Source organism: Cucumis sativus, chromosome 3 (genome assembly GCF_000004075.3).
Source record: "Cucumis sativus cultivar 9930 chromosome 3, Cucumber_9930_V3, whole genome shotgun sequence".
In the NCBI taxonomy this organism is placed as follows: Eukaryota; Viridiplantae; Streptophyta; class Magnoliopsida; order Cucurbitales; family Cucurbitaceae; genus Cucumis; species Cucumis sativus.
Genome location: NC_026657.2, coordinates 5,369,953 through 5,440,584, shown reverse-complemented (window position 1 = coordinate 5,440,584; position 70,632 = coordinate 5,369,953). Strand labels below are relative to the sequence as shown.

The following is a 70,632-nucleotide window of genomic DNA, read 5'->3' as shown; positions in this document are numbered from 1 at the left end:
AACTTTGACAGCCAGCATGGAAAAATTCTCGTAGAGATGGCTAATATAAAGTACGAATTGTAAGATTTAAGCTGCTTTCCCATTATTTCCTTAATTTTAGCTTCTAATATCTGAAGATGAATTCTCTACTCTGGAAATAAACTCTCCTCTTTTGTTACATATAGTTCCTTGATGCTTCTGTATCTTCTTTAGGTTGTATCTATTGCTGCAATACTTTCACTATGAATGCATCTTTCATATGTACAATTATTTTAATATACATGAAATTCTTCGATGTATTGATATTTGTATTAATCTTCTGCTGGAATGCATGAATTACTTGCCACATTGAATTGTAGAGAACTTTTGGTACATATTTTAAAGGTATTCTCTACAAGTGGCCAGGTATTCTCTTCCATGCTTGAAACTCTTGTTATAACAAAAAGCTCAGTAATGACTTGGGCGTTGGAGGCATTGTCGCAAGTAATTCCACGTTGATGCCCATGCTCTCCTTGTTTTTTAGGTTACGCATTCATCTCTGAATTGAAAATTCACACCGGCATTGTCAAGTGAAGTTCAAGAGAGTTTTCTTTGATAAAATTGTTGATGACATTTTGTGTGTTCAGTAGTAAGGGTTTCTTCCAAACTTTGTATTCAATTAATTTTTACCCTAATCATGAAGGATTTAGGAGATTAATTTTCTGAATGAGGAAAATATGGAATTTTCATGACTTCCATATCTTTGTTCGTACAAGAATTTGTTGCCTAACAACATTAATGCACTTCCAATTTGGCAACTTCTTTCTATAATGACTTTGTTTATGCTCAAATTTGTTATTTTGATATTACTTACATGCAGTTGGAGATCTGGAACCTTATGCTAGGTAAGGACACAATTTCATCTATGATTAGAAGTATAGTACGTGTACTTCTAAAATTGTTTCTAACATGGTTCCTAAAAAATGTGTATAATAAGTCCCTCAGATTTCTTAAAAGATATTTGTTATATATATATATTCTGCCTAATTGGTCCTATGTATTGTAAATATAATTATATATTACAAATGTAGATTATCGATAACCTACCCAAGTTATTGTAACATTTATTCCTATTAAATTCTACATTATAACCCATATTATGACATGCTCTATAAATAAATAGTGGTATATGATGTCTTTGTAAGATATACCATAATTGCGTTAAATTGTTTTCTTTGTTTTCTTTGTTTTTTCTATTCTCCATGTTTCGTACTTGTTTTGTTTCATTGGTCTTGTTTTGTTTGTTTTACGTTATCAATACGAGTTTTTACCACTTTGAGGTTTTGTAGAGTTTTGAGTTAATTCATTTAAAATGCCAAGAATACTAAAGATCTGTTAAACCTATGTACATATGTTCAAGGTATTTGAAAGGGTAAAGAAAAAAGGTAAGTGTTATCATTTATCATGTATGTATATATGTTGATTGGCAAATTTGATCATATATGAGGTATATGAGTTTACAAAAATTTACATTAAATTTCTATTGTGATTAGTACATTGTAATATCGATAAAGGTCTAGTTTTATGTATAATTTCATTTACAAATATTTTTGTTGTATGCAACTTTATTGATCTGTAGATCTTCTTGAATGACTTTGAGCACCAAGGTGGAAGTATTTTGAACAAAAAAGAGAGAAAAAAAAGGATATAGTGAAAGGTAAGTTGCTGAAAAGTGTGTTGGTAAATTTGATCATTGTTTACGACATTGAGTAGTTCAATGGAGAAGGGTTGAACTTGCTGGCCAAAGAGTTGTTTAAACCTGAACAAGGATATTGAGAATCCAATATATCATGACTAGAAGATGTCCTTATAATCTTTTCTCCCACTTTTGAAGGCTAGAAGAAAAAAATAATTTGTTTATTCAATAACGTACATATTTCTTTTCCTTTTTTAAGGTCTTAATCATCATTTTTTATTTGTTCTTCTTATCTCAATCTTAATTTTAGAATATCAATGTCACATTATTTTCAACATGAAACATGAGGGTTGTTGATTGAAGTAATTTAATTTCGTTTGTGATTGTTCTTTACTTTTTTCAATGTGTATTATGGGTTAAATTTGATTTTAAATGATTTTGTTTTATTTTTTTACGTTGGTTTTGTTTTGATTTTATTTTATATCAGTTTTGTATATCAGTGTTATGATGTATTTATATTAGTGTTGTGATATATTTACATTATATGTATTAGTTGGTTGATATATTTACTACGTAATTTTTTTTCCTTCAAATTTTATGTAATTTATTGATTAAATGAGCATATGAACGATTTAACTCAGTGTATCATCACAAATTATATCATCAATATATTATTAAAATATATTAGCATATTAGTGAAGTAAATCATTATCAAGTATATCTATCAAGTTTACAAGTGTATATTAACAGTGTATCAAGTGTATAAGTAGAAATTCAAGTCTATAAGTAGGACTTCAAGCATATCAAATGTATAAGTAGGAATTCAAGTCTATAAGTAGGACTTCAAGCATATCAAGTGTATTTAATCAATTGAGTGTATCAGTGAGAAATAATAAATGTATATGTTGTATATCAAGTGTATCAAACTTGTTGAGTGCACTAATGAAACATAATAAGTTTATTAGCACGACATCAAGTGTATTAAGCTTATTAGTGAAACATTTGAGTGTATCAAGGTCGAAAGGGTATTAAGTATATCAAGAAAAATCAATTGTAACAAGAAGTATTAAGTATACTGATATCAAATTGTTTCAGGTGTATCAAAAGTATCGAGTGTATCCGAGAGTATCGTGGTTCATCAAGTATATCAATGTCTAAAGGTTACCAAGAAGTATCAAATGTATATTAAGTTATCAAGGTGTATTAGATGTAATGATATTAAGTATATCGGGTATATCAAATGCTTATCAGTAATGAAGACATTTATGACATTTTACATTTTGTATATATGAGTTGGGTTTTGTTTTTGTCAATTTTACAAAGAATAAATGTGTGTTATGACTTAATTATTATAACTTGTTTTGATATTTTTGTCAGTGCTCCATTCGATTAAGGTAGTATATGATGCATTATTTTTAATTATAATTCTTATATTTGAAATGTTTGATTGATATATTTTCCTTATAAGTTTATACTTTCTATATCTTTGAATACTTGTAAAATTAAGTTAGATATTTGTTTTCTTAATTGAATTACATTTTCTTAACAAAAATTGTGGTAATATTTGTTTTATCTTTCAAATATGATAATAAATATTCAACATTTTTAAAAATTTTATTTGTTTGTCACGTTTGTATTGAACTTATTTGATTGATGAAAATTTAAATTATTCTCATGTAAATTTTGTAATTCTTAAATTTTTTATATATAATGATCATCTAAGTTTGACTAAATTCTTTTCTGACAAAGTTTATATAAATTAGTTAGTGCGCACCTATAATTTGCATATATCACAACATCCTTGATCTCGCGTTAACAATTTGAGAAAGATTTTGAAGCACATTGTATTAGATAATGAGCACATGAACATACGTTTCTTTCGGTAAGTGAGCAATTGACACCTCTAGGATGCTTCTGGTGTTAAAATTGAGAAGTTGGCAAACAAACAGGACAACATGGAGTGAGCCTCAAACACATGGAGACAGGCGTGCAGTGCCCACCCGGTGCCCGTCGACGCATTTTCCAGATGGTTCGTTTGAGGTGAAGTGTCGCAGCTGCATCGCTTCTACGTTTTCCAGACCATAGCCACTGTGCATTGTGCAATGCTCTGCTTCGACAAAGTGCCAATCACTGTCACACCCTCTTGATTTCTATATAAGGAACTTTCTAATCCAAGGATATAGAGTTTCCAGGATTGGAGCCAAATTTCACCATGGAGAATCTAGGGGCGGGAGATTGGAAGCTAGGGAACCCTTAGCTTCAGTCTTGGCATCTATGGTGGGTTTGACACGAGTGAAATGGACAAACCGTCTCAATCTTTTAGCTTCATTTCCTAACCTGACCATATTGTTTCACTTCTCCATTTACTTTGAGCCATCAAAGATTCCTAGACTTAAACTTTCACGTGAAATCTCTTTAATTTGTATCCATATTGTAAACTCCCGAAGGGCAGGAAAGGATGAGTTACATGGGTACTAAAGTTGTTTCTGTTATACCCAAAACGGAAAAACAATTTCCTTGGGTCGAAATCATGTATCTCAAGTTTGCTAGCGTGAAATGGATTCAAGTAAAATTTCTATCTTCCACGGTATTTCATTAAACACAACGCATCTTTCAGTGTCAGATCACAAAGCAAACATAAGTCATTTTATACTATATCACATCACACAGCAAGTATAAGACATCTAATATCATATGATAAAGCAAGTACAAGACATCCTATTCCAGATCATATAATAAGAGTAAGGTATCTCATACCAGATCACAAAGCAAATATGAGGTATCTCATGGCATAGGGTACAAAAATTATTTCGCAACAACCATTTAAATTCATTTGTAAGTCAAATCAATTTTAAAATTTTTGAGAAACACAATAGAAATTATTCAACTCAACCATTCAAAAATAGAAATATATAAAGATTCAAATTATTCAACTCAACCATTCAAAAATAGAAAGATTCATATTGCGTTCAAAAAGTGAAATATATAAAGATTTATAATGAAAATTTATTTATTTTTGAAGAATTCGAAAAGAGAAATATATAAAGATTCATGATAGAAATTCATTTATTTTTCAAATATTTTAAGAAAAACCACTCATAAAAATTAGGTTTCCTTCCTTTGAACGCCTAATTTTCCAGAAATCCTTGTCTTTTCGTCTAATGATATTCCTCAACGACCTTTTAGTCCTGATTATATACTAATCCTATGTCAAATTAGTCACTCTTGATTAGCTTGCCAGCTTCTACTTTGTACTTTTACATGTGTAACTTTAATATCTTTCCTAACCATACTTTAGCTCTAAACTCAACACATAATCTGTCAACTAACCAAGATTAAAACATTTCCCTAAAATGTTCTAACTTCTTTTGCCTGCCTCCCTTGCATTAGCTAAACCAAAACACACATCTTCCTCACGTTACTCAGCTTTTAACACATACTTTTCCTCTGCCAAGCTTTTTAACATGATTAACCCTTCAAACACCTTCTTCCAAAAACAACTTTTCTAACCAAAACGTGAATCTTACAAAATAAAAATGTTGACCTTATGACATTAGCTACTTCATGTGAAGGAAGCTCAAATTGCCTCCCATCTCAACACATAGCTCTTTCTCATCGCATAGCTAGAAAACCTTACTCAGCTTGCACTGCAACACTTTCCGTCGCTAATTTTCATTGCATACTGTCAATATATATAGTCCAAAACGCAATCAATACCTCACATATTATTTTGTTGAGACTGAGCATGGTGCTTAAGACCAAGACTGACCAACCTTGAAAGTGGAAGGATCATATTCTAAAGCAACTCTGAAAACCCTAATGGAAGACAACTTAGGTTAACCACTTCTACAATTGCATTAGTATAATTCTATATATCTCAAATTAAAAAATATATCATTGATATATTACTTTTACATTAATCTAAAAGTATATATGGAGTATAAAATGTGTACTATTTCAAGAAAAATATTTTTTCATGTGTGATCAAAGCTCTTTTTTTTCTCTCTCTTTTTAATTATGTATAGCACATGGATAAGTAGATCAAAATTTATTGCTTGATTTGTCAAACTTAAATATAAGTCAATACACCGTCGATCTATTTCAACACCTATACTTAGCTTGGTACTCTTTTTGGTTGACAACTAAACATTTTCATTCATGTTTCTACATTCATATAGATACAACATTGATATAAAATTAGGTGAATTAATGAGCATTTTTATTTTTATTGTTTCACAAAAAGATTTTAAGCATAAAAAATAAGCAATATCGTGGATATAATATGAATTAGAGCCCTTTTAACTTTTTTAAAAATATTTATTCATTCATTTATTATTAATATTTCATTTTTATAAATTTTTAATTATTAATTTGAAGTTTTTTTATAATTATATTATTTTGTAATATAAATAATAACTCTTCAATGTAAATATTTGTTCATATTTCTATCTACATTTTAGAAAAATTGAGATATCGACATTTAATTTAAATCTTGCATTTAGTATACTCAAGATTAAAAAATTATTGACATATTTGATATATCCATAAATTAAATAGAAAGGTTCGACAATCATATTAAATATCTCTTGTAAGTACTTGCTCATAAAACAATAAAAAATATCATTAATCCAATGCTTATAAAAAATACTAATAACAATATATTGATAACGTAGTAAAAAAAAAGCTAGACTCAGTTTATTGATCTAAATAGTTTTTATAATATTTTACAAAAAAAAATCTATCAATATTGTTATTTATCAAATGTATCAATAAAATTGAAATCTGAGAATAGCAATATTAATACAACATTAATTTTAAACAAGTTTACATGGAACACATATGTTTACCTAACACATAAATTTGATAAAAAAGAAAAAAGAAAATTACATAATTGCATCAAGTGAGGTTGAAATTTAATTTGGTGAATGTGTTATCTAACTCTACAACTAACATGTAGAGGTGGTCTTTGTTTTAGCCTAGAGCTTAGAGTATACTATATAAGCTTTTTAAGTTTAGAGGTGCATCTTGATCTGAAATCTAATAGTTTTTTCTTGATAATCCTTATTTATTTTTACGTAGACAATGTTAACATATACTGTAACAAATTAACCTTTATGACAATTTTCTATCGTTTACGTTTTTATTTAAGTATGATTGTGTGATTTCTTAAGCATTAAGGTAGGTAATGAAAGGTAGATGGATTTGATTGGAAAGTTAAGATAATAAAACACCGACATAATGCATGATCTTAAAATAAAAATAGTGAAGAAAAAGATTGAGAAAGGTCACAATCACATGGGCATGTTTCTTAGATTGTCTCATGTTGCGTAGTGGTACCCGTACACTTCTCTCTGTACCTTCACCATCATCATCATCATCTTCTTCTTCTTCTTCTTAAAACCGCGTTATTCCTAATTTCTATTTTATTTTACTGTAAAATCACCGACAAATTAAATTTCTCCTTTTGTAGCCTTCTATAAATACACCACCTTTTGTTAATCTTCTATGTATACACATTACATATACTTTGTCTTTTGATATATATACATTTGATCTTTATTTCTGTTTGTCTCTTCGGATCGGAGTGTAAATTATGATTTATGAGAATAATAATGGGTTTGTTTGGTTCATTTTCATGGTGATTGGTTTAGGTGAGTTCTTTGTCCATGGGGATAATTCTTGGTTTGATGCTCATGCAACTTTCTATGGAGCTGATCAAAACCCTACTAGTCTTGGTGAGCTCTTTTTTTTCTTGTTTAATTATTTTCCAAATACTTTAAAGTTTATGCTTTAAATACTTTTTGTTTTAATTCATTTTAGTCTTTAATAAATTTTTCATTTATCATTTATGGATCAAAGTATTATTTAAACACAATCATTTATCATTTAAATGTATTGGAAGATTTAGAATGTAGTTACAAATTCAAATTCTTTTTAAAGTATCAATTTATAGTTTTACATTCAACCAAAAGTAACATATATAATTAATGTGGCAGTCTCTTCCTTGATAATAAATTTGAGTTTGTTTTGCTTGATAATTATTTTTTTAATGGTTAATTTATTTGGTTCTTTTAAATATATAGATATAAGAGAAATTAAATAAAAAAACTAATCAATAAATATGGAGCTTAGGATAATCAGTAGAGTTCACTATTTTAAATTTTAGGTAAAGATTAAAATGTATAAGGTTTTGTAATTGTTTTTAGAAGAACGTTGAAAGTATAATTAAAGGAGGTTTAATTAAAACAAGTTTTTGAAATATTTCTAAATTTCTTTAGTAGCTTTTATAAATCATTTTTCTTTTTGAAAAAAGAAAGTTCATGCCATATTTATTATCATCCTAAAATTTTAATAATAATGTTAAACAATAATAATCGCACGGCTAATTTAATTCTAATATCTATTTTATGAGAAATAAATTATATATAAAGAATACTTTGTTAATGGAACATGGTTTTAAATAATTAATTAACGAATGAAACACAATAATTAGAAAAACTAACAATTAATTAATCATGCATACCTGGCAATCAACTCAACATTCAAACACTATATTCGTTTAATCCTTTTCGTGATCTATTAATATATAATAATTTATAACCAAAGAGTTTAATAAAACCATTATCATATGATCTTATTTATCACACGAGAACTAATTATGGAATAAAAATACGAAATGTAACCTTGCGAGAATATTTATTAATCAGGAGGAGCATGTGGTTACGACAACACGTTTCATGCCGGGTTCGGAATAAACACGGCAGCTGTGAGCGGCGTACTTTTCAGAAGGGGAGAGGCTTGCGGCGCTTGTTTTCTAGTAATTTGCAACTATAACGCAGACCCCAAGTGGTGTCTCCGCCGCCGCGCCGTCACCGTCACTGCCACAAACTTCTGCCCGTCCAATAACAACGGGGGCTGGTGCGACCCCCCTCGGTCCCATTTCGACATGTCGTCACCTGCTTTTCTTACTATTGCTCGTCAAGGCAACGAAGGGATTGTCCCTGTCCTTTACAAGAGGTACACTTACTTCAAATTATGCAATCCAATATAATATTCTCATCTAATCAGTGCAAAAACACTTTTAGTATATCTTACATTTTCTATGAGTGAATTTTCAAGTCGGTGGATTTCAATTATATCTAAACCAAAATATTAAAGATTGGAAGCTATTTATAAAATATAACCCAAAAAATTTAAATGGACTATAAAGAATTGAATGAATCTAATATCTCTTATTCTCTAATACACATAGGTACTAGTTGATCTCATGCTAAACTTTTGTGCATATTATATAATTATGAAATTCGGGTGATATTGGAACATCTTTTATAAGTATATGGACATTATTTTAGGGTATTTTCTATAATATAACCACATTGTTGTAACATCTTCATGTGATATTTTGTATTAAGTTTAACAATTAATAGACGTATTATTTAGAAAAAAGGAAAAGAATTTAACAGTAGAATGTTTAAGATCGGCAAACTTTTACCACATACATTAAATTGTTACTTGTTAATTTGTTTATGTGTTGTTTACACTTTCAAATATTCTATTTTAAAAGGGTAAGTTGTAAAAGAAAAGGAGGTGTCCGATTCACGTTGAGAGGACAATCAAACTTCAACATGGTGATGATATCAAATGTGGGAGGAAGTGGCGATGTGAAGGCTGCATGGGTAAAAGGTTCGAAGATGAGGATGTGGACGCCCATGCACCGAAATTGGGGAGCAAATTGGCAAGCTAACGTCGACCTTCGAAATCAAAGAATGTCATTTAAGCTCACTTTACTCGATGGAAGAACATTGGAGTTTGTCAACGTTGTTCCTTCCTCGTGGAGATTTGGACAAACATTTTCGTCCATGGTTCAATTCTCCTAGCTAGGGTTCTTTTCACAACTTCACCAGTTCAGCAAAGAGTAATCTTTGTTACTTGCTATATCCTTGCTATATCAGGATCATTCTTTTTTACATGTTTGTTGTTCAAATTTATCTACTATAAGTTGAAATTGAATTGAAGTTTTTCTTGAAATCAAGAGTACTTGTGGAAAATTTTATCATCCCATTTTTAGTCTATAGCAATCGCATAATATGTCATAAGTAAATTAAATTTAATATATATATATATATAACACTAATTTCGATTTTATTCATCTTTCTAATCAGTGATCAATGAAAAACAATCTTCTTTAAGTGTTTATAAATACACCTTGAAGAACTTCATTTATGTTGTGGATTTTGTTATGTGTATTTGCTTTATTTTATATTAGTTTTGAATGAATTAATTAATTAAAGATTTATGTTATTTGTATTATTCACGAAGGTTTGTGGCATATTTGAAATGACTTAAAAAAAAAAGTTTATTTTTTGTTTTGTTTCGATAACCCTTTTATATCGAAACATTTTAAGAAATAACAAAAATATTGAAACACTCACAAGTTTATTTAAGTTTTTTTTGCAATATTTTTCAAATAGTTTCATTTTTTTTTTTTTGTTATTCATAACAATTTTGTTTTATATTTTATTTTAATCTTTTTGAAAATTAAGGCTAAAGATACTACTTTCGCCCCAACTTTCTAATTTTGTTATCTACTACTACAATGGCTTAAAAAATCAAACCAAAATTTAAAGACTAAGACATTGTTCATAACCATTTCAACTTTTGTTTATGTTTTTATATTTTATTTCTTAAAAACAAAAGCTATATACGTTTGATAATTAATTTTGTTTTCTATTTTTTTAAAAAAATATATATTTGTTTAGTATTTTTGTTTTTCTTCATCGTTTTAAAAACAAGTTTCTTGTTTGAAAATCAAAAAAGAGAATGTTGTTTGTTAAAAATTAATTATCAAAAATGAAAAAAAAATTAATTAATTATCATAAATGAAAAAAATAAAATAAATGGGTTATCAAACAATACTCCAAAAAATGTAGCTTTCAAATTTTCAAAAAGTTGTTTTTGGAATTTGGAATTTGGTTAAGAATTCAACCATTGTATTTAAGAAATATGAAAATCAATCCACCACATGGAGAGTAAATATGGTTCGTTTAAGAAAAAACAAAACAAAATGGTTTCTAAACAAACCCTTAACAAAATTAACTTTTTGGAAAAAAAATAATTTTTAAAACTTCTTAAAATAAAAATACACATCTTCAACAAACTCAAAGTGTTTTTCTAAGGAAAGAAACAATTCTCATTAAACCACAAAAAACTGAGTACAATCTACCTCGACAGCCACATATAAAATTGACTATGGCAGATAGGAAACTCATTCTTCATTTCCCACATTTGCCCATGCCTAACTTAAGAGTGTTAAAAAAAATGTTAGATCATTGTTAAATTTAGTTGTGTCGTGTACCACTGTCTTGAAAGCAATCGACTCGACCTTGATACTAAACTACATATGTTGGTTGCTCTCCAAGGTTAACACAACTTCCTAACTCTTACGTGCACTCGTCGGAGTTAGAAGTGGAATCAAAATAAAAAATGATTGCTGAGAGGAAAGAATAGAGTTTTTGGCAAGAAGAATAACTGAACCCTAAAAAAAACTTTTCTTTACAAAATATATATATATATATAAAGAATAATTATTAGAATTGTAAAATAAATCAAATAATAATTATTATTAATTTTCAATTGAAACATCAATTATAAAAAGTATAACGATGATCATTTTCAACAATCCATGTGAATGACTATCATTGCATTCTAGTTAAAATAGTAAGGAAAGATTTTATCTGAGCAAAGAAAGAAGTAGTATAAACTTAAACATCAATATCTTTCAATTTGAATTGATGCATGGTAAGATGAGTCAAAAGTAAGTTACCTTTCGAACTTTCGATAACAACGGTTGAGACCCCGCAACACATTTTACTTCTTAAATTTTCATTATTGATTTCACAATAAAGTCTATCACAATAAATCACTAAAAATTATGATATTTAAGGTCATGCACATAGAACCTCAAATCAGGTGAAAGATTTAGAAAAAGATCTTAAACTTTTTTTATAGAAGGCGACCACACCTTCACAACACGTTTATTGCTTCATCAAGTCTATCACAATAAACCACTCAAAACTGAGCTATGAATAGGTCTTTTAGAGGGATTTTTAAAAATAATAAATTTTACAAAATATTTACAACACATGACAAATTATATACTGATAATCATTGATATGAATACTATAATTGATATAAAATCCAAAATTTTGTTATAGTTTATAAATATTTTAATTTATTTTGCTATTTTAAAAATGTTCTTTTTCTTTATTTGTTTTCTTTGTTTTCTTAGGCTTAAAATTGTCCCTCGAATTTAAATAAAAATGAATTGTTTTCTAAAAATATATATTTTTTCTAATACAAATAAGCCCTTACACCATATACGTTTCCAATAAGATGGAAAAAAAACGTTTGATTTAACTAATTTTTTCAAGTTTAACTTTGTCTTACCTAATTTTTCTTTTTTAATTACAATTTTCCTCCAATTAAACTCCCTTCAAATTCGCTCATTCCTTTTTAAACAATGAGGTGAGAGCTTAAAAAAGCTCCGGCCATGGCCGCTGCCTCGGCAATGTTCAAAATCTTGAGCAGGTCTTCTTCAGGTTGCACGAGAACGCTGAGACCAGAAACAGATGCATTCTGTTTTGTGGCGTTGAGATTATACAGTACGAGACGAAGCTGCGATCGAAGAAACCTCTATGCGAGGATTAGTCCTCTCGGTGATCCTGAGTGTACTGTAGTTCCGGTTCTCAATCAATGGATTGAGGAAGGCAGGAACATCAAGGACTTTGAGCTCCGAAGAATCGTTCGTGACCTTCGCACTTGCCGGCGGTATCGCCAAGCCCTTGAGGTGAGCGCAATTGAAAAGACACCCTAATTTCCCGTGAAAGGAATGCTTGTATTGTATATGATGTCTCATGTCTGTTGGATGAAGCAAAATTCTTCTGGTTTATTGAATGAATTAATGATGGCCGTAGAGTAATCTCCAATCCTTTTTCGTTCTCATAATGCTTTGATTGGTTGCTGGAAATTTAAACTTTGAAGTAATCACAAGTAGTTAAGCTAATTATGTTTTTACACTCACCTTCATTACATTGTGGCTCTAGAGGATAGAAAATTTTATGTTGAGTAATAACCATTGTTGAATTCTTGTGGTTAGCTTAGTACTAGGTTGATACTTATACCCTAAGCTGTCTTATCGCATTTGGTGTTTCATCAGTCCTAGATTATCTATAGTATTATACTGTTATGGATGATTGATCTTTGTCTTTCTCTTGGACTGTTCAAATTGAAGGTGTCTGAATGGATGTGTAGCAAGGGACTTTTTTCCCTCACAACAAGAGACTTTGCCATCCAGCTCGATCTGATTGGCCAAGTTCGGGGATTGGATTCTGCAGAGAAGTATTTTGGGAGTGTTTCCAACCAAAAGGAAATTGGTAAACTCTATGGTGCTCTTCTAAATTGTTATGTCAGGGAAGGCCTTATAGATAAGTCCCTTGCTCATATGCAGAAGATGAAGGAGATGGGTCTTGCTTCCTCTCCCCTCTGCTACAATGATATAATGTGTCTATATTTGAACACTGGCCAGGCCGATAAAGTTCCAAATGTACTTTCCGAAATGAAGGAGAATGGTGTTCTTCCTGACAATTTTAGCTATAGAATTTGTATCAGTTCTTATGGAGCTAGGTCTGATGTAATCAGTATGGAAAACGTTTTGAAAGAAATGGAGGGTCAAACTCACATATCCATGGATTGGACTACTTATTCAATGGTTGCCGGTTTTTTCATAAAAGCTGGTATGCATGACAAAGCAATGAATTATCTTCGGAAATGTGAGGACAAGGTTGATGAAGACGCACTTGGCTTCAATCATCTCATTTCACACTACACCAATCTGGGACATAAGAATGAAGTAATGAGATTGTGGGCTCTTCTGAAGAAGGGTAAGAAGCAACTCAATAGGGATTATATAACCATGTTGGGTTCTTTGGTAAAGTTGGAGTTGCTCGAGGAAGCTGAGAATCTGGTCATGGAATGGGAGTCATCTTGCCAATGTTATGATTTTCGAGTACCGAATGTCGTTCTTATTGGGTATTCGCAGAAGGGTTTAATTGAGAAAGCTGAAAAGATGCTTCGAAACATCATCGTAAATGGGATGATCCCATCACCAAATAGTTGGGGCATTATTGCATCTGGGTACTTGGAAAAGCAGAACCTAGAGAAAGCTTTTGAGTGCATGAAAGAAGCGCTTGCTGTGAAAGGGCAAAATAAAGTTTGGAGGCCCAAACCTAATGTTTTATCAAGCATCCTGAGATGGCTATCTGAAAATAGAAGATATGAAGAGATGAAAGAGTTTATGAGCTCATTGAAGACTGTACCTTCCATGGATGAAAAACTAAATAATGCCTTGGATGAGCTTTTAGAAATCATGGCAAACGACGATGGAATATCAAAGGACGAATTAGAGGTGAAGTGATTTATACTTCTCATATTAAATCACAACGTTGATTAAGAATCTGTACAATGAAGTTTTGAGCTTGTTGTGAATCTAGGAACTAGAAATGTATATGTAAGATATTTCATTGAAGTGAAGCATTTATGGTCAGGTTTGAAGATTGTTTCTGGTGATTTTGTACCCTTGAAAAAACTATCATTTAAGCTGCTGACGGGTTGATGAATTAGGCTGATGTTTAAGGTAATATATTCTTATAAAAGATAAAATATTGGTTAAATAACATATTTTACTTCAAGTTGCAGGCTTTTGTCCATTTTCTCAACAAATTGAGGAAATATCTAATTTGCAACTAATTAATTATAATGTGTTTAATGCGTCCCTTAAAACTGTTTAATAGGTCAAACTTCTATCCAATGATCTAAGGTCTTGCTTGTTAATCATTTTGTTTTTAAAAATTAAACATATTTCCTTTTATTTTTCTTACCATCATTTGTATAAATTTTAATTAGAAGAGTAGCATTCTTCGACAAATTCTATAAACAAAAACGAGTTTTTAAAAACTATTTTTAATTTTCAAAATTTGACTTGATTTTTGAAAACATCATTAAAAATCGATATCAAAGCAAGAGATTCAGAGATAGAAGAGACATTTATAGACTTAACTTTTAAAAATAAAAAACAAAAGACAAAACGCTAAGTTTTTTTTAAAAACTTATTTGACAATTTTAAAGTTTACGCAACTTGAAGTTAGAAAGTTTAAAAATTATTCTAACATTTTAAAAGTTTATAGTTTAAGTTCTATTTTGGCCCCTTAACTTTTAAAAATAGAACATTTTGGTCCCTATTAGTATTTTGTTAACTCTCTAACTAAATGACAAGGTGATTTCTATACTTGGATGACCAGGATGTCAAAATAAGATAATCGCTTCTAATAATCTAAGGTTTTAAATTTTAGTTAAAGGCTAAATGGTAAATTGACGTTTTATTAGATAACTTAAAAAGTCATTGTCTTCTAGATTTTGATTGTCACCATTTTGGCACAGTGACATTCTACGTCACTTGTCCAACTAATAACTTGTATTCTACAAGTTGTTGTAGCATTTTAAGTAAAATAATGAAGTCTTATCGCATTAAAAAAGAAAAAAAATAGGGAGAAAAAGTAGTTGATTTGATTACTTTGCGAAAAACCTAATGCAAATGAACTTCATTCTTGTTTTATTATGTTTCGGTGCTCTTATCACAAGATACTAGGAGAAGAAGAGTAAAACTCGGTGCATAGCTCGTTAAGCACAAAGAGACCCAACCAACCTCTCCAGGGTAGGGAAGTAGTTGCTAGGTGATCAAGCCGCTAGCAAACAAAACATTTATAGAGAGAAATTCTGAAAATGACTTATGAGACAGACTGCACAACATAACTATAACTTTTCAGAGATCTTAATGGCGCGTTCCGGCATGTCAACATCACACTCCTTTGTATAAATGGAGTTTCTCACTCCAAAATGAACTCTACAATTTTTACCGGAGTAAGCTCTTCAGATCATCCATTCTTCTCCCTTACCTTAAGTTTTAGATGAGAGCTTAAAGCAAAAGAGAGAGAGATTCACCCCTCTATTGTTTTCCTCATCTATAGGCAAAAATTAAAGCCAAGGAGTATGAGAAATCAGAACTTCATGGTATATTTTCACTTTTTATTTCTTATATTGTGTTGTTTTGCAAGGAGAACTTCATGGTTGAAAGGTTTAAAAGTGTTATTTATAAAAGTAATGCATTTCTTCTTCCATTCTCCCATTTTTCTTATCTGCCTATATCAATTTGATTGATTAGCTAAGTAGTAATGAATGATGTATTCAATGCTAAGAAAGTTATAATGGATGACGCAAGATTTTTGCTAAGTTAAAGGTGAGCATCTTAATATTATTCATTCGAAAGAAGGGCAAATGTATAGATTGTAATCACCAAGCCCGGGATAACCATATTTAACTAAGCAAGTAGCGAAAAGAATGCAACATTGCATTCTCAAAATATTTATGGTAAATAAATATATCAATTTTCGTATATATATATATATATATATAAAAGTTCAAATTGTCGAAAAAATTTAATAAATATTATGAGTAAAAATAATTGAGAATTTAAGAAATTTGGAAAATATCTTGGCTAGTTTAGGTGATGAATTCTCTAAATTTCTCAACAAAGAACAACAAAGTCTGTGAGTAATGTATAGAGTATACACAATGCAGCTTTGGGCTTCCTCTGGAGCCGAAGAGAGACGGCCCATCGTTCGGATGATCCGTTGCCTATTCCTAAAACAGAATCATGCGTCTCGCGGCTTTTGAGTTCGATTCTCATTTCCCATCTTTCTTTCTTCTTTGTTCGAACCTCGCTTCAAAATCATTCTCTAACCCCCAACTAAAATGGCGAGAGATCGTAATGGCGAGCTATCTACTAAGAGAGGAAGTTCCGACAACGACGAACCCGGCGAACAAGTAGGAGAAGACAACAGTGCTCCTTCAAAGAGAATCTCCGGTAAGGATTCCGAGAAAGATCGTGAAAATTCCGGTCCTGATGCAGACGAAGGACGAAAACGCACCAAATCAAGAAGAAAATCGCGGGAAACTCCGGATTCCGATGAGAAGCATGGCAAGAGACGTGGGAGGAGTTCGAGAAGAAAGGGGAAATCCCGTAGACGATACAGTACTAGTGAGGAGGATTCTGATTCTGAAAATACTGAATCTGATAGCTCGATGTATGATTCGGATTCGGGGCATTCGGACTCTGAATCAGCTTCAAGTAGTTCGGGTTCGGAAGAGGATAGCGAGAGCGAGGGGGAGAGGAGGAAGAGGAAGAGGAAGGAAAGGAGGAGGAGAAGAGAGAAAGAGAGAGAGCGGAAGAGGAGGAGAAAAGAGAAGGAGAAGAAGAGGATGAAAAAAGAGAAAGAGGAAGAGAAACGAAGGAAGGAGAAGAAAAAGAAGGAGAAGAAGGAACGAGGAAAGAAAGGGGCAGTGACCAATTCTTGGGGAAAGTTCGGGATTATCAAAGAAACTGATATGTGGTATGTCACTATTGAATTCCATGGATGTTTCTGTTTGCTTACTGCACAAATTTTGGTTTATATCTTCCTTTTTGCTTAACTTCTTGGCTTTGATGAATCTCTGTGCATGTAATGTAATCAACTGAACCTGATTTTTGTTATACCGTGTAAGAGTTTCTATACTGCTTCTTGGTTTCTTGAATTTGATCTTACCAACTTTTTTTCAGGAACAAGCGACCAGAGTTCACTGCATGGTTGGCTGAAATAAAAAAGGTAAACTGATTTATGCCCAATTATATTTCCATTAGCTCAATAATGCTAATTTATGACATTTGTAAGCTGTGCCATTGTCTTGCTGTTCTGTTGCAACTACAAAGTGTGGAATAGTTTTATGCAATACTTGAATGTCCTTCATTTCTAACGCACTTCATGCTTTCATTACGATGGAGCCAACCCTAGTGTTTCATCTCTTCAGTGTATGGATTTGAGTTCACTAGAACCAAGTTAATTTTTCATGGTACTTCAACGTCTAGGAATGGAAGAAGACTTCCAATACTCAATCCAGTTAACCCATTTTTGCTGTTTTGGGGACTTAAATTACTTTAAGTAGTATGCCTATGTTTTGGATTGAATATAAAAGTTTACTAAGGTGGCAAGGTGGGAAGATTTAGGATCCGACTGCTTACATAGTTGTATTTATGCTAATCATATTATTTTGATGTTACATTGCTCTTAGGTTAACTTGGAAAGCCTAGCTAACTGGGAAGAGAAGCAAATGTTTAAAGAGTAAGCTCCTCACAGTCATTACTGCTGAATTTTGAAGATAGTTGTTGTATTAACTATTCTAATTCTCACTTAATCTATTTGTGAAAACTTATTGAAACTGTAAATAACTGCAATCATACTTATCTTGTGATGATTGTTTATACAGATTCATGGAGGACCATAACACGGCCACTTTTCCGTCCAAAAAGTAAGGTTCTGAGTATCTTTGTATCTGCGGCTACTATCTTCTTGTTTGAGAATGTTGAAAGAAAGAAATGAATGTAGATTGCTCGATGGAACATTGCTATGGTCAATATTTCTTGTAGTTGCATTTGATACAGTATTTTAAACCCAAGAAAGAATTAACTGAAGCTTTTCTTTGAAGATCAACATCTACTCATGTTGTTAAGTATGCTTTCGCTTATTAGACTCCTATTCATTTTGTTTCTTCCAATGTCAATCACTTCCATTTATTTCATGTGATTTCAGGTACTACAATCTTGATGCTTATTACCAGCGTAAAATACAAAAAGATATGAAGAAAGGCCAAAAAAAGGTTGTGGCAGGGGAACGCACTGTGTTTGATGATGAAGAACAGAGGAGGTACTTTCTACTTTTCTTCCTTTTTCTTTACCTGCTGTTCACTTGGAGGATTAAATACACCTCAATCTTTTGAATTTTTGCTCATCCAGTGGTTGAATGTCAATGTTTTATGGTGGAGTCTTAAATTACCGATTCAACCCAAAAGCTTAAGCTAGTAGCCGAGGGTAAATTTAATATATTATCTAATATGGTGCAATACCACTCATTAAAAATTCACAAAGAAAGTCTTTGTTCAATTTTTCATAAGCATATCAAATCATTCCGATACAAGGTCTGAAAAATCAATTAATAACTAACTGATAGACTAATTAAAAATAAACTCAGGAAACAATTACTAAAACTAATTAACCAATTGAAGTGCTACATTTGAACTGCTGTCTTTTTCCTGGACTTAAAATGCGGTCAAAACTATTATTGAATGTTAAAAAATCATAGACGGTCAAGTTGTTCAACAGTCTTGATTTGGTTAATATTGACACTCTACTTTTCAGGCAAGAACTACTCATTGAACGTGAAAAGCACAAGGAAGAACAAGTGGAAGTCCTAAAGCGCTCTATGCAGACAGGAATGGTCGGTGATTTTACTCTCTGAAAGTAGTTTATATTATCCAACTTTATTGCAAGTTTCTTACTTCCATTTCTCACAGGCACAAGCAATGAAAGAACAAGCTCGACTCAGGGAGGAGATGGCTTATCAATACAAGCTTGGAAACTTTGAGGTAGGCATAAATGTGAACAAAGGTTTCCTGCGGTTTCATTTGGATGTACATTCTCAGGCTGTTCCCAAATTTTTGCTACATTTTATTATAGGCTGCAGCTGCCATTCAACGAAGATTGGACCCAGATGTTGCCCTGTGAGAGAACTGAAAGAAGAGGCTTTAGTTTGCTCGATTATTTCGTGTTTGGTACTACATGGTTCCACTATCGAGAACTCCTGAAGTTGCCGCATGTTGTGTTTGAATTTCCAAACAAAGGGAAGCTCTCCACAATTCTGCCAACCTTTGTAGTTTTGTAGCATCCCCATCCCAGTTCCCATGGCAGTACAGGAATGGTTTTGACTTGCTTTTGCCTTTGGAATAGTAAAGGTAATTTTGCATAAAGTCTGTCATGTTATGTATGGTGTAATAGTCGTTCTCTTTTATAGTTAGTTCTCTTTTATAGTTAGCAGTCGAAATGTGGGTCGTGAATTTGAGCCTATGTTGTGCCCACTGTCCTCGGAAATGGACAGAGAAGAATTGCATTTCTAGTAATATTTTTTTCTGTCGAGGGTTGAATAATGGATGGATTGTTAGGGTTCTCTTTAACAAGAACATAAAGAATTTTCCTTCAAAGTTACTTCTAGGAGCACTTGAATTGAGTTGACCTTTTTTTCACCCAAACTCAGTTTTTGTTTTAAGAATTTGTTTGATGAATGATTGATTATAAAAGTTACCCTAAAAACCTCCCATAGAAAATATTGAATTGTTGTTTTGTCAGCTTTGTTTGTTTTGAGAATCTCCCTATTTTTTGGGAGTTGAGGTTAGAATAAGATTTTATGATTATTCTAAAGAAAGAATGCGATTGAGGAAGGACTTTAGTTTAAGCTTTGGAGATTGTTAACTTGATTTGGACAAGATCTTTAAAAAAATGTCATTGTTGTGGAAGTTCAAAAAATGAAAAAATTAACCACAAAATAGGATGGAAAAAGTGGCTCTTTGCTTACACTCTTATAAATCAAGTTTTAATGTGTCCAAAAAGAATTAACTTGGAAATCAATATTGGTGAGCTTAAGTTTTAGTGTTGCACTTACAAAATGAAGAATTTTGTTATGTAATTTAAAGATTGATACGAACAATATGTTTATTAGTTCTTGTTGTAAACTTATGCTTTCTGACATGGAAAAAAATAAATTAATCACTTGTCTCCTATGTTGTTGATACTTGAATGAAAGACTTTTGAAATCATTCATTGTGCTTATTAGTTTTGGTGTAGTATTTAGACCTAAAATCAATATTTTTGAAATGCTTAGAGTGTCGTACTAAAACACAATAGTCATTGAGAACTTATAAGTGTGAGATTTAAATTTGTTTTATAGAAAAATTAAAGTTAGAAAACAACTCTATGGGTGTCTGACGCACAGTTCGAAATCAAATAAGATCAATAGAATCTTGTCGTGCCTAAATAAAAATTAAAATATATTAAAAACAAAAAGTGCAAGAAAATAAACATCAGAATTATGTTAACAAAAATTTACTTGAAATGCTTGTGAAAATTAAACTACGAAACGAATATTTGATGACATAAGTTTTATTCTTTTTTAGATTTTTCTTATACGTGCCAACTCTTTGCATCCTCAAACACATTTTCAATTAAAGGCACGTCAGTCTAGACGATTGAAGTACTTAATACTCTCGACATTGTTGAAGTTTAAATGTACTTTTCAATTTGTTCTTCCTCATCATTGCAATCTCTATTTATATAGTATATTAGAGTGATATTTGCATCATGGTGGTCGTCATTTTCAAACTCCCAAATCCTTATACTTTCCTCGTAAGCTATTGATGTGGAATGAGGTCATGATTGCTTGCCAAAGTACTTCATTGATGAAGTTCAAGTGATGAGTCATGATCTTGATCACCTGGCACGGGAAATCGCCACAAGTCATCAATAGAAAATCAACTTCAAAAGATATGGCAATTTTTGCTCCAACACAAAAGCTTATCAAGTCACCTCCCTTCATCTTCACTTCTCTCAACAATGTATGATGGACTATCAAACTGCTGAATACCATGTTCTCTAACTAGTATGGAGTCTGCTTATATTCAACCTTGTCTTGTTTGTATTTGCAACCACAAGAATTTTGAAACGTGTTGACATTTTTAAATTAGTCTTGCATAACATAAATAAAGATTCAATCATTTACAGATCTTCAAGAAAAAACAATAAAAATCAGTAAAAGCATTCGATTTTTTCTCACAAGACTCACTCATAAACATCTCTCTTAAGTGTCTCTCTAGGCTAGCTCATAAGTGTCTTGCTAGTCTCGCCAGAATCACTCACAAATTCAACCTCAATTCTACGGACCAAAAGCCAGAAAAATGGAACAGCAAACCATATGGATTCCTTAACCAAGAACGACATTCAAAAAAAAGAAAAAGAAATTCAAAACATAGTCAGACATAAGCGAGATGGTTGGAATGTGGAATACTGAGATGAGCGAAACAAAGTCGTTTCATTTTTCGGTGTTCTTGATTTTAGGGTGTTTTTGGTGTTTTTGTTTCGCAAAAGGTTAGGGCAATCTGGTAATTTCATTTTCTAAGTGATGTATCAATTTGCATTTTCTAAAAAAAAGGGTCATTTCCCAAATTGGACCGTAGTATTTCAGTATTTCTAATTCAGCGTCCCTCCCCAGCTACTGCATCCCCTCCGCCGCACGCAGCAGTCCGCCGCCGCCCCTCCTACCTGAAACAGTCTCACCGTCTGCACCGCATCTCTCTCCCTCTCACACTCTCACCTCTCCCTGAAATCGCAGTTATTTAAACTCTCTCAGTCCCCAACCCCTGCTGTTGGTAAGATCGCGCCACCCCTCATTTTTCATATCCACCCTAGTGTTTTCCTTCTTTCTTTTCTCTTTTTGTTGTTTCATTGATTTATTCTCTTCACCCGCCTAGTATAAAACCAAAATTAGTATTGATTATTGTTATAATTATTTTGTTGATTTCTTCTTCCACCAATGTTCAGTCAGTCCAAATGAATACATTAAAACTAAAATGCTTCAGAGTTTTCTTGAATATAGAACAAACTATCGAGGGATAACTGGTGTGAGGAGGCGTATAGTTCTTTCTTGAGTATAGAAGAATCATTTGAAATTGTCCCAAATTCAGGGGTTCCAATTAGTAAAACCTAAAACTTGAACCCTATGTTCTTTGACCCTTTTGGAGGCTCGATTCTCTGAGTGTTGTAATTGTTAAAATTAGCTATTTGCTCAATGTTTGCAGAAGGATATGGGAGGCAGAGGAGTCATTGGTGACAAATGGTCGACGAGGGTTCTCTGGGTTTGTGCTCTAGGAAGTGTAATCGGTAAGCACTTTTAGTTTTGACATGTTTGGGAGTGATTTTGAAATGGATTAAATCATGTAATCCCTCTTCAACGTGTTTTTAGTCATTCAAAATCAATTTTGACAGTATGTTGATTTGAATGATTAAATGCATGTTTGAAGTAATTTTCAATTTTCTTATAGCATGATGTTTTTTTGCTCCGGCAAAGTGGAATTCTTCTCTACTCTTAATAACATTCTAGGGTTCTTTGAGGTGATGTCAGGACTTAGAATTAATAAAAAAGCCAGATTTTGGGTATAAAGTAGGAAAAGCTTAATAGATGCGCGAATTTGGTTGGTTGTGATTTGTGACTTGGTTCCTTTCCTTCTTCCTACCCTTGGTCTCCCCCTCCAGGGTAATACGAGAGCTATCCCTTTTTGGGATGCTTCGGGGAGAAGATAAGGAAGAGGTTAGCTTCATGGAAAAAAAAAAAATCTTCTCTAAAGTTGGGAGGTTAATGCTTATTAGATTGGGATTGGGGGGGAGCTTGAAAATTCAAGGTTACGCAACAAAGCTCTGTTATTTAAATGGTTGTGAGCCTGAATTCTTGTGGCAAAGGTTTATTGTGAGCAAACATGGTCACCATTCCTTTGAGTGTGTGGCAAAAGGGGTCAAAGGCACGCACCAAAATTTTTGGAAAGATATTGCTATTCAACTCCCTTTTTTTTTCTATCTTGTCATTTGTGTTGTGGGAGATTGGAAGAAAACATTTTCTTTTTTTGGGAAGATCAGTAGGTGGGGGATAGGCCCTTCTCATTTGTGTTTTCTGGGTTATATCATTTGTTCACTCTGAAAAATGGTCTTGTATCGGACTTTTTTATTTGGTTGGGAAATTATGTTTCTCTCTTTTGGTTTCTGTCAGTCATTGTCCAATAGGGAAACAATGGAGGTGGGCTCTCTTATTCCTGATTGAGGGTTTTGTCTATAGGCTGAGAGAAGGGATGTTCGTGTATGGACTTCTAACCCTTTAGAGGGCTTTTATTGTAAGTCATTCTTTAGGATTTTATTAGATCTCTCTCTTGTGGTTGAGTCGGTCTTTGATGTTTTCTTTATGAAGGATTAAGATTCCAAAGAAAGACAAGTTCTTTTTGTATCAAGTTTTGCTTGGTCGTGTGAATACGATGGATAGGCTTTTGAGAAAGATGCCTTTGTTGATGGGTTCTTCTTGATGTATCCTTTGTCATAAAGCAGATGGAAATGTAGATCACTTTATCTACGAATGTCAGTTTGTGAGATCTATTTCGGACAGTTTTTTGCAGGAGTTTGTTTTTTACTGTTTGTCAGAGGAATGCTCGGTTAGTGATTGGGGAGTTCTCCTCCATTGGCATTTCAAAGAGAAAGTTCATTCTCTTTGGTTTATGGAGGTGTGTGCTTTATTATAGGACCTTTTGGAGGAGAGGAACAATAGAGTGTTTCAAGAGGGACCCAGCAAGGTTTGGTCTTTGGTGAGGTTTCACGTTTCTCAATAGGCTTCATTGCTTCAGTTTTACAGACTTATTGTAATTCTTGCCTAGGCAATTTCTTACCTAGATGCAAACCCTTACTTTTAGTAGGGACTTTTTGTGGGCTTGGTTTTTGTATGCCTGTGTATTCTTTCATTTTTTTTTCAAAATAAAAGCAGTTCCTATTTTTAAAAAAATCATGCCCAAATATGCTATACTTTCTAAGTAAATCTTTTGCATGAAGTTTTCATCTAATTAATTAAGAGTAACATTCTTTATCTTCATAAAGGTAACAAGCTTCCTAATTTGACAATTATTGTCGCTTGTCTAGGTATGTATATGGTTGCTCAAGAAAGACAATTACAGAACAGGCAAAGAATGTTGACTGAGAGTCTTAAAGACGTTGAATCTGGAGGAAATGTTGAAAATGTTTAGGCACTTTAGAGCGTTGTTGAAATGTGAGCTCCAGACTATCAAGATTCTGCGTTTTCAAATTGCTTCCATTCCTTATGGTGGCTACAATTCAACACTGTGAGTTTCCAACCATGTGAAATAATTAGAGCTTATGAGCGATGGACTTGGCTTTTGTTTGAATTCATGGAATACAATAATTTTACCGAGTCAATATCTAGTGGTCCATTTTGAGAAATGGGATTCAGAAACACACATCTCAGAAGTTCACAATTTTAAAAAACGTGTTTTTCACTAGTCAATGACTTTGATAAACCTATTCACCTTCTCCTTCGATATCATTCTTTAGAGTAGGGTATTAGCTTTCCAACAACTCACCTAAGCCAAATCTCTTTTTCACTCTGGATGAGTATGATCGTTAAGGAAGAAGGAACGCCTTGAGGCAGAGCGTTGTACTTAGAAATTCCTCTCTATCTCTACCTCTCAGCTCTTTCTTTCTCCCACAGGTTTGAATCTTCACAAATCTCACTTCCGTGATCATAGTAGATTCCTCCTCAATGTACAACAATGGAAATCTGATTTAAAAGACATCGTCTTCTAGCAAAAGCAATGACATTGATCAATACTCAAGACTTATCCTTCCCATTGACCAATCCATCTTTAATCTCATCACAAAATTTCTCATTCTAGTAGAGTGAGTTTAGCTTAACGATAATTACAAAGATTTTTTTTCTTAGAACGCAAAGGTTCCTTATCCATTCTTGCCATTGTTATACTCAAACAAAAGAAAATCTTCCCCATTCTATGCACAAAACCAGTGGATCCTTGACTTTTCAATTTTAGAAGGTACCCAATTCATTAGAGAAAGTAAATCCGTTCTTGTTACGTATACCAATTCCTAACCATTCTTCTCCACAGCCTCATATGTAAAGAAAATCACATTCTTCCACTGGGAAATTGCTCATGAAAAGTCTCAACTTCGAATGCTTGCATTGCTATTTCACACACTGGTGCTCTTTTTGTTATAATGCGACGTAGTCACAGACAATTTCATCCTCTATTGCCTTCTGGACAAACGTTGTGAGTGCTTTCAAATGAACGGCTTCCTTACTTCCTCGATTTAAACTCACCTCCTCCTTGCTTCCATTTTATCAGGACATTCATATCTTTGGGTTAACTTCACCAAAGCGTTCTCGTTTGCATGAAACAAACGAAATACTTTTGTATTTCTAACTACCACTTGGATAAGTTGGGAAATCTCACTCTTTCTTTATAATTTCGTACATCAATGAAATTGTTTCTCATAACACTCTTCTCCACGAAACCCACACACCATTTGAATTTCTAGTATAAAAAAAATATCAAACACATAGCTACATTTTGGATGTTATCCTTGGGCCAAACTACTTTAATAATAATAATAGTAATAATAATAATGAAGCCTGTACTTATGCCCTTAGAATAAAAACCTAAAAATGGAAGATTCTGTTGATGAATTGAAATAGTGTGACAGTTCAATTCTTGTCTTGGTTACATCACACTGTTTTAGGTTCCAATTTTTGCTCGACATCCTAATGAATTTCTACAACTAAGGTAGTTTTGAAACTTTAGTGAAAGTTCAAGGATATATTGAAACTTTTGTAAGAGTAAGAGTTACTTTTTATTCTTTTTATAATTTAATCTATCTTTTTATTGCATTTTTTGTTCTAAAAGATCATTATCAAATGACATACTTGATTGAACTTTAGTTATGTATGATTTTAAAATTATTTTCGAATTATGATCACAGAGATTAAAGTAACCTTCCACTTGGATCACTATTTTGCTTCTCCTCAGGAACTTAACATCTTTTGTTATTTTGGACTCATTTAATAATATTCTTGTTTCCCATTTCTGGTTTCTTGTTCATCCAACTGAGATTTTTGATAAACAAAATGAATCCAACATAAGACTTTTGTCTCAACAGAAACACGAACCCAAAACATAAGTGAGAGCCATAATGTATGTGCAAGTATCAACACAGTCAATCTTGTAATTGGTTCATTGTTGGGAACGCTAATATATATAAACTAGAAACAAAAGGAGAAACCATTTTTTTTTTTTTGTAAACTTCCAAATTTGACTCAATTATTAAAAATATATTTTTTTAAATTTAAAAATAAGCAACAAAAACGATTATCAATCAAGTCTATTTCTCGAAAAATGTGAAACAAAAATAGGAGAATGATATCAAATGGACTGGACCTAAGTGTCCTATTTAGTGCTTTTATTGTCAATATTTTTTTGTTGAATTGATATGACCTACAAATCAATAAAATTAAGTTGAATATTTAATATATAGAGCAATCAATTATGCTTTAACAAGTGAATAAGTCTTAGGTATACTGTTTGTTTAATTACATGAATCAAATCTAAGCATAATTCAAAATTTGTAAATGTAATGGAAATTTTTCATAATTTAGTGTTTAAATTAGAGATATTGTTCAAGCACAAAAAAAAAAAAAAAAAAAAAAAAAAAAAGAATTTCTCAAAATTTGTACTTTTTTTTTAATTATTATTATGCAACTAATCCCATATGAATAAACAAGTAACCTTTAATTTACATAACAACCAACAAAAATTTGATGACCACCAGATTCCTGGAAAATAAAACTAAACACACTAAATCTACTTAACCTTCCCCAGACGTTTCCAACTTCACTTCACTTCCCTTCCTATATAAGACCCCTCTATTCATCTTCACTTCACACTCATCCAAATCATAAAATAAACCATGGCTTCCCTCAAATATTTCCTTCTCTCTCCCTTTCTTTTCCTTTGCTTAAGCTACACCTTTGCCAATGGAGTCTTCAATTACGACGATGGACTTGGTTTCGGTTCCATGTCTTCGCCAACACCTGATCCGAGTGCTGGCCCAGTCGATAGAGGGGTGAGCAATTTCGGTATCGGTCCGAAAGCCGGACCGAGAGCTGGCCTAGGAGTTGGAGGAATAAGTAATGTGGATGATGGTTCAGATCCTGGACCGAAAGCTGGCCCAGGAGTCAAAGAAGAGATGAGCAATGTCGGTGCTGGTCCGAGAGTACCTAAGTTAGGGGTAAGTAGTATTGAGGCCGGTCCAAGAGCTGGGCCTAAAGGTGTTGATCCAATTGTTACTGGACTCGGTGTCGGAGTCGGAGTCAATTTGCCTCCTATATTTGGAGGTCCAAAAATGGGGATAAGGCCGGGACCAGGAGGGTGGTATGGGCCTGGGCCAATAATACAAGAACCGTACAATAATTGCATGTTGGGCTATGTTTGTCCAACAAATAGGCCTTGGGCATGCGGCAAAGTTGGATATGGACTTTGTGAGTCTTATAACTTTCGTCCATTGTCTGCTTCTACGGAATTGCATGATGTTAAAATCAATTGGGCCAAAAGCAAGTCTGTTGAAACCGCCCAACATGGTGAATCTGGACCAGGTATTCACATTGACTCAGCCCACTAAGAAGGCCCAACATGGTGTCTAATCTATACGTTTTCTTCACTGCCGGCTCCTTCCGATCATGCAAATATTAAATAATCTTATTTCACCTCTTAAATAAAAAGAACCTTAGAAAAAAACATTAAAATAAAGCTGCAATGTTTAAGTACAACCTTCTTTAATATACTGTCTTGTACACCAATATATTCTCTTTCGCCTTTCATCCTTTTCATACACTAGTCATTCAAGAGACGAAAAGATAACAATAAGTCAACAGTTAATATTAAATAAAAATCCAACAAACAGATAAAAAATTAGAATTAGTATCAAATATCAAATGAGACAATAATCAAACAATCAAAATATTGCTTTTAGTTATATATCATTGCATCTAAAACTGCTTTTAGGAGTTGTCTTGAAATAGGAGTGATCTTTATCAATATAAATTTTAAAATTAATTGCATTAAAAATAAAAAGTAGATATTAAATTAATTTTGAAATTAACAAAGCTATGTTGCTTAGTTCATTTTGATATTCCAGTTAAAAATAATATGAATTTGTAATATTTTTAACGTAATGTTTAGATTTATCATTTTACATGATCAATACGTTCATGATGCAAGTGATGGTAAATAAAAATATCATTTAAAAAGTTAAATAGATATAGCTAAATACTCGATGTTTTTAAATATAATGGACTAAATTGTTAGAATTATAAAAGTTAATAAAAACTAAAGAGAGTTGTAATTTGTAGTCAACTTTGAAAAATAGGACATGTGCAACCGTAGGAATGCACATGTGGAGACAAGATTATACTATCACCACCAACACAATTCCATAATATACAAGTAGTTTTCTATATATACCCCTTCCCACTCCCAAATTCTCCAGTGAGACAAGAAAACGCCTTAGTGGGTGTTGGATCTTGTGGATCATTCACATTAGTCCCACAAATGACCTACAAGCATCAAAACAAAAGATAGGTGGAAGAAAATGATTTTGAACAATGGAATGATAGTAAACTTAAGTATCAATATCTTGTGATTTGAATTAATGCATAGTGAAGTAAGACAACAACAATATTTATAAGAGTAAGTTACCTATTGAATTTTGTAAATTCTAGTTGAGATCTCCTTGACACATTTCATTCCTTTTTGATTTTTCTCTTGATTATGTGATAATGTATCAATTTTATTTGGGTTATTCACATAAAACATTGGGTCCTCATGAAAGCTCGGGAAAGAAACCCTTGAACTCTTTGATAGAAGGCAACCCACAACTTTCCTTTTATGTTAAATGCTTCATCAAATCTATCACAATAGATGACTCTAAATTGAGCTATGAAGACTTTACCAATTATCCATCAAATCAATCGCAATAGACCACCCAAAATAAGGCTATGGATATCTCATAAATTATCCATCAAATTTAGTTTTGTAGACTATCCAAATGAAGGCTATGGATCACACTATGGGTTTGACTCCAATACCAGTCGAGGATTCTAGAGTTACTTTTATTGTTAGGCCTTTATTGAGTAGATCTGCTAAACGTCTTTAAGATCTCACAAACTCCAAAGAGATGATTCCTTCCTTCAACAATTGTTTCACAAGTCCATGTCTCAGTCGAATATGTCTTCTTTTGTCATTATACACATTGTTCTTAGCAATACCTATGACAGCATGTGAGTCACAATGTAGGAATATTGGTTTATAGAAGCTTGGGGGTGTCTCTCTCAATTTGCTACCTTAGTTTTATGTTGCCGCCATCTCCCTTAGTTCTCCAACATTGCCATATCCTTCAATTCGTCATCTCCTCCCTCAGTTTGTCACCATTGTCTCTTTTAGTTTTTCGCATGGTCTCCATCTCAGATTCATAGGTTTCTTATGTTTTTCTGTATTTATATGTTACTTTAGTGAAATCGAATCACCCCTTCAACAAACTTATGGCTAATCCATATATATTAGGCCATAAATCTTTTGGATTAGTTATTCTATTTGGTTTCTGAATTATTGTATGTGAGAGAATCTTCTTTTAATGCATTAATTTCACCTTTATTAAAAAGGGATCGCTCATAACTTCTCCGTCTATATGATTTTGTGTATATAACCCAATCTGATCCAACAAAAAATATTGACTTAGGTTGGGTTGGGTTGACCCTAAAAAATAGAACCGGTAGGTTTGTATTATAGGCAACCCAAATTTTTGGATTGGTTAATAAAAAGTAATTAACTCGACCCAACCCATACTATACATGTACACCCCTATAGAAGCCCCTCATAAGGACACTCTCCCAATAGACTTTTTAGCCACTATGCTTCTTGTCTAGATAACTCAATTGCTAACTCTGGCTCCATAAGGATCGTGTTATACATGTTTGTTTAGTTGATTTCTATGAAATAGCTCATCTTCCTAGTATAAACATATATCCACTAGTTGAACTCACTTTGTCGTTATATGTAACTCAATTTGGGTCACAATATTATTCTAACACTTAGGAAAATAGTTGAAATTAAATAAAAATCCATTATACCTCTGAGATACCCTAACAAATGATGAAATGTTGTCTAATGATTTTTATTAGGATTATGAGTATATCTATACCTAAACCCTATTAATTAATTATCTAACTAATTAATTGATAAATTAAATATCTTATATTTAATTTAAACAAAATTTGAATCGTATTCATGTATAAGTTTCTCAATAAGCCTTTAGTTTTAATGTGTATCATATACAGTACATTAATTTTAACCTATAGTTTTAATATGAATCTAATTCAAATTAAATTAATATTTGAATTCATTCAATTATTTTATTCTCTCATAAATTTATTTTGAATCATATCCAAAATTAAATTTATATGATAAAGTTTAATTAAAATATAAACTTTATATTAATTTATAATGTATCACTATACATTATATTAATTCTCCAAGTAAACTTGAACATTTAAAATTACATTAAATATATATTAACCTCGTTACTCTCTATGAGCTGGGAATGAGACCTAATGGACCTACAGATCAAAAGTTACAATGATGTGAGATTAATTGACTAAACTCATTAACCATGCTAATTAATATTCGTTAATTGTGTGTACACTCCACTTAAAATTTACAGTTAAACTCTTCTCACTATATATATATATATATATTTGTGTCCACGGTTATAGACCAATAACAATAAGTTAGTCTTTCACAAATGTTCGTAACACTAGTTGAGTTAAATTATCGTTTTACCACAATCTTGGCTAAGTACCTCCACACTTTTAAATAATCCAAGTTAGGTGAATATCTCTTCCACAATTCATACGGAGTCTTATCCATCTTTTTGTAAGGAACCTTGTTAATAATAAAACAAACAGAAAGCACAACTTTCTTCCTCATGTTGTTATCAAACAAGAACTTAATAACATAACATTCATCATTGCCTTTAGAGTTCTATTTTTACGTTCAACTATTTTATTTTGTTGGGGTAAAGACAAATGAGTTACTTGATGAATGATCCAATTTAATTCACAACATTTCTTAAGAAAAGTGTCACTAAATTCACCTCCTTTATCGGATCTAATTCTTTTTATTTTTCTATCTCATTAAATTTTTACTTCGACTTTAAATTTCACAAACATGCTACTAGCTTCATCTTTTGATTTTAGAAGGTATTTTTTTTTTTTTTTGTATATCTAGAACAATCATCAACAAAAGATATTTAGTAATTTTTACCACCTCTCTTCATATACAATGTTTCTAAAATCAGCTAGATATGTGTGAAATAGTGTTACGCCTCGTTCCAAATGCCACTTCCTGCAACCAGGTGGGGGACATGACACCTAGACACTCGTCGCGTATCTCATTGCGAGATGACGTGATGAATGCATCCTAAGCTGATTAACTCTCTTCAACTAGTCTCATCGTGAAGCATTTGCCTCAACCTTAGAGACTTTCTCAATGCAGCAGAAAAGCAAACAACCTTTAGACTTACTCCATCGCTTAACACTCTTGCCATAACAAGGAATAATCATTCACTAAGCGATAAGTAGAATTAATAAGTAACAGAATAAACATAACTCCTTCTTTTATTAACTTAACACTTTAGACAAGATTCACACTTAACAGTTACATTCCCTTTTCTCGCAAGGAATGTAAATAAAACTTAAGTTCTGATCCACACGTCCATTGAAATGTTGCTCCTTACAATAAGGTAATTAGAAGTGTAAGGACCCATTTTCTTATCCTTCTCCTTGGTCGTTCAGCAACCATTTCAGAGACAAGCTTCAAGGCTTCCTTTCCCTGACTCATACCTTTTTCCTTCTCCTTGGTCGTCCATCGTCTTTGGCCTCACAATCTAGGAGCACAAGATGACCTTTCTTCGATCTGGGCTGGAGCCCCTAACGTTAAGGAGTGAAGCTCTTACCTATTGACTTAATAAATGCAAGATAGGATGACAAGACTTGCATGCCACACAAGTTTACATAACAACCCAACTTTTCTTCCTTTACTTAGCTTCTATGTATGACTTCCATTCCGTACTTGACTCCAATGCCTGACAACCTCGGGAGAAAAACTTTAAAATGAAGTCAAAAGCTTAGTAAACGATGAATTTAAGAAATACCTTTTCGGGGAATACAACAGGTTAATAACAACAAACTTAAACCCATGAACACAAGTTCTCAACGCAATCTATAAACACAGCGAGCGCAATAGGGCCACACATTTAAACCAATAAATATTCACTGTTTACCACCGGGACCCAGGGTTTTTACATCCACATCTAATTGCCTAGACCTAGGATTCACTTCACTAGCATTTACTCGCCTATACATGTGATTTACTTCACCAGTGTCACACGTTAAACTTGAGATTTCATCAACGTCACATGATAGACTTGAGATTTCTACCAGCGTCTCGTAACAACCTCAATCTCAAACGTGTGATTCACTTTCATTAGCATGTCATCACGTAGACTTGGGATTCACTTCACTAGTATCATGCGATAGGTCTGGGATTTACTTTCACCAGCATCTCACATTTCATTCCTTGCCTAGATCTGGGATTCACACTTACGAGCATCTAGCATCAATAAAAGCAACTCATTCTCACTCGACTTAGGATTCACTTTTACCAGCATTTACCCGCCTAGACCAAGAATTCACTTTCACCAGCGTCTCAGGTTAAACTTGAGGTTTCCACTAGCGTCTTGCGATAAATCAACCATACCATCACATGTTACACAACCACACCAATATCAAGGAGAGATATTAGCCCAATAGATCACATTCAACCAATAAGATACTACAAACATTAATGAAAGATTACAAAAGAAAACTCAATCATTCATAAAACACTTTCTTTGCTTATAAAGATTATCAATTACAACGCTTTAGTGAAGAACAACATGCATGCAATTCATTTAGAAAGGTTATTTATTCATGAAATCATTCAAAACAAACATCGTTTATTATGATTACTCGCAAAAGAACATTCATTTTTAAGAATCACTCACAACAACACTTAGCCTCAACTCTTTCTTCCTTCGACTTTCGGATCCCTTTTCTTGTCTAGTGATTTCCCCTAATCGACCTCTCTAAACTCAAAAATCTCCTTTCTACATCTCAATAAAACATCTTAGCATTTTCCACCCTTACTTTCGGTCTTTGGTCTTATTTATAGCGACCTTTCACATCTAAGGGTCACTTTCCTGCTTCATGCGTGTCTCATTTCTATTTCATCGAGCTATACAACAAATTTCAACTCGATATGTAAGTTAAACGTCATATATAAATGGACACTTCTCTTAAGACGCCAACCTTATATTCTTGGAAAGCCAAGCTTCATTAATTCGTCTAATTCTCTCTCTTCTCTCGAAGCAACAGACATTTACTTTTCCCCATAGGGTCGTCTAGTCTCCTCAACCAAACTTCTACCTTATAGCCTTACCCTTAACTGTAGGTACTTCTTCTCGTGTTGCTACTCCAATAAGTCCTTAGCGTTAAACACAAGCTTCCTAATCGCCAGCAGCCTTAACGTGTTACCTACTTCCATACGATGACTCTCAGATTAAAAAAACTCCCATTCGTGTAACCTTTTTCTCCAACCACATCATTTCTTTATAAAATGCCTCTTTCTATGCTTGATCAAAATAATTTATCTCAACAGAATTTCTTTTTAACACGATTCCCTTTTTTGGATTAGAACCTCATAACTAGCTTAAGTAATTATGTACTATGTGTCATTATTATTTAAAAGACTTTCCAAAAATTTAGCTTCTATGCATATTGGGCATCTATTAAATTCACGTGATTCATATACATTAATATGATTCAAACTTTTAAGCCTTTGAATTGATACAATACTAACATATCCTAACCTACTATGTCATACATGCACTTACTTTATAATTTACAGAACACAATTTAAAACAATATTTGGATAAAAAATGAAAGAGAGTTTGAAATATTTTTTAAAGTTAAAAGACGAAGTCTAAATCAATCAAATTAATTTAAATTGATAAGACATGGGCAAATTTAGTGTTAAAATTTGTTTTTTTTTTCCTTTAATTTGTGTGGCAAATATATATTTTTTTCTAATACAAAAAGAATTGTTCTTGATTGATGACATTATTTATTCATGCAAATTGAACTATTATCACTTTAGCAAATTACATTAATTTATACTTTGTTATTCTTATAAATATTTATAATCCACATATTATGAGAAAAAAAAAAGGGAAAAATAATAGACATGTATTTTGTCGTTTGTTTCTAAAGTTGAAATATAATAATATATATAATTGAAGGAAAGTAGAAAGTTGGAAACCGAAAATTCAGTTGGTTTGGTAATGGTAGCAAAAAATGGAGCTCTCCTTTCTCTCAACCTAAACAAGGAGAATCCAACAAAGAAGAACTATATACTTGAGCTTCTCAATCCCCTAACGACGGCCATAGATCTGATTCCAAGGTTCTGGAATCTCCTCTGATTATACTCGAAGCATTGGAGCAATGGATCGGATTTTAAAGGCCGCAAGAGCATCCGGCTCTCTTAATCTTTCCAATCGCTCTCTCAGGCAAGTTTTAAATCCTGATCATTACTTTGAAATCCATTAAAAGCTAAGATTAAGGAGGTACCAGTTAAATGTTGTTATTGATCGAAGTGCATTTGCCTGAATTTTGGTTATATTATCTTTAGTGATGTGCCAAGTGAGGTTTATCGAAGCTTGGATGCAGTTCAGGCGGACGAGAAGTGGTGGGAGGTAAACTTCTTTGATTTCAATTTGGAGGTTTAAGATTTGATTTTACATTGTTTCGTTCATTGGTTTGTTTTCTTTTTGCAGGCTGTGGAGCTACAGAAGCTAATTCTAGCTCATAATAATATTCAATTGTTGAGTGAAGAACTGAGGAATTTGTCTTCTCTTGCTGTATTAAATGTTAGTCACAACAAACTTTCTGAACTTCCAGCTGCAATTGGAGAGTGAGTTCTGATTTAGTGTTTTCTACTCGTTTCACAGACAAAATTTTATGATGGCTGTATTTTCGTAATTTATACGCCGTTATTAATTTGATTTGCAGGCTTCCTGCCCTAAAGCTCTTAGATGTGTCCTTCAATTCATTAATGAGAATACCTGATGAAATTGGATCCGCCACTTCACTTGTCAAGTATTCCTCTCCCCTTTTACATAACCCCTAGTAGATTGATTTTTGTTCAGAATTTATGAGGAGAGAATCTAGCAGAATATCTTCTGAAATGGGAGTTCAAAAGATCGTTGGTGAACTCATTTACCTAAGTTAGTAACTTCTTTTTATTCTGTGAGCATCTTGGGGAATGGTATTACAAGGACATAAGGAACTGAAAAATTGATTGAAGTCAGCTAAAAATCAATGTTCAGAGTTCTTTATTTGAAGTGATTTTTAGTTTTGCAAATTAGAAAATATTTTTTCGTAGACTCGTACAAAAGTGTTTATTCTTCCTCTCTTTCTCTAAAAAAAAAAAAAAAGAAAAACAATACGTGGGATTTACCATTTTTGCAATTATTCATTTCTAATTGTAGTTCCTACTTGTAAAAGAAATCCTTTTTAGTTTTTTAAATCCGTTTTCATTTCTTCATTTTTTTTTAATCATTGAGCCTCCAAGTGGACATGGAAAAACAGAGAATTTTCTATCTGTCACTTATTGTGGCAATTGTTTCCTTTTAGATTTGACTGTTCAAGCAATCACCTTCAGGAACTACCAGGTGGACTTGGAAGGTGTTCAGATCTGTCGGATCTAAAGGTAATTGTTTCCTACTATGACGTGCACTCACTTTCGCATCCCGAAATGGTTTGCTACTTGAGCAGTCTTCCTTGACTGACCTTGTGTGGCCCTTTCCATCTCTTAGTATAGTAACTTTATAAGATCTTCCCTCAAGTACAATGGATTAAGAGACACGTTTTCTTTTTCCGTCTTACGTTTAGTTTATCCTTACTGATATCCTAGATGTTAAATGTTGCCTATTCTCTCATCTATGCTAAATTTGCCCTCAGTTGCTGTGAAGGTTACTAGGTTGATTTTGTCAGTTGGGGGGTTTGGTATTTACCAACTAATAATTATTGATAAGAAGGCACTTTGTTTTAGCATAATGTATCAAGCAAGGTTTCTTATTGTACTCTTCCTCAGGCATCAAACAACTCCATTTCCAGCTTGCCTGTTGAACTTGCGAACTGCTCAAAATTGACGAAGCTTGATATGGAGGTAAGGATAGAGAATATTGATTTTAATCGGGTTGGTTTAGTAATCTAAATAGTAATTCATTTCTAATGTAACCTCTTTGTTTGGCAGGGGAACAAACTAAAGGTGATATCCAAAAATTTGATTGCATCATGGACTCTGCTCACTGAACTTAATGCGTGTAATTTTGAAGTCTTGACTAATTCATCTGATATTGTTGAATCATTTATATTTTGCGTTACTAGATTAGAGAAATATATCTTACAATTCAATATTTGCAGCGAAGAATTTGCTTAATGAGTTACCTGAGAATATTGGTAGCCTATTACGCCTCATTCGTTTAAATGTATTCCAAAACAGTGAGTTTTTTGGCTGATTAGCTCACTTAATCTCCTTTACATCAAATAATTTGATCTTTTTCTTTCATGTTTTAGCAAGGCTTTCTAAATATAATAAATATGTCCTCTTTGCAGAAATTTCATCAATTCCACCTTCAATAAAGGATTGCTGTGCGCTTGCAGAGTTATATATGGGGTAGTATTCAATCCATAATCTTACAAACTTACACTTGGTTTAGACTGTAATGGGTTTCTATGGTTTGTTCCTTCTCTTCTTTTAAAATTTTATTTTGATTAAGTAATGTGATTTCAAATTCTAGGAATAATTCAGTAAGTACGCTACCAGTGGAGATTGGGGCACTTTCTCATTTAGGGACTTTAGATCTTCACTCAAACCAGGTAGTCTGTTCATCTTCAATAGTTCTTACCTATATCTTTTCCTCATTTCTGTAAATGGAGAATAGAGAATAGGGAAACTATAATATATTGGAACACAGTTGGAGGAAACTTTACTGCTCTTTGAGATGTTGGCTAGGCTAAACCATGGATAAATGAGCAAAGCATTCAAACATAAATAAATTCTACCTTGATTTCTTCAGTCTCATCCATTGCTCAGCATATAAAATATTTGCAGTATGGCATGATCTTTTAAACTTCGTAACTTTTTTGTTTAAAGAAACCGAACTTTCATTGAGAAATATGAAACTTGAAATTATGTGCTCATAAAAGGAAATCGCAAAAATCCTTGCAACATTTTGGATGACAATTCATTTTTCTATCTCGCATTTGTTCTTTTTCAAATTTTATATATGTTTTCCGCTCAACAAATTTTATGTTCTAAATTAGTACTATAAAAATTTGTAAGTGCTGTAAACCAAAAAAAGGTTCATTATCTTAAATTACGAGTATTTAACTTCAAAAGGCCTAATGCATAACCTTTTGCTAGGCTCAGATAACTCACTCTATTAATGAAATGAAATGGCCATGAAATTCAGCACCGTGGTCTTTGGTTATGGGCATACTTTCCATTAGATATGATTAGTGTGAATAAGTTACATACAAGACAGCATGGAGTTCTCCAATTCCTTAGTTTGAAAGTGAAAAAGAAGGGGGGTTCAAATTCATTTTTGGAGCCCATAAATTAGTGTGGATTTGGAGCAATATCTTCCACAATTCTTGATTGGTGATGTAACATAATAAATAGATACCTATTTTATGATATATGAAGGAGGAATAGTATTTTACAGCCAAGCAGTCATGAATATTTTTCAGAAGTATTGTTAGTTTATGAGGGGCATATTGAATAGTGAAGGTGGTTATAATAAATAGAGTAAATTGGAGGGGTAGGAGATGGACATACCTTGGAATTAGTCAAGGAGAAGTGTCGAGGATGTCACATCAAAAGATGAATATATGTCGCAATTGTTACGAGATACACTAATATGGTATCGGAGATAAAAATGCTAAAATTGGCATTTGGTTCAAATAAAGGAAGAAAAGAAAAGATACCCAAGACTGGTGAACCCCAGAAAGACACCATCTTGAGGGTCATGCTGATGATCTCACACCAGGGAGATGAAGAGACCTTCCAATCTTTATGAGATAAGTGGGTTATTCTTCTCATTGCCAATTATTTTTGAGATGGAACTCCATGTTTATCTGATAGGAAAAATGTTGCCTTTGAAACCACTAATAGCTATTGGAATTTGCTATTATAGTTTTTCTTGATATTATAACACAATTTCAATTTTCGAACTTTCCAATTTCTAGATTGGGGTTTCTACTATCAAAGGAAGAAAGAAAGACGTTACTAGTTGTTTTGCTAGGGAAGACTTCTTTAGCTTGTGCTTTCATGGGGAGTGTGTTTTGAGAGGAATTGTAGTATAGGTATTTGGAGGAGCTGTGGGAGATGATGAGATTTAATATATATATATGAGAAATTGATTGCAAACTAGCTCAAGGATTCATATAGAAAATAAAAAATGGAGGAAGGATGTAATTCAAGGGCTAAAGTAGTTACTCAAGTCAAATTGGTATGTCTACAATTGAGAATTTATTGTTTATTGTTATGCCAGAAGAAATTCATGTGGGATATACGTATATGGTATACCCCAGAAGAATCAAAGAAAACTATCCAAGGGAGTACACAAATGTCTAAGCATGAAGGTAAAAGGTTCCAGTACTGGAGGTTTACTAATCAATGAATCCCCGAAACCTAATGGCACAAGAGAGACAAATACCTATGAAGAAGTGAAAGAGAAGATTCTGGCATATGGTGGAGGTGAAAATATAGTAAAGAGGGTGAAAGCTTGCTGGCTTAAATGTCTTCAACGTGTGGAAGAGACATGAGTTATTGATAACTTGATAATGGCAGGATGGGGTTGAGGAGCTAAATCATAAACTAGAGTCCTGTTTCGAAGTGTCCCCGAATTCTATCTTGGGGCCCACTCCATGGTCCCAGCTCTTTCGGTTGCCGTGGGTGATTTAGCAGGTCTTGCTTATGTGCGAACATCTTCCAATCCCTGAACCAAGTCTGACCCTAATCATTTTTCTATTATTTGTTCTTTACGAAAGAGAGAATTTGACCTGGTGGAAGTCTCCCCTTACCTTATTATTAAAGAAAGGGTGTTAGGAAAGAAAAGAAATCTCTCGAAAGAAAGAAGAGGATACTGCGGAAGCCGTACACTCATGTACTTCACAACTTCAAGGGTGGAGAAGCTTCTGGAATTAGATAGGGACCATATGGTAATGGGCCTGGACTAATTTAAACGAAAAGAAAGCCAAACTGGAAGGAAGGAGTTTACATACAATGTGCAGATCAGGTTTAGAATAATTTTTAGGCAGTGGGTTCTATAAAAGAAAAAAAGAAATAAAACAAACAGAATTATTTAAAATAAAATTGACTAAAAGACCAACAACCCTTGAGGAAGTGTGTTCTTGAAGCAGAGTAGTGTTAGGAACATTATTAGGCTACTTGGGACATGAGTTTTCAGCTTGTTAGTGGAGTTGTTATGAATATCACATTGGGGGAGTTGGAGACAGACATATTTTGGGATTAATTTTGGAGAATCTCTCAAATTCTTAGTATGAACTGTAACTTTCTATATTATTTTAATTTGCAGTATAATTTCTGACCTAATTTCTAACTACAACCTCAGAATTGAGTTTTGATCAACATTTTTCTCATGAACTACCAAATTCCAGCCTAGAAATTTAGATGAACATGAAATAAAATAATTTTCCCCAATGGAGAAAATGTATGCTACAAGCTTGCAATTCAGTACATAATAATCCATATAATATTGAGTAAAAGTATCAGCAAATCTTGCATAGACGGAGAATAGTACTTTATTTTTATTTTTATTTGTTTGCTCAGGAGAAGTTGGTTTTTCATATGTATTTACCATCTAATATTGTACATGTAAATTGTATTTTTTATCTTTACACATCATTAAATGAATACTCTTAACTACTTTGGTAATACTTGGGTTTCTAGTGAACATGCCTCCTTATTTGCAGTTGAAAGAGTATCCAGTTGAGGCATGCAAGTTACATCTCTTGGTCCTAGACCTTTCAAACAATTCATTGAGTGGACTGCCCCCAGAAATAGGTAAGGTTAGCAGATTTAATCAAGTGTGTTTGAAATGCTTACGAAAACTGTATGTAATGTTTGTTTGTAGATTTTAGTGATTTAAGTTTTACTCCATTTGATCCTAGTTCTCTAATAGACCATTTTAGAGGCAGTAAAAGATTAGTTGTATCAATTACTATTATTTCATAAGCATAGATCAATGTAGTGCCAGAACTTGTTGAGGAAATGTTGCATTCACTTCACTTGCCTCCCTAGACATATTTTTTTTATAAGCACAGAGAATGCCTCTTGCATTCTTTTGAAAGTTAGAGTTGGTGAATGTATAGCAACTTTAGTTTTGGCTGGAAAAATTTAGAAACAACATGGTATTAGTGCCTTTCTTGACGGACTAGAAGGAGAACTGACGGGAGATATTAATTTTGATCCTCTGTGTAGGTAAGATGACTACTTTGAGAAAGCTCTTGCTCACAGGCAATCCCATACGTACCCTTCGAAGGTGTGGAAGTTCTGTTGAGTGTATTCTTACCAGTTGCCAACCTAGTGCTTATAAATAGCTATTCATTGTTTCATTTTAATGAAAAGATGACTAAATTTTGATGCTTCCTCCAATGCTAGCTCACTAGTTTCTGGGCCAACACCTGCTTTACTGAGGTTTCTTCGAAGTAGACTTCCTGAAAATGAAGGTTCAGTAGTTAATTTTATTTTGACTAATCGAGTGGACCATATATTATTTCATATCTGCAGTCTCTTCATTATGGCGTTTAAAGAATATTCTTTTTTAGGGCCTGAGGCTAGTAGCACTCAGAGAGGGGATGTAATAACTATGGCAGCGAGAATGTCTATCACTTCAAAGGTATGCCTACAGTATCTTTTTGAAAAAATTTAAAACTTAAAGTTTATATATTTCTTCTGCTATCCAATGATGATTTAATATGTAAATGTTGAGCTCTTACTTTGGAGCGATTACCTACCTAGCTACATTGGTTGTCCCAATCCACACATCAGCCATATTAGCAATTGGAAGTCAAAATGATAAAGCCTAGGAAATGTTGTCACAATAGGGCCACCGGCCACAACTATGCCAAGAGGCAATCCAAAAAGAAGTAAAAATCCCATCACCAAGGGAACGTTGCACACGACTAGCAACTAAGTCCATAGTCTGCCAGATAAATCTCCAAGGGGTTTAAATAAACCTAATTGAAAGATTAATTTTTTGACCAGAGACCTTCTCCAATATGTGAACAATCTCAAAAGGGTGTTCCTAAGCAGTTGATCATCTATGGAAAACAAGATCTTGTCATTACCAAGTTGAAGATGATTCAAACACAATTAGGAAGCACCTACAGGTTGGGTGTTCTCAACTGCCAGTTGTTTGAAATGCAAGTTAGGAAAACGTCCTTTTATCTAACTTGGTCTACCCCTTGGAGGTTAACCAAAACAAGTTTCTTTTTAGCAACCAATCATTGATAAGAAACATAAGAAGCTTGATAGATGGAAGAAGTATAACTTATTATGTGGTAGTCGAATCACTCTTTGCTACTCAGTTTTATCCAACTTGCCTGCTTACTGCATGTCATTTTTTCTCATGCCTCCCTCGGTGGTTTCTGCGATTGAACGCCTATTGTGTTCCTTCTTTTGGGAGGGTCAAAAGGGAAGCAAGGTAAACCATTTAGCAAGATGGATTTGGTTTCTAATCCCTCGATTAATGGAGGTCTAGGTTTGGGTAATTTGTAATCCAGGAACATGGCTTTATTATCTAAATGGGGTTGGTGATTCATAAGGGAACCTGAAGCTCTTGGGGGTAAAGTTATTGAAAGTATCCATGGTTCTAACACTCATGGTTGGCACTCTTCTGGAAAATTTGGTGAGATTTTAAAAAGTCCCTTGAATTAGTATTATATATATCCAAAACTTGGTGAAAGTTGACTCCTTAGCTGGTTTCAAGTTTGGAAATGGAAGGCAAATGAGTTTTTGGCAGGACACTTGGGTTTCAGATCTTTCCTGCAAAGCATTGTTTCCTATGTTGTATAAAGTTGCTTCATTTCCCAATGGTTGTCTTTTGACATTGGGATGCAAATATTAATACTTGGCATATTACTTTCAGAAAGCTTCTTGAAGAAGAGGAAATTTCTAATTTTCAGCAACTATTGTGTTGTTTGAACTCTTTACAACCTTCTTCTCCAGATTCAAGGCACTGGGTGTTATCTTCCTATGGATGCTTTATGGTTAATTCTTTATGTAAGCATCTAAAGGTGGCCTCCCCATTAGAGAAAGTTGTTTAACAAGGACTTTGGAAGCCCAAAAGTTCAAAAAGAATTAGTGTTCTTATTTGGACTATGCTATTTGGTTCTCTTAATTGTACTGTCACCGTTCAACACAATTTGCAATGACATTGTCTCTCTCCCTCGGTGTGCTCTCTATTGTTTGGCTCAAGGTAAACGCTTACAACATTTATTCTTTGAGTGTAACTTCTCTAAACCAGCCTGGGAGAAATTTTTCTCTTTTCATCTTCAATGGATCTTTGTCATGTCATTTCGGGACAAAATTCTTCAGCAATTAGTGGACCCGTTTTTGCCAAACGTTTCTTAAATCTTATGGTCAATTGCAATGAAAATCTTTCCTATCTGAGATATGGTTTGAAAGAAATCAACGGGTTTTACATGATAAAGCTCTTTCTTGGTCTTTTCGCCTGGAACTGGTCCACTTGCATCCTCATGGTGATCTCATTCAAAGGCTTTCTTTAATTATTATTTTTAAGACATTTCTTTGAATTGGAATGCTTTCATATTCTCTGCAAAGGTGTTTGGGGTAAAGAGTGAATTAGTGAGGAAATAAAGAGTTATGAAGTCTAAAGAATTAGGAACTCCTGTGGCCCACTGTATAGGAGTTGATAATATATAAGATTGATGTCTTTTAGTAGTGGGACCCATTAACTCCTTGGGCAAAACAAGGAGTGGAGTTCGCAACTCCTACTTCACAACTCTTTGGATCAAACACACTGATTTAGTTTATATCTTGTGGTTGAACATTTATTTTAGTTTTTATATTATTGGACGACCACTTGCACAGATACCATATTAAACCACAAATTCATTCAAAAGCTTAAGCTAGTGGTTGAAGGCAAATTTAATTATATATCACCAACAATTTGTATTCATCACCCTTCTTGAAGTAGTAGGTTTAAGGAGGTTTTAGGGTTTAGAGGAATTAATTTCCTATGGGCTTTTTTGACACCCAAATGTTGTAGGGTTAGGTGGGTAGTCTCGTAAGATTAGTTGAGATGCGTATAAGTTGGTCCATACACTCACATGTATAAAAAAAAAACAAGAAATACAGTACAAGTTTTAGCAAACAGGTGCTTACTAAACTGGTTCAAGTGGTGCAAGAATTTGATGAGAAGGTCCTAATTTAATCTCAAAGTTTCTAATTACAAGCAAGCAACGAAAACTGCTTGGTTCATTTTTCATTAATGGGGTAGCAGAAAGGTAAATTTGGTGTGACGTTAATCTGCAGAGAATCCTCAAATATGTTTTCACAAGTATCGTTGCTAATAGAATTGTTGCATTTTACTTTGTTTACTCTCTCTTACTGAAGCAGTTAATCTTAATGTGGATGTGATTTTCCCTTTTATCCTTAATTCATGTTTTTCCTGCTTTAAGGAGCTTTCTCTAGAAGGGCAAGGGCTGAGTGCTGTGCCATCAGAAGTTTGGGAATCCAGTGAACTCATGAAACTTGATCTGTCAAAGAATTCCTTCCAGGAGCTACCAGTTGAACTTTCTTCATGCACTTCACTACAGGTATGCATAATTTATGCGTTGCACAATCAACATACGATTAATATAGTTGAGTTCATAGGAAATAACTCAATTTTGACAAACTGCTGATTTCAAAAGTCATGGATGTTAGGAACTTCAGTGTAAATTTTGAACTATAGGAAAATATTCTTGCTGCAGTTAGATAAAGCCTCATTAGATGGAGAAACTTAGGCCGGCCAGTTTGATATTCACAACTACAAAGGTCAAATTTCCTTCATCACCGCATTTTGCATTTTTGTTGGTAAATAAAACGTGCAGGACTTCTCCAAAAATACCCATTTGGATTGATACGGGATTAGCTTTGAAAGCCACGTAGTTTAGCTATTTTTAGTTAAATATTTTTTATAATTGATGGCATTAACTCATCAAATATATGCAGACCTTGATTTTGTCTAGGAACAAGATTAAAGATTGGCCAGGTGCAATTCTCAAGACGCTACCTAATCTCACGTGTTTAAAGCTGGACAATAATCCACTTAAACAGGTAAAAAATAATTCATCTATTGTTTATTATTTTATTTTAAATTCAAGTGATGTTCTCTAGAGTTTGAATCATTGAAACATTTTAAAAGAAGGTTTGTTGATACTTAGACTTCTATCTTAAATTCTGAAATATGCTATTTTCTCCTAGGATTTAGTTACATCTTTATATTTTTAAGGCCGTGCATTCGTTATTCGATGATAGACTGGCGACACATAGTTTCGAAGTTTTGCGTTTTTTAAAATTTATTCTTTTCTGACATTCTAGACACTGGACTGGCCCCTCCTTTTTCTCGTCTTCAGTGCTGAAAAGTCAATTGTTCTTCTGTAATTGGCTTCTTTACTTATAAAAATCTAACCCGGTGATGTTACTTTTGTAGATTCCGTCAGATGGGTTTCAGGCAGTCTCCAAGCTACAGGTTCTAGATCTTAGTGGTAATATAGCTTGCTTACCTGAGCACCCAACATTTTCCAGCTTACCACTTCTGCAAGAGCTTTACCTAAGGTTACTTCACAAGAAACTGGGATATTTTCCAGTCCCTTAAGATGCATACCGTGCTGTCATGCATCATTTTCTTTTGTCTTAACAAGATACGCACTCATGTAATGACTTTTAATTAACAGGAGAATGCGGCTACATGAAGTTCCATCATCTATATTGGGCTTAAAGCACATGCGGATACTAGATTTGAGTCAAAATTCAATTCAATTAGTGCCAGAGGTAACTTGTATTGTTAGTTAATAATCCAAGAGGCCTTCACGAGTCAGATTCAAATTTGTTTTATCTGTTTGATTAGCGGATGAGATTGATTAGGATAGATGTTTCTTGGGAAATTGTCAGAAACTGCATTTAATAGGTTTTGTATAGTAAAACTAACCAACTTTGAAAAATCATTTAACCACCGAAATTTTTTCAACTTATTGTTTTGGGTTTTCCGTGCATCTATTAGACCGAGATCTACCTTTCGAATCTTTCCAAATCTCAACTAATTTTTTTATCTGAAGAAAATTTGAAAATTGCCAATTTTTCAAATTTGATTATAACAAATTTTCATCTACAACTTTCCTAATCTTTTACCAAATGTTTACTAATTTTCTCCGGATCTTAAATAATTTTTCATACAATTTCTTGAATCTTTTATTCTTTCTATAGTTAAGTTGACAAGATTAGAATAGAAATCTTATTTACTAATATAAAATGTGGCAAGATTATAATAGAAATTTTGATGAGAGTTAGCTATTGGTAAAAGATTTGGTTGATCTAGATTCATCTCGATAAAATTGTAGCGAGATAGTCCTAAATTATCACATTTTTAGGCTTCTTGATACACTTTTGTTTAGGATGAACTGAGATTATTAAGCTTTTAGGCTTTCTCGTTATAATTTTGTCCGGGATAAACTGAGATCCATAATTTTTTTAAAAAAAACTTATAAAAATTAATTAAGATTTTGAAGATTTGAAAAATGGTAAAATCTCAGTCTAATGTCCCACCGAAACTATCAAAATTTTAATATTTTAGGAAAATCTCGTTAAAAAAGTGCTAGTTTTAGGAGACAACCTATTAAATGCCATTTCGGACCATTTCCCTTGTTTCTTGCTAAATCATTTAAATGACATTATTTAATGATTAGCAATTTTGGTGAAGACTTGAAGCACAGCAGTTTCTACTAGTTTGATGATTTACTTTTACTTTTCAAGTACAACAGTTTCTAGGATTAAATTCATGGCCTTCAAATTTTTGCCGTTTGGAGATAAAAATCGGTTTTTCATATTTTTGGTTGGAGGCGAATGTAAAGACCATTTTACTAATTGCTTCTAATTTCTCAATTTGCAAGCTCTATTCAAGTTCGTAAGCTTAGACATATATTATACTTTCCCCTGTACGTTCCCCACTAGTTCAATCCTCTATTGTGGTTCTGGGATTCATATTTGGTTTGGTGCAGGAATTGAAGAATCTTGCTGCCCTTACTGAGCTGGACCTATCAGATAATAACATTTCACTGCTCCCTCCCCAGCTGGTAAGAATGGATTTGGATAGTATTTTGTAGAAACTTTTAGTCTATATGAGATACCTTCATAATACGTTTCATTGCATCTAACGTCTTCTGGATGGCTTATTTCATTTTTTTTATCTGGTTCTCAATTTTAATCTTTTAATCTTAAAAGAAGATTGGTTAGGCCCATTTGGTAACAATTTGGTTTTTGAATATTAAGCTTGTAAGCACATTTCTGCACAGAATAGTGGAAACAAACTCAATTTTCAATTGCTTATAAAATGAGACCTTAGTTTTAAATTTTGAGAAACACTTCTAAATTTGCAAGTAAATTGTGGAAACTATAATGACCACTATTGAGGCTGTAAAGATGAGTTAAACTAAATCCAAACCTAATGGATAATAACGTTCGATACAATATCGACTTAGTAGAAACCAAGTGGGCACTCTCAAGCATAGATATCTTCTCTCTTTTAGTCTCTCTCTAACATGTCTCTTCAACTTATCTCACAAACATTCTATAGTTTTCTATGGTTTTTATCAAACACAAACTAAGAACTTACAATTTTATTTTTAAATCAGAGCTTGCTTGAACCCAGCCTACAGGTACTTAGACTGGATGGAAATCCGCTAAGAAGGTACGACAATGCTACGTTTCATTTTTTTTTTCCCATTTCAGCCCAAAAGTAAACCTCTAGAATAATCTTGTTGTACACTCTTATGTGATTTATGTGTTAACCATCAACCAATCGTCACATTTTATCATACAGCATTAGGAGGGCTATCTTGGAGAAAGGAACCAAAGCAATTTTAGCATATTTGAAGGATAAATTGGCTGAGTGAGTTGACATTAGCCAGATCGCAAGATATTGATGATTGGTCAAGTGGTAATTTCATTTCTTTTAGGAAAAAAAAGTGGAAATTTGTATTTGGAAGACGACTTGTAAATATATAACCTTGTAGGGTTTGTTTGATGGAGACTCTGATTTTTTCGTTCTTATAAAACAACTCTAAGTTTGTTTATTTTCAATTTCTTTATTTTATATCTTCGATTTTGGAACTGTAGCCAGATTGTGAAAACTATTTTTTGAAGGGGAAAAAACGGGGTATGTTTTAAAATTCAGCTAGTAATTGCTGAAAAAGAATTAGATAGAGATCAAAATGCTGCAAGTAAAATAACTCTAGTTTATTTTATTTTTTGAAAAAGATATGAAATTGGTTTCTCAATTGGGGTATATTTATTTTTACCCTTAAAAACAAATAACATTATGTACCTTTTGGTCTTTTAATTACTATGGTGCATGCTTATTTGTTTTATAAAAGCAAATCAATTAGTATATTGCATTACTGCAGTGCATTTATAATTATTAGTGTGATAAAATGAATTGGGTGATAGACTATCACCCTACCCTCACTGTGATAGCTATAAATGTAAATACTGTTTCCAGCCATTTTTCATCCTCCTGACTATTCTTTCTAATTTTTCCTAGATATTTAACTACTGGGTTGCTACTTTTTATTCGTTTTTTTTTCTTCTTTTGAATGGAATTTTCTTTTAATGTTTTTTTACTAAGTTTTCTGATTAAACGATGATTGAATAAATGTTTCAACAATGTGTTGATAAGTTACTCCGTCTATAGATTGATTTGATCATCATAAAATCGGCGTTGAGGATTTGTTTTTCCGGGTGAGGTTCACAGTGCTTTAAAAATAAAATTGTAAACCTTTTATGACCTAAAATCAAATGATAAGTCAAAATAGACTAACAAAAATTCTAACCAATCATAAATAATAAGAATTTGACACCTTTTATTCCTTTAACTTCTTTCACCTTTTCCTCTTTCTTAAAACCTGACTGAACTTTCTCAGGAGATAAGATTGAGACCTAATTTTGACATTTATTAATAGTTCACTTGCATGTGTTATGTCTATTTCTTGACTAGTTTAAATGAAACAAATTCCAAATAAAATATATTTTACAAATTTAAACATTAAAACTTGCAAAATTAAATTAAATCACAAATCCAAATAAGATGTTTCATATCAATTTGAACCTTATAACCTTGAACTTCCACAATTAGGAATTATGAGTCAACACTTAAAACTGGGCTAGGAGGGATGCGCCAGGCCCAAGCAGTAGTGCAACGCAAGGGCGACGCTTAAAGGCCCCAATAGCAAGCTATTGCAGTTGGCCCTTCCCTAGAAAAATAAATTTAATATCATGTGGGCCGATGGCCCACGTATCAGATATTAAACTGATAAGAACAGATACTACACTTGATCTTAGCCAAAAGGCCGAGAAAGGTATGAGAGTCCACATCTTTGAACTTCTCTTTTATAATTAATCTTCCTTTGTTAATGTAGAGCTAAAATCGATGTGGGAATATTTGGTAGTTCCTTCGTTACCACCGCAGGCACACACACTCATGCTACAATGACAAGTACATATGAGTATGTGATGTGGGGAAATTTCAGCTTTATTTTAAAAATACTTATTGCAGCTGAAAAATCAAATACCTATTTAGTTGAGTCTCCACACCAATCCAATAGACTGTCCATAAACCCAAATTAAGTGTTCTACTTTTGCACATGCATAATGAAATAAATTCACAACCGTTTGAAACATCTTGATTAATTGTTTGAGAAATTAATCAGTAAATAATTGCTATAAAACCTATTTCTATATAAGGTACAATCATTTTTTTTTCCGTGGAAAGCATACAAGATTGTATCGACATCACAGATCTACGAAAGAAGAATCTTATCACAACAAAAGAAGAATCTTGTCACCTAGGTTAGAGGACAATGTTCGAATCTAGTCACTCTTAGTTCGAATTTTCTCTATATTTCTAGTTCTTTTGACTAGTTTATGTACGATAACATTATCTTATCAATCGTCATGCCAATGAGGGGCTAAGGTATCACTTTCTATCTTGAACTTTTAGAATTTTGTCTATTTCAACGTATTCATAAGTTTTTAAACTAGATCATATTGTAATTGTTGATTCAACTCTGTTTAGATTGAAAATTTTCACATTGTCATACAATTGGTGATTATATGAATACAACTTTGATTGATTAACAAATAATACGTGACATTTGATTGTATGTTTGTCCATGGAAATCAATAGGGTTACAATAGTTTGCGAATTAACTTAAGTGACCATTGTTCTATCTAATTTAGAATTGAAGAAATTTAGTTAGGCGCTCGACAACTAGATATTCAGCCTAACTAGTCTTTGAACTTAATGCAACTGATACAAAATCGAATTTGCATGTTTCTCGTCGATTTAATTTGTGTTCGACCAAGTCTTGTCACTAAAACTAGTGCTTGTAATAGATTTAGTTTATCGTTTGATTAAGATTTAGGCGACAAAATCTTCTCAACCAAATCCTCTCTAAACAATTACTGACTTGATTCTTAGAGTGTTGGTGGTCATGCAGTATACACATGATAATATGTACATTTTTTGTCTCCATGCCATCTTCCAAACTATTGGACTTGTTTTTTTGTGTCATCTTCTCTCTATTCTCATATGGATTGCTTGAATTGTATATAAATTATTTGTCATTTGATGTGAATTTACTAGCTTTTGATGATGTAGTGCGAAAGTCTCTTTAGTCTTTTTTACCTTGCTTCTTATAATTAATTGCTCTTTCGGACAACTCAATCTATGTCTGATTCAAGTCTAAAAATAATATAGATCAAGTAGCTAGGCCTACCAATATGAGACTAGGGTGACTAAGTGGTATATTATAAACGGTAAAAACTGTCTCACCTCAATGGTTTGAAGAAAAACATGATACAAAATACATTGGATGCCTTGTTCTCATATATAATAAATAAAGAAATATGGGTGTATAAAGTTGATTTGCATGTGAAACCTATGATCAAAGCTTTACAAAAAGAGGTGATGGTATGCTATACTAATATGTATATTTCTTCCAACTTGTTTTTCAGACTCTACCACGTGATATCTTTAGCCCCTTATAATGATAGATAAGGTTTCATAAAATTTAATTAAATTAAAATTAAGATTCCTATAAGATATTTTGATCTTTTGGTCTTTTGGAGGACAGACAGACAGCAGTCAACATTTATTTATTTTTCTTTTCATATCTCTTATCATAATCATAGTAATGAAAATAATAATTTCAACCACAAACTTGACAAAGCTAATCAATCTTCACACAATAAACTTAGATAACTGTTGTAATTTTAACCTCACAATGATAATAATATCAACTATTTATTTAAAACGGATAATCGTAATAGGTTACAATTTTAGAAATAACAAAATAAACAACAATATTTCTTAATATATGTTAATATTTTAAATCTAATTTCTATATAAACAATTTTAGCTTAAAATGACAAAATTTATCAGGCTTAGTCAAATCCAATTGATTGAACTCTGAGTTTAGAATAGATATTATTAACTCACCTTTTCTTTTTCTTTTTAAGTTCAAGTATTAAATCAATTTGTCAAATTCAAAGCTTGAAATTTATTTTTTTCTTTTTCCTAAAATATGTCTCAATCAATTAATTTCAAGTAAAAAACGTAAAGCAACTAAACACTTGACACAAAACTCAAAGTTCTATCATTCATGATCACATCAAACAAGTGCTTAAGGAAGTATTTTTGTTGGTAAAAGAAATACTGTTTTTAAACCCTTAGAAAAGTTAATCCAAATGTAAAAATTCGGGATATGAACCTTCTTTTACTATTTGCATAAGAAAAGCAAAACGAATTCTCATATCTAAACTGAGAGACGTGAAAATATCCAATTTTGGAATGAAATTTAATAGCTTCCTCTAACAAAAGCCAAACAATACTACTAATAGTTATGCCTAAATTAGCGGAAGATCCATTATAAACTTTGGGTACATCATATAATAATTTCAAAAGAGGCATAGAAGAACCAAATTCCATTGGTTATACAAAAATGATGAAAGAATATAGAAACAATGTCCTGCAACGTGACTGTTCATCTTCTAATACCAGCAGAATATGCTACAGCTCAACATCACACCAGCCTAAACGATCAAACAAGCAACTGTTTTTTTTTTTTTCCTACCAACATAAAAACTATCGACCAGGGAGTTTGGTAGAAACATATAGTAGTAGAGAAAGAAAACCTATTAGGCTTCTATAAACTGGATTGAAAACTACAAAAGGTGAAAAACAAAACTATCTTGAAGTGGAACGTGATTGAAAACGACCTTTATGTAGCTCATTTGTAGGTACTCATGCCAATGCCTGTGTCTTTGCTGTATGATTGAAAGCTCTCCCGGGCCCTCGAATAGCAAACATAGTAAAACTGAGAAACAATGGAAGTGAAGAAAATGAAAGCTGCTCCTGCAGCAAACACTCCTCTTCTCAACATTTGACAAGAGGGAGGAGTTTCAGTAAGCAATGTTCTGTACTTGGTGTGGTATGCATTCCTAGCCGAACCCGCCAACAAGCAAATCTCGGCGATGAGGAAAAACACCCTGAAACAGATTATTTCAGAACAGTAAACAATATCATACCATCATACCAATATAAAAAAAAAACACCTGTGTTAGTGTACAAGAATTAGGTCCCAAACATATTACTTTGCTCTACTTACCAGCAAGTTATAAGAAGAACTACTGCCCAAGCCCTCGAACCACCGGGACTCAGAGGCTTGCCACAGCAAAAGCAGCGGCTAGCCACCATTATGAGGATCTGACTAGCCAAGAGAAAGAGAAATGCTCCAACTCCTAATCCAGTTGAAATGTCCGAGTCATATACACAATAGTTTGTTTTCGCACCTGGGTCTTCAACTATCTTTGCCTGTAAAACAATTTCAATTCATATTTTTCTTAACCAATGATGAAAATACCAGTATAACTTTCAAAACCCAAAGAAAGCTACTTGAGATTCAAAGTTTATAGTGTATCAGTAAGTAATTAAAACACTCGCAGCTTATTATAAAAGAATAATATGAAGCCTTTAAAACATTCAAAGTTTTTAGAGATAAATATCTACCCCTTTGGATAACGGACAAGAATGCACAAGTACTTAATTAACTTTTTACAAAAAGAAAACTAATATTGAATTTCAAACAGTCCCACTGAATTATGAGCTTGGCTCTTCTTGTTGGGAGCAGGTAAAGAAAGTAAGGAAAAATAATGGCTATTGAGTCAAAACCAAACAATGTGGGACCTAAGAGTATCAGATCTGCCTTTGAAGAAAAATTTATCTTTACATTGGTCTTTGAGATCCATAGATATCTCCTTAAAGAAAGTTTGAGCAATCTCAACCTCAGCTCCGCATAATATCGGTGCGATGGTTAAGCATCCATAGATGAAAGAGTAATCTTTCAAGAGTTGCAGATCTCTCTTTGAAGAAAGTTTGAAGAATCTTCTGCTCAGCCCAAATAATATCGGCATGACGGTTAAGCATCCTTACACGAAAAGAGTAATCTTTCTAAATTTGGTACATTGTATCACCACCTCCCATCTGTGTTACACATCCAATCCCAACAACAGGACATTTCTAATGAAGAAATCATATTTTGCTCATCAAGAAGTCAGAAATTCCAAAGATATGGTACAAAATGATTGTTCACAAGAAATTTTTCCATAGTGAAGAAATCATATTTAGCTCATTAAAAAGTCCTAAACTAAGTAATTGCAAAGATATGATACAGTTTGAATTATATTTCATCCTTCACAAGAAATTTCTCCAAGAACAGCATAAATTGTGGTTTAAAAACACCAAAGAAAGTAGATCCAAGTGCTTTTCAAGATGAAACAAAAGGTTTTCTTTTGTTTGTCCACTGAGACAACTGGTGGGAAAGTTCTAAATATCTTTAACCTAAAAATCAATTTTGAAGGGAAAGATTCTACCTTTTTTTTATCTCTCTACAGCTAAAAAAATCCATATTCAAAACCAAACAAACTAAGCAAACCCAGAAGCAAAAGGCTATAAATCAGCAAGAATTTTAATTGAAGGCAGAAAATTTCACTGGAATAAGCAAGAATGAAGATAAAAAGCAAGTAGAGAGAGAAAAAGGGGAAAAGGGTATGAGCTTACAATGCTTCTCCTTTGCTCAGCTGCAATGGCCAAGCCAAAAGCAATGACATCAAAGACAAAGACGGTGAAAAGTAGTAGCTTTGACGCCATTGTTGAGCAGCTTCAGAGCTTTGCAGATCTGTCTCTCTTCCTGCTTTTCTTGAAAGCTTTTTTTTTTTCTTAGTTTCTACTCTGCTTTCTCTTTCACAGCAAAGGAATAAGATTGGTATAATTATAACAGATATGCTGTGTTCAAAATTCGAAGGGAAACAAAAAAAAAAAAAAAGCAAAAGATAATTGGAAACAGTGAGTAAACACCAAAAGAAGTCCAGATGGCATTGCTGTAATAAATTTTGTTTCGATTGGAGGGGGGCAATTATGTAATTTCAGTACTAAACCTTTTTTGATTGCTTTACCTTTGTTCTAAAATTGGCCATGCGGAGTAGGTTGAGCTTCATTATGAAAAGGGTTAGGACAAACAAATGCCATATAAAACCAATATAGAAGAAAAGTGTAGACATAAGAATTTCGTTGTTAAACCTAGATACAAGATGAAACACTAGTTGTAGCTAACTTTGTCAGTCCCATTGACGATCTTATGAAATGTAAAAGTGACATTGATGTTAGAGAGGAAGGGGATGTTAAAACCATTTGATGAACACTCACAAGGTAGTTGATTAATTGGAAGAAAACAGAATCGAAAATGAAACTCAGAGAGAGAGAGAGGAAAAAAAATAAAGAAGGAAAATAAAAATTACATGTGTGTCTATGGGTTTTGGCCCTATTTTCAAAATCATGTAATTTGGTTTAGTTGTCTAAAATGACAACTCAACGTATGGAAATTTCACTTGGTAATGAGTAAGTTAATAGACTAATTTATGTTTGATTGTATTTATGCTTGTGATTATGAACTTTTAATAACAGTAATGAGAATTATTATTATTTCCCTCTCATAAAATATCAAATACAGAGAATGAGTATTTATAATATGATTCATAGATATAACTTGTTAATAACATATTAACACAACTCATAAACAACTTGATTAGAAACTGCCTAACTTAACTGATATATACATATCCTCCCTCAAATTGATGCACATTTTCTGAGGCATAAGTTTGGATTGTAGTAGATAAAACGATCAATGGTGAGAGGTTTTACATGTTGAAGATATATAAATTTCTTTCTGCCAACAATTCTTGTCTAACAAAATGAAAGTCAACTTTAACATGTTTAGTTTGTCCATGAAAATTTGGGTTATGAGCAACCTGTATGGCAGACTTATTATCACACCATAAACAAGGAGTAATTTTCCAAAAAATCATTAAATCCTGAAGGAGTTGACAAACCCAAAAGAGGTATGCAATGGTGGTAGCTAACACACGATACCGAGCTTAAGTTGAACTCCTGGAGACAAGGTTTGTTTCTTTAGCTGCCCAATAACGGGATTCTTCTTAGTACATAAATATACTGGAACTCATGGTTGTTTATATGCATGATTATTTCTACGCAATAAGTCATTGGTCATGATCGTTGTAAGCGAAATACTCACTATGTACCTTTTCATCGCATAATGGCTAAGTCCTTGTTGAGTATAAGTTTTCCTACTACTTGTCCAAGTTAGTGTAAGCAAAGCAATATGTTTACCTGAGAGATCTAGAGTTGAACACAAAGAATTGATATCAAAGTTTAGTTCTAGGGTCTACTTATTAGTTAGTCAGTGTAAAAGAATTTTTGGTGAAAGAATGCTAGTATAAATTATAACTACTTATTTACACCTAGAGCCGATGATTATATGATGGTAAGATGAGGATGCGAACTAACTTACATAAAAGAAAGAGTGAAGGAAGGTCTATACATTGTAAGATGATTAAGCAATGTGAGAACCTTGACACGACATATTGCTCTTAACCAGATTATGGTTAAGACATTCTCCTCTCAAGAGTCATTAAACGCCACACATGGTCATCTATTGGGATTCATGTGATTAATTTGGGTTAAGCAAAAAATATTTAAAAGTATTCACTTATAAGACTTATAAAATTTCATATTTAAGGACAACAACCTCTCAACGTCTATTGTCCACACTAGTTCACCTTTCGAGATAGAAATGAAGGAAGTCATCTTGCAAGGATGAGAAAACTCTTCCTTGCACGTGTTAGCCACGTCCTTGCTACTTACCCTCTCGGGCAGTAGACGACATACATTGATCAAGTGATGAATATAGCTCGGCTAAAGTGATAAGAGTTTTAAGCTAAACTCCATATTAAGAACCTACTACAGACTTAAAATACAAACAACACATTAACAAATGAAAAGAAAAGAAGTGATGGATTGAAAATGATATAAACATGTAATATATAAAAGAATGTAGGCTTTTGGTCATTGTACAATATGAACAGTATATATTACACAAAGAATGCAAAAATGGAAAGAAAAGAGAATGGAGAATTGTAATGACCCAACTCTTTATATCAAGTTGAGGTCATTACCACTAAAATAAATTAAGACATTTTTTAAAATAAAAGAAAATACTAAATTTTAAATGAAACACTTCAAATATTCATTTATAAATTTTAAATAAAGTATGTAAAGAAAAATAAATAAATAAAATACTAGTTCGGGCCTATTTAAAATAAAAAGAAAATATCATAAGAGTACTTATGAGTTCTGAAATAAAATATTGTAAATCAAATACTGAAAACATAAATGAGGAAGAAATCATAAACTTTTCCCTATGGTGAACTACAATCACTTCTTGTTATTTGCCAACTTGTCTCTACCTCTACTTTGCCTGAAAAATTAAACATAGAAAGAGTGAGTATAAACAAATATTTAGTAAGGAACCCACTACTAGTCTCGTTAGGTGTCTGTTAACTTTCCGTTAGGGTCCTGTAAGAAAGTACCGCATAACTATCATGCTCCCGAACACATGCTATCTAATTATCTCGTAGAGACACATTTGGGCTCTCGATGAATCCAAAGGAAACACCCTAAGAGAGTCGGACTGGTAGTGACTCCGTCAAATCACTCATAGAAGCTAGTCACACAAGCATAAATAGGTGGTGATCCTGAGGGACACCCATATGGTACGACTCTAACAAACAAAGCTAACAGAACACCATAGCCTATACATGTAGCATATCATAAATATCATATCCCAATCGTAACGTATCTCAATCATAGTATATCTCAATCATAACATATCTTATTCATAACATATCATGGTCATCACATATCTCAGTCATGTGTATCTCTGTGTCTATCTAGCCATCAATATCAGTCATCCATAACAGTTACATCATGCATCATAACTACGTTAATGCATAATAAGGAAAAAAAAATACATGCAAGCTCTTTAATCTAACACCGATGGTATAATAGTAGAATCTCTTACCTAAGAGATTAGCTAACAAATAGTCTCTAGCCGGCAATCAACATTTCCAATAAACAAATCCTCCATAGTCAGGGAAAACAACTTAATAACCTAATAAAATGTAAGATCTGTTTTTAATTTGAGTATAGAGAGTAAAATTCGACTGAGTACTAAATAAGTTGACGTTTGAATAAATCTGCGAAAAGGATTAAGGATAAAATCTTTTATTGTTAGTGTAAGTTTTGTGTTTAAGAAGTTAATTTGTGAGGAAGTTTTGAGAAAAAAGGATTTGCAATAGAATCTATAAGTCTAAAATGCTCTCAAAAGAAAGTCTTCGCGTAAGTTAAGAAGTGAAATTTTGACTAAAATGACTAGGTGTTTTGGTAGTCTTCACAATAAGAACCAAGGGTTTCACGATGAAGAAGTCTGCGAGGAAGCCTTAAAGTGTAAGTTCGCAATAAGTGTTCTAAGCGAGTAAAAGTTAGTTAGTTCGCAAGGAAGATTTCTTGTAGTAAAAATATAACCACGCGATAAGGTTATTCGCGAAAAGTGTTAAGTGGTTAAAGTTATTTGCGGTATGGGGTTAGACGAGAAGTAAGGTCTGACAAAGAAAATGTCAAATTTGATTTGACAAGGATTAACGTGTAAGATTAAGGAGTTAAGCATGACTAGGTTAATAACTTTTCCTAATCAACCATTTTGTTAATAATTCACATTTATTTGCTAAAACAAATCCTACGATGAAATCTAGAACTTTCTGGAAGTTCATTAGTTCTAGATTCTTGAGGTGAGGGATCAATATATTTGAAAGTCCGTTAGTTCTAGATTCTTGACGGGAGGGATCAATATCTTTGAAAGTCTGAGATTTGATCCCAAGAAAAAATAAATTTAATCAATGTTTAAAAAAATATTTATTCAAATACTAGCCTATGATAGAATTTGAGAAATTTTAATAATTTCTCATTTTCTTAAGGTGGAAAATTTTCCTCAATATATAGCCCAATTAATGAAATATTGTTATTCCACTTATTTTATGAGATCATTGTAGTAATGAAGGATAAAATAAGACATTAGTTTTAAAATAAATTTTAAAAATATTTTCAATTCAAGATTTGAAATTTGGCCACCGTTTTTCTAAATGGGTGCGGTGGGGTGCTAATATCTTCCTCATACACAAATGATTCCTGAACTCAACTCTATTTTTGGCAGACCATTTTTTTAAAAATTGTTTACTTTATTTCGGTGTCAAATCACACCGTAAAAAAAAGTATTGGCGAATCGTATTTTCTTTTAAAACTAATACTTTTGAGGACGTCGACCGCTCCATTTTGTCTTGGGTACGTGGCGACACTATTGTTTCATTTTGATCATCATACAAATTACTTTAATTTAGAAATGCAAAAGATAACTCATTTGTAAAATGTTACAAATCAAATGCATATGCATTTACAGAACATTTACAATTGTAAGAAAGTGACGGAGTTATGGTGGTTACAAAGATACCATCTAAAAATGATATCCCAATGCAACAAGTTGCTAATACTACATGCTTGAAGCGTGATAGACAAATGAGTTCCAAAGAGAAATTCTTGAAGAAGAAGAAGTCAATTAATGTCTCAGTTAAGAATATAGATATTCTAGAAGAAATCTTGAATATGAGTACTCATAAGAATCTTAAAGTAAATAAGGATAGTAAGGGGATCTCGATAAAGATAAAAGATGGAACTATACTTAAATAAATTGACAACAATTTTGCATACAATGTTGCTCACAATATTATTTATGAAAATAAGTAATATTTCATAAGTAACATGTACTTAGGCATACTGAACCAATGTCACGAAGTCAGAAAAAGGATTGACTCATGTGAAAAGAAACAATCCAATTAAAGTAAACTTATGTTTCAAATCGTGACTGCTAGTAGTTTAGACATTTAGATAATGTCAAACATGCATAATACAAGTAAGTATTTATAAGAAAAACAAATAGAAAACATGACAATTTTCATGATAATTATAGCAAAGAACTTGTATTGGTTATATATGAGAAATACAATACTGTTCGATATCTAACATATCTTATACATTTATATGACCAATCTATTAATAATTATATCAGTGAAGGATTAAAGTTTCTAAAATCATATGATTCAATAATAAGAGAGTTATATAAAATATTCCAGACGAATATCACCGTCTTATTACATTTTTGTTGATAGGATTGTATAAAAATAAAACCTATTTGTTTATATGATTTAAAAATAAATAACAATTTGATGATTTTAGTAAAAACTCGTGACGAGATTTCAAAGACAATAATAAAATTTCTCTTAAAAGAATTTAAGATTATACCATTTGTCTTATCTTGCAAATGAAGCATAAAGCAAATGAAATTGGACTAGTGATATCATTGAACTTTTCTAGGATGGTTCATTCACTTGGGTGCATGAAAAAAATAATTATATCATATGGTAGCAAAAAGATAATGAAGAACTTGAGGTCTTGAAGAACAATAACTTTGAGAAATAAGTGCATTTTATATCTTTACTAGTTTATACTCTTAACATAAAAATAATATTTCTCCAAAAATATTGAAGTAGAATTAAACTATGTTATATTTAATTTAAACATTATTAACTCACATGAATTTATTTTATTCTAATAGATCTAATTGTGGTCTAGTTGATTATGAAAATGCACGTTATTTATCTAACCCAGGAGAGCTAGATCTTACATGAGTTACTTAGTACATATAGAAGCTTTTTTAGATTATGGTAGCTTATGAAGCACATTAGAACAACTACTTTAAATCATGGTGCAATATTGATTATGTACAAAACTAGTCAATAATGTTCTTATATGAGACAAAGCATCAAATGATAACATCAACGTTCAACAAAATTCTTCAAAAGACAACTTGGTAGACTTATTTACAAAGGCATCATCAACACCAAGTTTTGAAAAACTTAAGCACATTATTGAAATATGACAACTCGGAGAACTCAAGTGATATACTCATGAGGTGGAGTAAAAATTAATATTGCACTTTTTTTTTTCTTTGATAATTGTTTTTCTCATTGGGTCTTCCTATCAATATTTTTAATGAGACAGTTATTAAAGTATATAAAATGATGTATTCTTTTTTCTTCACTATGATTTTTCCATTCGATTTTTTCTTAGTAAGGTTTTAACGAGACATTTATTTTATATAATATATGGACATAAAGAGGAAATATTATGAATATTTTAAATCAAAATTAAATATTATTAGATGTCCATAACCTCCTTAGGTTGTTACAAATTCATCCACTAACCTCCCCGTCAATTTCGATAACTTTCTTGTTCCCTATTTATATTTGGTTTTGTAACCATTATTATCATAACCCTATAAATAGAGGTTGTAGAGATCATTAGTAAAGATACCCTAATTGAGTTCCATTTTTTTTTTTATATTTTCTCCCTTCATGACTATTCTTCTTTTGTATTGTTTTATTGTTCTTATTTAGTTTGATTGTTGTTTGATTCATAACAGCTATTTTATTATTAAAAATAATTCATACATTTTCAATTAAAATATTACCTTTCAAATACATTACTTCATAATTTTTTCTTATCTTTCTTTCAATAAAACTATTTATTTGATTTGAATTAGCATAAATACCGTACTATGCATTATCTCTCTTGCTGTCGGTGGTTCAATTAATTTTTTTTTGTTGTTGTCATCGTTTGTTATGCTAAAAAAACTCAGTATACATATGAATCATATAAGTTTGAGATTTGAGAAAAAGATAAGGTTTTATTTGAAAGTAACAAATTTGTTGAATTTTGTTGTCTTGTGAAATTTTACTTTCAATTAGTTTATTTTTACTAAATTCATGTAAAATTTTAAAAATATTACGTGCCTAGCATGTGTGAAGAACTTGTCTATACTAAGTATAAAATGATGGAAGTGTAGAAACTTTTTATTTCCAATTTGGTCTTTTATTTTAGTTCGTTTACTTGTTTCTTACCTTGTTTTATTGTAATTAATTTGTTTTTAACTTTGTTTTTCAATTTAGAATTGATTATTGTAATTTTTGTCACATTTCTCTCAACTATTTATACTCTCTTTTCCTATTAATTCTTTTGTATTTCTTTCGATCTTTCAAATTTTTTTTGTTTTATTTTATTTTTTTAAAATTTTAAATTAATTATTATCTCGTTTCTTCCAACTATTCACATTTCCTTCTCACGTTATTTCTTTTGTATCACTATCAACCTTTTACATTTTTTTTTCCAAATCTTTGGGTATAAATATTTCATTCTTTTTTTTATGTTCACAAATCACAACAAAATGCTAACTGTCAAGATGGAATCAAATCATGTTTCCTATTCTCTTCTAACTTTTCACTTTTTTAATTTTATTGTCTATTTTTTATATAGGGTTTAGGGTTTACAATAATTTGAAATAAACTTTTGTAATTATTGTCTCATTTTTTTGTATTTATAATCATCTACGGTGATTTTTATAAATATTTGGATACTAAACACTCATTACGATGTAAATACGAAAATTATATAAAAATGAAAAATGTTAAAATGATTGTTCTAATTTTATTTATAAAGTTAAGTTAAAGCTATAACTTTTTCGTGATTTTTACATGCATCGCACGAGTTGTTTACTAGTTTATATAAAAGCTCTCCCATGGAGAAATGTTTTTTTAACCCTTTTATAACCTTTTGATCATAAATGTTTATACTGTTCTTGTCATTTAACTTCTTTGGCAATGAGAGTGGCCAAGCTTTAACTCTTGCTCCATATATTTTTCTAACAGTTCCAATATTTGATTGGAAAATATTTATTTCATATTAGCTTCATGGATAATGGAAGTGTTTTTATGTCCATGATAAAAAATTGAAAGGAAGTCTTTCAAAATTCTCTAAATCATGCTTTCCTACAAATTTATTCTATATAAGTATATGCTATCTCTTTGTTTCCTTGCAACAACAAGCCATTCTCAAGTGGAATAGTATTATTTGATGAACTGTATATATTTTGACATCAAATAAATGTATTAAGTTGTTTGATAATAAGAATTGAGAATAAAGAGAAAATATGAGAAGACAAAATAAAGAGCGTAGATTTAGAAAATTGAATGATCAATTAGGCGGAGGAAAGTGTAAGAACACAAGATTTCTTATCATCGTCTAAGGATTGCGTTGGAGATCAATACAAGTTATGTTATTTTATTTCTTTACAAATATTATCTTTTTTATATCTTTCTTTGTATCTATTATTCTTTTATTTTATTTTATTTTTTTGAAAAATTTTAGAATGTCCAAACTGAAGAGGTGATTTTGATAAAGGTCTAATTTGATTTTATATTTGAAATGCAAGGTTAGCATTATTTAACAAAGTAAATGGAGGAGGTAAAATGGAAAGAAATTAAGCATACATGAGACTTAAATGCATGGAGGATAGGTTTGACTAGGCCGTATGCTGCTTAGGAAATGTGGTGATACCAGAAAAAATAGTTTGAAGGACTGTGAGAAGAATAAGGAAAGTTGCAGGAAAAAAGGAAATGAAGGCCCATGGTGTGTTGAAATAGTTATGTTTCAGTGAGGCTTTTGCCTTGTTCCAACGTCCATTGCAATGTTAGCACAAAGCTTTGCTAATACTGTCATAGTGGGGAGAACTTGATTGTGTGACAAATTTACCGAGACTGTTAAACAGATCTGAAACTTCTTTATCACTTCCACCAATATTATTGATTATGACTCCGGCCTTCACAAGTAAATACACGTCTTTCTCTGTACTTATCAAATTATCTAGAAATAACACATATTCAGTTACATACTTGTTCTTATTTCCTGCAGTATATTGCTCAAATGCTACCATGTTTCGCAACATAAGTTTGAAGTTATCAAAAATATGTAAAGGTGGGATTTCCAAAACCCCGTTTTTGAAGGTTATGTTCCTCATATATTTGCCATTTTCTGCCTTCTTGATGGAGACACCAGCTTCCGAGAGCTCAGGTATGGATGGAGGAATATTGGAGCTTCCTTTCTCACTTTTTTTTTTCCTTACAAGCTATCTTATTCCAAAGATGACACAATGGTTTAAATAATGTTAAGCAAACATTATTCTTCGTCTGATCATTATTTTCCCCATCCAGCTTTTGCCAACATCCTGAAAATGGGATGTGACACAAGAAACTTAAACAATTATTGTCACTATTGTTCTGCATATTCTTATCGGGAAAGGGGACAAAGTAGCAAGTTAAGAAATCAACCAAGTGGTCTGGTTTTTATTCAGATCGATCTCACAGTCCCTCACCAACCTAGACTTTAGAGCCCAATGTGCAAGATCTTTAAGGGAGATAGGGACATTTTCATCATCTCTAGAGATGGGGAGTTCTTTTTCTTCTCTAAATTTGGAGCGGACGGGGACATTTTTATCATCTCTAGAAGAGATGGGGAATTCTTTTTCTTCTCTAAATTTGGAGCGGATGGGGACATTTTCTTTGGGTATTTCCTCAAATAGGCGTTCAAGAAGAAAAAAAGGAACTTGATTTTCCAACTTGATCATGTCATCAGTTATATCTACCTCTATGCCTCCGTGGAATGAAATATCTACATTCTCTTGAATTAGATCGAACTTACAAATTGGATGGCTTTCATCAACTTTTAGTATAAAAAACTCCACTATGAAACAAGCATCCACAACCATCATTATAATAAAATCCTTTTCTTCCATGTTTATGGGTGTTGCATAGCAATTCAAAGCTTCTTTCACCCAATCATGAGCTTTTTCCACGAGAACTTTCAATGTTCCAGTTTTCAGCAGGTCCTTCAATGATCTGGCAGTTTCAGAAATGCCACCCTCCACTGTTGATTTAATATTGATACGACGTAGAAAGTTAATAAAACCATGAAGCTTATATTTTTCATTGGCTATCAAATCTTTTGGAGTGCCATGGTGAAAAGGGCCAATGGAAATTAGTTGAGGAACATAAGTCTTAGGATTCATCTCGCATAGCACTTTCGATAGATGTTGCATTTTGCATTAACTTGAGGTGGTCCTTCCAACATTTTTTCCATGGATATCACAGCATCATCCCGAAGCTGTTGATCATTAATATCACTAACAATTTTTTGCCACACAGATATTGCTCTGGGTTTCTTTGGCTTTTTGGGTTTCTGCTGCACTGCGAATTTTGTGCTTTGTTTCATGCATTTCCATTTCTCTCTTCCCATTTTCAAATCTCCTTCAACAAACACCCATGCTTTTCAAATACAATTATTATAGGATAAAATCATCAACAATAACTTATCTTAAATGACCTTTGTATGTGAAAAAATAAAATTACTTTTTGGTCCTTCAAATTTGAAATTAGTGTCTTGTGAAAGTGACTAAAATTGGTCAATGCTAACTAACTTTAATTCAGAAACTATTTAAAACATTTTACCAAAATTTAAGAACTAAAAGGGTTTAACTTTAAAGCCTACTAAATAAACACTAATGTCCAAATTTTGGACAAAAAAGTGTATTCAATCATTAACTATGCTACAAGCCAAGCTATAATTTATTATGTCCAAGTAATTTTAATTTAAAGAGCATGTTTGTTGTTAAAAATCATGAGCAAGTAAAAACATTTGGCCTGCTAGAAATCATGAGCAAATAAAAACATTTGGCCTGCTAGGTAACCTTTTTTGTTTTCGTTTCGAAAACGAAGTCTATTTTCTTTCCTTTTCTTACCCTGATTTGCATCTTTCACAAGTATAATCTTAATTAAATTCTAAAAACACAAACAAGATTTTAAAAGTTACTATTTTTAATTTTCAAATTTTGACTTGATTATAGACTTAGTTTTCAAAAAACGAAGAAATTCAAGGTAGAACTAGTGTTTATAGACTTAGTTTTCAAAAAACTAAAACAAAAAAGAAAAAAACAAAATAGTTATGAGACCAAGTCTAAACATCTCGTGTGTATGTATATATATACATATATTTTGCATATTTGATGATAAATATACAAGATATCTTAAATACGAATCAAAATAGTTCGTACTTAGAAATAAATGGACTAAAATAAACATTTTATAAAATAGTAATCGTATCAAAATGAACATGCTTAAAACTTGAACTAAAATGAACTAGAATGAAAAGTATACAAAATAATAAACTGATAATTAAACTATATATAAATATGAAAAAGAAGGTAAATGAGAATTCAAAAGAAGAAAAGAAAAAACGAAGGTGAAAAAGTACCTTAGCTTGCGTGAAAATTTGATGGAAGGAGATGGTGAGTGGAAGATCAAACAAATGAGGGGAAGATAAAGAAAAGAGGCAAAAATGTGGGAAGAAGATTGAGTAAGAGCCAGGGTATGTGGAACTGGGTAGAAATACAAAAGCCAAGCCCAACAACAAGTTGTGTGGTGGTTGGCTAACATAAAAAGGGGACATTAAATTTAATTAAATTGACTTGTGTTCATTTGTTTTCAACCAAAATATAGATGTTTCACACTCTCAAATTGAAGGAAATGGGACATATAGTTACTGTTTCCAGTTTTTGTTTTTAACTTTTTGTAAGAAACCAACCTTCTTTATTTTTCGTTCTAAAACAGAATAGAAACATTTTTTATTTTATAAATAATTATTAGAAAAAAAAGAGTAGCTTCTCATATTTGTTTTTTAATTATTTTTATTGGGTTTTTTTCTTTAATTATTTTTATTTGTTTCTTTTTCTTTTTTCTTAATTATTTTTATCGATTTTCTTTTCTTTTTCTCAATTATTTTTCTATTTCCTTTTCTTTTTCCATTTTCCCACATGATTTCTTTTTCTTTCTCTTATTTTCATCTTCTTCCCCAAATAACCACTTTCCACGTGATTTCCTTTCTCTTCTTCTTATTTTCATCTTCTTCCCCAAATAACCACTCTCCATGTGGTTTCCTTTTTCTTCCATTTATCTCCATCGTCTTCCTCTTCCTCTCATTGTCTTTGCCATCTTCCTCCTCAGCTCTCATTGTTTTTCTCTACACGACGTCTTCCTCTCCGCTGGACCTGAGTTTTCCTTTTCCTCTTCGCGCAAATCTGGGTTTTCGCTAGATATGTGTTTTTGTCGTGGGTCTTTGTCTTCCTCTTTGCCGTGGATTTCAACCTTCATCTTGATCTTCATAAGATTACTCGAAGACCTTCCTATCTAGGTTTGATAAAGCAAGTGGTGTGATGTTTAATTGAATTACATTTGAATAAAATGACATTAATAAAATAAAAAATAAACTTCGCATAAAATAAGAGAACAAGAAACAGTTATCAAACACATTTTTTTGTTTCTTAAAAAAAAAGAAACATGATTAAGAAACAAGGAATATGGAATATGGAATAAGAAACAGAAAACAGAAAACGAAAACAATTACCAAACGAGCTCATAATTAACCAAGGTCACTTGCATGCATAAATGATATATAAGTAAAAATAATAATAGAATGATAAAATCATGCGTGTGTTTTCTTGAGTTTTTCAAATTAAAAGTTATTACCGATAGTTGGTATCATTTTGAATTTTTCAAATTAAAAGTTATTACCGATAGTTGGTATCATTGATAGTTTTCAATTTGAGAAATGTATTATCAGTTTGTTATCAATAATAGCTGTTATCGGTGATAATTTTCGATTTAAGAAATATGTTATCTATTATTGATAACTTAATCTTAATTTGAGAAAATTAGGAAAAATGGTTAGTTTTCATAAATATAACAAAAAATCAAAATATTTACGAGTTGGTGTAACAAGATCAAAAAGCCCATAAAGTCACTTCTCTTTCTTCTTTTTCTTAATTTGATTTATTTATCTTCTCTTCCAAATTTCTTCAACTTTCTCCTAAGATTTTCTTTCTTATACTTTTATTCATCTTCTTTTCTTTCTTTCTTTCTTATACTTTTATTCATCTTCTTTTCTTTCTTTCTTATACTTTTATTCATCTTCTTTTTATTTATTTATTTATTTCTTCATCTTCTCTTTCTTTTTTAGAGACATTCTTCTAGAATATCAAGATTGTTTAACTATCACTTGAATCACTTACCTAGTCAGCACGATCGTTTAGCATGGTTAACACGATCGTTTAGATTTAAAACGTTTTTTCCATTACTAAAAAGAACTACACGATCATGTATTATTTTCTACACGATCGTGTATCACATCCTACATGATTGTGTATCATGATCATTTAAAAGAAGAATTCCACGAAGCATTTTTTCATCGTTAAAAAGAACTACACGTTCATGTATCATTTCCTACACGATCACGTATCATGATCGTTTAGAAGAAGAATTACACAAAACAGTTTTTTCAATGTTAAAAAGAACTACATGATCTGTATCATTTTCTACACGATCGCGTATCATGGTCATTTTGAAGAAGAATTAAACGCATGTGTGTGACCGGTGTTGATACTACCTACACGATCGCTTTTAACTTTAAAATAATGGAAATGTTGATGGATGGAATGATACTTATCCTAGTTGGTAAATCATAAAAGAATACTTTAAAATAAATCTAAATTATATATTTTTTTATACACGATGAACTTTTTTCAGTTTGTTTGGATTTTTCTGCCTAATGTTTGTTGCTGTTTTTCACCTACAAAAATCTAAATCCAATTTTTCTCACTCATATGAATAAGCCTAACATTGGTGCTCCACCCATTACATGCTCTAACGTTCTTCTTTTAAGTTTGGTGCTGTGGATTACTCACTTGAGGAAAACAACAAAATTTGTGGGTTATTCTATAAGGAATACATCAATGGGGCTTTAAGATATTTGTTGCAAATATAATGATTATATTATACACCCTACTTTCCCAAATTTTGAATAGGTTCAAGTATTTAGTTTTATAGAATAATTTTTAATTTGAAGTATATATTTTGAAAACAAATCCACCAAGTGTACATAGTATTACTTTGTTAAAGTTGTCATTAAGATTAATATTATTAAAACAAATAATACAGTGCGAATAATTCAAAAAACAATATTTTATAGTGAGGAGAAGACGCACTTTATGGATAACACTAATAATGATAATGAATGCTTATATATCGTATGAGTGGGAAAGTTTTGATATAGATTTGTAGGTGAAAAACAGAGAGCTAACAGGCAGAAGAATGAGAAGAAATAGGGTAGAATGGCTGTAGAAGGCCAAGAGTTCATGTATAAGGAAGATATGATTTAAGTTTGTTTTAAATTATTTTTATCATTTTAGTCATTTTAGTAATTTGCCAGCTATACGATAAGTATCATTCAATCCACATCAATATCTATGTATAAGGTTATGAATCATTTATAATTATTTTGCAAATTGGTGTATCTTTTGAAACCTTAGAGACTTCAAATTCAAATCTAAATGATCAAATTTTATGTTAATTTTTGTTTTAAAGAAATGACATAAATACAGTAGGTTAGAGACCTAGATATTAGGACAGCTCACTCATGCAAAATTTAATATTGTCACGTTTTATTCTAAGAATACAGACAACTTATAAGCAGATTAAATTCTCTTCCAAAGAAAAAAAAAGGTGAAAAAGCTAGAAGAATTTTTTCATAAAACCACGTACAGGTTGATGGTTGGCTTTCATAAAGAGGATTTTAAATTACATGTATTTCTTTTTTGCAGTAATATTATTTTCAGTGGGTGAGTAAACAGTACATTAATTTTAAAGTTATTAATACATATGAAGAGTTAATATTTTACGTACCCCACCACTTGATTATATTTGTGCATAAATGTCAGCCACCGGAGTCAACTCAGTCTCTTTCCAGTTTCCAGCTTATCATATACAACCACCACCTTTAAAACTATATTCAGCGCTGATCTGACTGACTTGAATGGAAATTAAATTATAATTGAAAAAACATTCTATTATTTATCACAATAAAGAGAATATCAACGTGTTCTTTTTTCTAAAATATAAGCAAGATGAAGGATTTAACATTAAACTTGAGAAAAATCATGTCAATTATAATTAATTACAATTGAGGTAAGACCAGGTTAACCTAAATTAAACGTGATAATGACAATTTGAAAAGTAGGTCTTTAGTTAGTTATGTTTGTTCTTTACTTGTATTCAATAATTATCGTGGCGAATTGTGAGCTCTGCCTCCAAATCTATAAAAGAAAAGGTGTAATCTAACTGAGAAATAACAGGTGCTCAATTCCAGCAAGGTAGTAGTAATTTAGCCTTGATGCATGTTTGAATCCACTAAATATATATTGATCAAGGGAAGTCTCTATTAAGTGGGAAAGATGGAATAATACAAAGAAGATGAGAAAAGAGTAAGGAGAGATCTCTGTGTAAATCCTGATCAATTTGAAAAGCGGCTAGAGAAAAATGTAAAGAAAACGCAATGGCATATCGAGGTGCTCTAAAAAGATTGCTCTAAAAACCGTCACGCATGTGTTCCATGGGACGTCCATAATGCAGCAGTGCAGAACATCGTTCAAGTTGTTAAGATATTTTGTCAAATAATTTTGTTGTATTTACTAAGAACTTTTTTTATTGAAAGATAAAACAGTACTATTAAATAATTACCAAACTTTTTCTATTATTTAGGAATGTTGGTATGAGGTTTTATCCTTATAATATGGAAGAAGTTATCTGCATAATATATCTAGGATACATATATACGTAGATAGGTGATTTGTTGAGTCGACGAAGAAATCTCATTTAACTTGATATTGAAGATTGATTGTTGATATGTAAGTTATGAGAAGATAAGAAATATGTATGAAACCCACTGAATTGAGGGATTCTAAGTCAGGGGCATGGACTAGTCTTAAAAGAGATTCTTGTTATCTTTAGGGGAGACTGAGTTTACTTTTTAGTTATGGTTATAACTTCTTAATGTAACTATTGTGATAAGTTACATATGATGAATCTCAATAATATTTCTTATCTGAGCTACTACAGAGCTCTCCAGACGTAGGTTGTATTTGTCGAACTGGGTTACCAAAGTGCACTGTGTTATTTGTCTTTCGTGTACTCTAACAATAATTGTAGTTAAATACTTGTGATATAGCTAAATGACACCTAACCTTCTCATTTTCACAAGTGATGCTCGAACATGAGGGTTACAGACATACGACATTGCAAAACCAAACCCTTCTTTCTCTAAGGTCTTTTCAGTCCCGAGGTTGATAACCTAAGCCATCAATTATGGTCGTTTTATCCCAAAACTAGTGCTAAGAGTTGGTTCTGTCGCGACGTGATCGCTACGCGGAGCGGTTGACCTCCCCGTTTGTGTAATTCTAATAAATAAATAGTTTTGGAGTCGCCACCAATCATATTAAGGTGTGATTGGTCACCCAAAAAAGAAGAAAAAAATGGTCTACGTAAATTCAGAGATTTAAGTTCGGGAGTCAGTTGTG

At 32.2% G+C, this 70,632-nt stretch overlaps 8 protein-coding genes and 1 non-coding gene across 12 annotated transcripts in view; 6 read left to right on the top strand and 3 right to left on the bottom strand.

The window, feature by feature from the left end:
- LOC101204508 (thioredoxin) overlaps positions 1-278 on the top strand; it is a 2,534-nt gene extending 2,256 nt beyond the window's left edge. The window contains exon 2 of the mRNA XM_004133659.3: positions 1-278. This exon is cut by the window's left edge and continues 280 nt beyond it. Within this exon, the coding sequence (XP_004133707.1) occupies positions 1-34 (34 nt within the window). The 3' untranslated portion in view covers positions 35-278.
- A 6,864-nt stretch (positions 279-7,142) lies between these two features.
- LOC101204263 (expansin-A12) lies at positions 7,143-9,782 on the top strand. Its single transcript, XM_004133658.3, has 3 exons — positions 7,143-7,389; positions 8,362-8,671; positions 9,219-9,782. Exons 1-3 carry the CDS (start codon positions 7,248-7,250, stop codon positions 9,529-9,531), a joined length of 765 nt encoding a protein of 254 aa, XP_004133706.1. The 5' UTR covers positions 7,143-7,247; the 3' UTR covers positions 9,532-9,782.
- A 2,367-nt stretch (positions 9,783-12,149) lies between these two features.
- On the top strand, positions 12,150-14,400 carry LOC101204020 (pentatricopeptide repeat-containing protein At4g21705, mitochondrial). The gene is made up of 2 exons (XM_004133657.3): positions 12,150-12,500; positions 12,945-14,400. Exons 1-2 carry the CDS (start codon positions 12,204-12,206, stop codon positions 14,124-14,126), a joined length of 1,479 nt encoding a protein of 492 aa, XP_004133705.1. The 5' UTR covers positions 12,150-12,203; the 3' UTR covers positions 14,127-14,400.
- A 2,011-nt stretch (positions 14,401-16,411) lies between these two features.
- LOC101203775 (vicilin-like seed storage protein At2g18540) lies at positions 16,412-19,882 on the top strand. Its single transcript, XM_004133656.3, has 8 exons — positions 16,412-17,157; positions 17,364-17,409; positions 17,873-17,922; positions 18,068-18,109; positions 18,391-18,504; positions 18,996-19,074; positions 19,151-19,222; positions 19,314-19,882. Exons 1-8 carry the CDS (start codon positions 16,520-16,522, stop codon positions 19,359-19,361), a joined length of 1,089 nt encoding a protein of 362 aa, XP_004133704.1. The 5' UTR covers positions 16,412-16,519; the 3' UTR covers positions 19,362-19,882.
- Positions 19,883-21,847: 1,965 nt separating this feature from the next.
- LOC101203530 lies at positions 21,848-24,730 on the top strand. Of its 2 annotated transcripts, XM_031883385.1 has the most exons (4): positions 21,848-22,051; positions 22,481-22,562; positions 23,830-24,025; positions 24,354-24,730. In XM_031883385.1, the coding sequence occupies exons 2-4, from the start codon at positions 22,487-22,489 to the stop codon at positions 24,409-24,411; spliced, it is 330 nt and encodes a 109-aa protein (XP_031739245.1). In that variant the 5' UTR covers positions 21,848-22,051; positions 22,481-22,486; the 3' UTR covers positions 24,412-24,730. The 2 variants fall into 2 exon arrangements, with proteins under 2 accessions (XP_031739245.1, XP_004133703.1); XM_004133655.3 differs by lacking the exon at positions 23,830-24,025 and having other exon boundaries at positions 21,865-22,051.
- Positions 24,731-34,688: 9,958 nt separating this feature from the next.
- On the top strand, positions 34,689-47,931 carry LOC101203285 (plant intracellular Ras-group-related LRR protein 6). Its single transcript, XM_004133654.3, has 21 exons — positions 34,689-34,955; positions 35,078-35,141; positions 35,223-35,359; positions 35,458-35,544; positions 36,082-36,157; positions 36,542-36,616; positions 36,704-36,773; positions 36,874-36,951; positions 37,066-37,126; positions 37,251-37,329; positions 40,450-40,540; positions 40,958-41,018; positions 41,138-41,205; positions 41,305-41,375; positions 44,182-44,319; positions 44,717-44,821; positions 45,198-45,322; positions 45,442-45,538; positions 46,762-46,836; positions 47,395-47,450; positions 47,583-47,931. Exons 1-21 carry the CDS (start codon positions 34,891-34,893, stop codon positions 47,653-47,655), a joined length of 1,752 nt encoding a protein of 583 aa, XP_004133702.1. The 5' UTR covers positions 34,689-34,890; the 3' UTR covers positions 47,656-47,931.
- Positions 47,932-48,925: 994 nt separating this feature from the next.
- On the bottom strand, positions 48,926-49,120 carry LOC116403001. The gene has a single exon (XR_004215732.1). It is a non-coding gene; the product is annotated as a U2 spliceosomal RNA (small nuclear RNA).
- A 2,541-nt stretch (positions 49,121-51,661) lies between these two features.
- On the bottom strand, positions 51,662-54,141 carry LOC101203051. The gene is made up of 3 exons (XM_004133653.3): positions 53,877-54,141; positions 52,426-52,631; positions 51,662-52,306 (listed from the first exon to the last, which is right to left on the bottom strand). The coding sequence occupies exons 1-3, from the start codon at positions 53,964-53,966 to the stop codon at positions 52,048-52,050; spliced, it is 555 nt and encodes a 184-aa protein (XP_004133701.1). The 5' UTR covers positions 53,967-54,141; the 3' UTR covers positions 51,662-52,047.
- An 8,666-nt stretch (positions 54,142-62,807) lies between these two features.
- Positions 62,808-65,649, bottom strand: LOC105435075 (UPF0481 protein At3g47200-like). 3 transcript variants are annotated; one of them, XM_031883624.1, is made up of 2 exons: positions 65,481-65,649; positions 62,808-64,495 (listed from the first exon to the last, which is right to left on the bottom strand). In XM_031883624.1, the coding sequence occupies exon 2, from the start codon at positions 64,267-64,269 to the stop codon at positions 63,490-63,492; it is 780 nt and encodes a 259-aa protein (XP_031739484.1). In that variant the 5' UTR covers positions 64,270-64,495; positions 65,481-65,649; the 3' UTR covers positions 62,808-63,489. The 3 variants fall into 3 exon arrangements, with proteins under 3 accessions (XP_031739484.1, XP_031739483.1, XP_031739485.1); XM_031883623.1 differs by having other exon boundaries at positions 62,808-64,477; XM_031883625.1 differs by having other exon boundaries at positions 62,808-64,474.
- Between the last annotated feature and the right edge of the window lie 4,983 nt (positions 65,650-70,632).

Coding starts and splice junctions, on each gene's coding strand:
- LOC101203051 (XM_004133653.3), bottom strand. CDS start 53,966: ATGGCGTCAAAGCTACTACTTTTCACCGTCTTTGTCTTTGATGTCATT. Junction 52,632..53,876: donor CTGAGCAAAGGAGAAGCATT/GTAAGCTCATAC, acceptor ATTGTTTTACAG/GCAAAGATAGTTGAAGACCC. Junction 52,307..52,425: donor GTTCTTCTTATAACTTGCTG/GTAAGTAGAGCA, acceptor AATCTGTTTCAG/GGTGTTTTTCCTCATCGCCG.
- LOC101203285 (XM_004133654.3), top strand. CDS start 34,891: ATGGATCGGATTTTAAAGGCCGCAAGAGCATCCGGCTCTCTTAATCTT. Junction 35,142..35,222: donor CGGACGAGAAGTGGTGGGAG/GTAAACTTCTTT, acceptor TTCTTTTTGCAG/GCTGTGGAGCTACAGAAGCT. Junction 46,837..47,394: donor CACTGCTCCCTCCCCAGCTG/GTAAGAATGGAT, acceptor TTTTTAAATCAG/AGCTTGCTTGAACCCAGCCT.
- LOC101203530 (XM_031883385.1), top strand. CDS start 22,487: ATGGGAGGCAGAGGAGTCATTGGTGACAAATGGTCGACGAGGGTTCTC. Junction 22,563..23,829: donor TGCTCTAGGAAGTGTAATCG/GTAAGCACTTTT, acceptor TATTTCGGACAG/TTTTTTGCAGGAGTTTGTTT. Junction 24,026..24,353: donor CCAGCAAGGTTTGGTCTTTG/GTGAGGTTTCAC, acceptor TCGCTTGTCTAG/GTATGTATATGGTTGCTCAA.
- LOC101204020 (XM_004133657.3), top strand. CDS start 12,204: ATGGCCGCTGCCTCGGCAATGTTCAAAATCTTGAGCAGGTCTTCTTCA. Junction 12,501..12,944: donor GGTATCGCCAAGCCCTTGAG/GTGAGCGCAATT, acceptor TTCAAATTGAAG/GTGTCTGAATGGATGTGTAG.
- LOC105435075 (XM_031883624.1), bottom strand. CDS start 64,269: ATGCAACATCTATCGAAAGTGCTATGCGAGATGAATCCTAAGACTTAT.
- LOC101203775 (XM_004133656.3), top strand. CDS start 16,520: ATGGCGAGAGATCGTAATGGCGAGCTATCTACTAAGAGAGGAAGTTCC. Junction 17,923..18,067: donor GAGAAGCAAATGTTTAAAGA/GTAAGCTCCTCA, acceptor TTGTTTATACAG/ATTCATGGAGGACCATAACA. Junction 18,505..18,995: donor GATGATGAAGAACAGAGGAG/GTACTTTCTACT, acceptor TCTACTTTTCAG/GCAAGAACTACTCATTGAAC.
- LOC101204263 (XM_004133658.3), top strand. CDS start 7,248: ATGATTTATGAGAATAATAATGGGTTTGTTTGGTTCATTTTCATGGTG. Junction 7,390..8,361: donor TCAAAACCCTACTAGTCTTG/GTGAGCTCTTTT, acceptor TTTATTAATCAG/GAGGAGCATGTGGTTACGAC. Junction 8,672..9,218: donor GTCCCTGTCCTTTACAAGAG/GTACACTTACTT, acceptor CTATTTTAAAAG/GGTAAGTTGTAAAAGAAAAG.